Source organism: Nicotiana tomentosiformis, chromosome 3, assembly GCF_000390325.3.
Source record: "Nicotiana tomentosiformis chromosome 3, ASM39032v3, whole genome shotgun sequence".
Classification (NCBI taxonomy): Eukaryota; Viridiplantae; Streptophyta; class Magnoliopsida; order Solanales; family Solanaceae; genus Nicotiana; species Nicotiana tomentosiformis.
Window position 1 is genome coordinate 32,755,018 of NC_090814.1, and position 72,089 is coordinate 32,827,106.

Here is a 72,089-nt window from a genome sequence, read left to right on the forward strand (position 1 = left end):
AAGTTAGCCTCCACACATAAACAACAAATGCATGCGGGCAGATTCAGCAATAGATAGTTTTCAGGATTAAGACGCATTATAGCCGTTAAGTCCTATAAGCATGATTTCTATGTGATTCCGGATCCCAGCATTATACATGTAGTGTTGCAGTTTTTGGACTATCGTATGGGCAGATTAAAGGTATTACAAATCTATAGGCATGATCTCTAGTTATCTGCGTAATGAGGTAGCAAAACAATCCCAGAACTCTGAATTACCAATGCTGATTTTACAGACATGTTTCTTAGGTACGTGACAGTATCCTATAGGAAAGATTTCTAGCAGTTAACAACTGTAATTGATTTTATATACTTTATACCTATAGGCATATTGTCTAAGTGTGGAAATGTGATGAAGTAACAAAGTAATTGATTAGTTGATTAAGATCCTATAGTCATGATATCTAAAGGAGAACGTGCTACGAGCAATAGAAGCAATTGTTTGATTGATTAATTGAAACCCTATAGACATAGTATCTAGATGGATATTAGCAAACATGTGTTATTGCACATGAATGATTTATCACAAAGGTACAGGACAAGACATGGGACACACATTAATCCACAAGTAGCAAGGAAAGCATGCTTAGGCTAATAACATAATCAGGAGTTAACTATAGAACATTAAGTTGCACATGAATTATTCAACAAGAATTAGAGCAGGTTCTAGGCATGATTCAACTCTTTACAAGAGTACAGAACAAGGCAACAAGATAAACGCATAATAAGCAGCACATTAGAATAAACAGGCTTTAAGAAAACAGAATCAAGGCAACAAATAGGCAAACTCGATTACTAGAAGGTATAGAGCCTCAAGAAGAGCTTCAGAGCATACAATAGAATGTTGGTTCATAAAAACAAATCTCAAAGACATAGATATGTAGAACATGAACTCAAACGAAAAGAGAATGAAATTTCAAGGTTCATCGGTACTTACCAGTTACTAATTAACAAGTAAACTAAGAACAATTTCAGCAATATCTCGAAAGTCAGTAGCAAAGCGAACAATAGAACCCCAAATCTCACTGCGTTAGAGTTCCCCAAGGGTTTCAGATGAACCCCGGGCAGTACTCGCATTGCGAAAGGTCGAATAATCGAGTTTCGGTGGCCTTGGCTTTCAGCCGGCCAAGGGTTTAAGTTTTAGAATAGTGTAAGGCGAGAATAAGAAAGGCAGTAGTAGTTTTTTAGCGATTAGAATCTCTCTAAAGGTGAAATTGGGAAGGGGTTTATATAGTGACAGATTAGGATGAACAAACATGGAAAATAATCAAATAATCGTAAATAAGGAAGGAAAAGATCGCATGCAATCAGTAATAGAGTCGGTAGAAGAAATGACGGAAATTTCAAACCCTAGTTGGGTCCAACGGCCATAAATCGGACCGATAATGCAAGAATCATTTATTATATAGTGTATATAGGCGAAATATCACTCAGATCTTCACAAAATCAGAGTCAATCAGGCCTGCTCTTGAAAGATAGTTCTTGCCAAAAATAGGGCGAGAACTAAGTAACACCTTAGACACGCATACAATAAGAAAGTATCACAAAATAGGTAAGTGAATCACGGATTGATTCCATTTTTAGGTTGGAATCGGAAAGCAATCGGGAGGCGGCTACTAGGGTTTCTCAGAAGAGGAAGTGGTTGAGTGGTTTAAGGGAGGCTGATAGTTTAAAATGGGGTGAGGGTTTGGGTTATGGGGATATAAGGAGAAGGGAAGGGTTTATTATGGATCGTTGATCATTTAAGATCAACGGCCATGATCAAAGAAGAAACGGGGCGGGTTATTTGACGGGTCGCGACCGGGTCATCTAAAGGGTTGTCTGGTTAGGCTGGGGTGTTGGGCTAATGGTTTGGGCCAAATTCGGTCCGAACAAATTGGCCTGTTTTAGGCCAGCTCTTGAAACCCTTTAAAATTAACAAAAAAAAAATAAATTATTAAAACGTCTAATAAATGGTAAAAATAATATTTATTTTATAAAAAATATTTGAAAATAATAACTCAACATTATAAACAATATAAAATTCTATTTGGCATAAATAATATGATAAACGCAATTATTTGTAGAATATAGGCTATTATTGCAAAAATTATGTAAATAGCTCAAAATGCAAATATAATTATGTGAAATGAAGTAAAAATATTTTAAAACATGTATGTGGGTGTAAATAATAAATTTAGATGATTAAGTCATCACAAAATAATTTAAAAGGGTAATTAATAAATATTCAAATAATTTAAATGCAAGAAAAATCAATTTGAAAGCTTTAAAAATTTATGAAATATTATAGAAAATACTTCTATAACCCTGTAAATTAGGTAATGATGCAAAATGATATTTTGAAAGTATATATACTATTTGAAAAAATATGAGGGCAAAACTAGGTATCAACAGCTGCCCCTCTTTACCCGAGAATGATGAACGAGTTGTCGGGTAAAGAAAATGATGACCAATTTTGTCCGAAATGAGTGAGGAATGATGTGTTTTGAAAAAATGGGGGGCCGAACCCTGATTCTTGAGTTGCCTACATATCCCTGGTGTTACGGTAATCAGGCTGTGTGTAGTTCTGGATCCAACGGCAAACGAAACCGATGGAGTTGTTATAAGAGTGGTCATATATTTCGAAAAAGGATTTTTTTTGGGTAGGATAGTGTCGGATAATCTTAGGTGGAGCTATGAATGCGAATTTGAATGTTACGGATGTATAAGGACAATATTTGAATGGTTATGGGACAAAAGGTAATCAATTACTGGTTGTCGGTTACGTTTGAGATAGTCAGGGATGTGAACGTTGTGAACGGAAACCGAAGCAAAAATTTCTCCTATTTGTAGAACAGTTACCTCTTGAGTCACCTGCAAAACTTAAAACACGATGCACGCGAATATATGTAGGTTATTGCAAAAATTTAAACATGATGCAAATTCCCTTCGGACCATGAGGATTGTCTTCGGACGATGAGGATGATGTCCTTAGACCATTACGTCCTGGGCCATGAAGCGTATGATAAGGGATTCGTAGGCCATGAAATAGTGTCCTCGGGCTATGAGGATGATGCCTCCGGACTATGACTCCTTTGAATAATGATGTGCAGTTTCGAGAGATCCCCAGGCCATGGAATGGTGTCTTCAGGCTATAAGGATGGTGCCTTTGGACTATGACGCCTTCAGATAATGTGGCAATGTTTCTGCCCATCAAATGCAAAGATGTGGAGATATCGATTGTTTGATATAGAAAATAGGTGATGCTTAGTCATATGCGAGGACGATACAAGACAAGGCTTAGTCTTGTATGAGATGAGGGTAGTGCTTAGCCCTATGCGAAGAAGAGAGACAGTGCTTAGTCTTATGCAGTGTGGAGACAGTGCTTAGTCTCATGCAGAGGATGGAGACAATGTTTATTCTCATGCAAAGGATGGAGACAATGTTTAGTCTCATGCAAAGAAGGCAATGTTTAGCCGTATGCAATAGTGGAGACAGTGCTTAGTCTCATGCAAAGAATGGAGACAGTGCTTAGTCTCATGCAAGGAAAGGCAGTGCTTAGCCTTATGCAATAATAGAGGTAATGCTTAGCTTCATGCAATAATGGAGACAATGCTTAGCCTCATGCAAAGAATGGAGACAATGCTTAGTCTCATGCAAGGAAAGGCAGTGCTTAGCCTTATGCAATAATGGAGGCAATGCTTAGCCTCATGCAGTAATGAAGGCAATGCTTAGCCGCATGCAAGGTATGGAAACAATGCTTATTCTCATGCAAAGAAAGGCAGTGCTTAGCCTTATGCAGTAATGGAGGCAATGCTTAGCCTCATGCAGGGTATGGAGACAATGCTTAGTCTCATGCAAAGAAAGGCAGTGCTTAGCCTTATGTAATAATGAGGGCAGCGCTTAGCCCTATGCGAGAAAAGGCAATGACTAAGTGCGAGAGGATAAAGCATTTCTTAGCTTGATGTTTTGCGTTTGTCAATTCTTGTTGTTGTGGAGATAGTGACCCTATTGTGTGTATATATTTGCGGATGTTCCTATTATGTTCATTGTGCCTGCATCCAAAGAAAAGTCATGAGTTTTGCGGGGAAAAGGTTGGTTCGTGCTCTCGATTTCCTTGATTCGCCTTTTGCCTTGAGGCCCTGCTTGAGTCACCCTAGGTAAAGTCTGGCTGCCATAGAAACAAAATTTTCGAAAACATGCATGTATTTGACAAATTATTTGTAGAAAATATAGTTGTTTGAAATATGTGATAATATATGAGATCAAATGATTTTGATGAACTGGTGACTGTGATGCATTTTGAGACGTCGCAACCTCCTTGCTTCAGAATTTTGAGCATCCTCCTCAAAATTCTGCCCCAGTTTAAACACATACTTCTGGCGACACATTTCTTGGCAGTTCCAAACGTGATGAGATCGGTCAAACTCAGGACCTTGCCCCAATTTCTGACCATAGGGAAAATGAAGATTTTATTGTGATGTGATCGAACCCACAAGGCTACCTACGTATCCCCTCTTGAACAAGAATCAGGTCAAGCGTAGTTTAGTTACCAACTCATTCTGTGCCGGAGTACTTCGGCCATCTGAAATTTCAACGTTTTCTGCTATAGTAGCATTGTCTTTCCTGATACCACTTAAATCATCCATTTTTCCTTTTCCTTTGCCTTTGGGGTCGCTTGGTGGAGGAGGAGGTGGAGGACCTCTGGATCTGGTATGGTATATTGATGATGCCAGTATGCACGAACCAACCTTTGGGAATGGGAAAAATCAAAAGAAAAGAAAAAAGCAAAAGGTAATCAAGTTAGTAAGGTGAAATAAAAGAGTGTTTGCAATATTTAAACATGTTTCACAAAATCGTGCAATAATTCGCGTCCTAATTTGGGGACCTCATTGTGCCTGCGGTAGGCCTAAGCGACACACAAACTTAGAGAAAAATGATGCCAACATTTGCGTCATTTCATTAATGCAAAAAATGAGTGAAACCTTTACTAAATCGACAATAATAATAAAGTTACTAATGGCATTTAGCCTTATTACAATCGAAATCTAAAGTTAAGATGGAAAGCAATAAAGAACGTCATTTCCTAGTCTACTTGGTCCCTGAAAGACCTTCTCCATGCTTGGCTCTCTTGACCCCATCAATCAGGTTTCTCAGATCGTGCATATCCAACAATAAGTAAGCTTTTGCTAGATGTCCTCCTTCACTGCTATCCATGCCTTGGCAATCTAAGAGTCTCTTTTTCATCTTCCCCTCGAGCTCTATCAATCCTTGTTCCAAGTATTCCAATCTTTCTGTTGACTTAGTGACAATCCCCTTCCATTCCTTTATCGCCTCCATGTTCACTTTGTGTTGTTCCAGATGTTTTGCTTCAAACTCGAACACCCTTTTATGTAGCCTCTTATACTTAACCTGTTCCTCAGCCACCTCATCTACGATCCTATCTTTTGGATTGACTCCTGGCTTGGCGTCCTATGCTACGTCGTCCTGCAACCATGATAGGTAGTAGTGCATATGACCGGCGTGATACCTGTCTGGCTCGATGGTTTCTCCTTCCACAATGATCTTTTGGTTCCACATATGTTGTGCCTTGAACTTAAATGGGATGACATCTCCTTCGAAATCTATCTTGTACGGGACCATTTTGGAAACCCGAGGTATGACCTATTTTCTTCTCGCTTGCCTCATTACCCTTATGGGGGCATAAGGATAGATGTCTCGCAACCCGATCAGTACCAAATGAGTATTTCCCCTTGATCTGATAATAAAATCACTACTAGGAAACTATTCGAACATCCAATGCACCTACTCATCTGTCAGATTGCTGAAGAAACTCTAAGGCCCCGCTAAAATTTTCTAATGATTTAATATTTTAAAGTGCTACAATGGTATTCGGGAATAACGTATTCGAGTATCAAAGGAGACCCTATGGGGTGGAACCACATTATTTGGACATCAAAAGTGTTTCAACGACGTCGTTTCTTCGAGTATAAGTGGTAACACATTATGCAAATGAGCTCCGAATTCAGTTTCAATTGAAGTATTAGATCCGTACTGAAATTACGAAGCCATACCAAAAAGAATCATCGAATTCGGACATTGTATGAGAGAGTTATGCCCATTTCCCATCATCAGTGCCCAGGGTAGCGTGGGGCGCTATCCCTGGCGCCGGGAATCTTGAGGTTCTGGAACCAGCGCCACAGGCAGTGCCCCACGCCATGTGTGGCGCCCGAAAATACTATATACTCATTCGGGGTTCATTTTAACCCATTTCTCTTGGCCGAACTTTGGGGTTTTCCTCAACTCTCTCAAGACCCCCAACTCTCCCCCATCTTCAAGGTGAGTAATCCCTACTAATTTTGTGTTTCATTCCATCAATTCCATCCTAAAACTAATTCAATCCTCCATAAAATACATAGATGTTCAAGAAATTTCTTCGAGAACCCAAATGAGGGTTTTGCAAGATTTCTTCCAAAAGGTAATCCTACACCCTTAGACTTACATGTATGGATATATTATGGGAATATAGGTATGAATTAAGTATTTGAACTTATGGTATGGTGATTGGAATCCATAAGTTCCCAATTTAAATACATAACCATTGTAGAGATTGAAAGGTGATTAGTTGATGGAAGTTTGTTGGTTGGGTATGGATGGATGGTCATGTATGTGATGTTGGAAATTATGAATTGTTTAAGAATGATGGTGGGATAAATTGTTGGTAAATGGTAGCAGTTGGATGGACTAATTCTATGGGTAAGAGATATAGAGATTCATGCCTACTAGGTGTTTGATAAAATGCCTAAATGGCCTAAACTATGGAATTTGTTATTAATATTGGTTCCATTGGATGTTGTTATTGTAGATTGAAGTTTCTTAGTGTAGTGGATCGTTGTAGTATCATTAAGGGATGAATTTGAGGTATGTTGGCTAAACTTTCTCTCTTAGAATCGAATTCCATAATGTTACCGTAAGTTCAAGTATGGTTGGCTCAAGATTTCTAATTTCTATATTCCAGATTATCTCCTATAAACTTGGCTATTCCGAATGAGCCTTATGTCAAAAGATATATGTTCAAAGTATGGTCTGCGTATTAAAACCTTATGACTTTGAAACGTGTTTTAAATGAAAACTAGTATACCAATTGGGTGAGAAAAACTCGATGTGCTTAAGACTCTAAATTACTAATATTTGTTAGTCTTGATTTAAAATATCTTGTTGTTGATAATCTATAAAGATGCTTGAAAATGAAATAAGTGAATTGAGGATATAGAGTATGGCCAACGTGCCAAGAATTTAAGTTATGATTGTGGCTAGTAGTGCAAATGAAATGAGAGGATGCGATAAAGAATATGCAATGAGCCTCGACTCATATGTTTAAAATTGATTTCGAAAATAGAATTGCCTAAAAGCTTTTGAACTCAATTCAGGCCCATAAGTGGCCATTTTAACTAATGCTTAGCTTTATAAACATATCCAGTGTAGCTTGAGTTCTTACATACTCAGGTGTTAAGATTGTATATTGTCATTTCTGGGAAAGAGTATTGCAAGAACAAATGGTGTATTGATTGTTTATGATTTTGATGTGTGTTCCTATTGCTGGTCGGTATGCCCCATTCTTTGGGAAGAAACCTTTTATGTTTAAAGTTTCCATTACTAATGAATTTGAGGTATATAATTGCTGAAATATTCTATATGTTGATATTTGATGGTGATATTTGAATTTGAAAGAGGTGAAAGTGTGGGATATGAAATATGGCCATCGTGCTAGGAATAAAGAAACTTGTGAATGGCCAAATGGGCCAAGGAAATATTGTCGTTGTGAATGACTAGAAATTCTAATGAGAAGTTATACAATGTGAAAGATTTTGAGGTGAGTACAATTGTATTTATGTTACTTTTGTGTGCAAATCAAATAATAAAAATGTTTTTGGGAGTATCATTAGCAAAACCGAGGAAGGGTGGGTCATAAGGCCCACACTTGAAACTACACATGCCGGTGAAGGGGTGGATTGTGATTATTCCCCTTATTTGGGATGAAATTGAAATATTGGTGAAATTGTAATATTATTCCCCTTAATTGGGATGAAACTGGTAATAATTGTGGATTGGAAAAGTCAACCCACACGGCATATGTGGGAAGGCGGCCTAGCTGATCGGGTGAAGATCGGACGCCATGTTGCGCACATGGTGGTACTACTCTTGGTAACAACTTTCTTTTGCATCACATGTCAAACCACATTGTTCGTGGGGAGATGGCCTAGCCGATCGGGCGTGATCGGACTCCGTGCTAACAAAGACGGTGGTATATCGGTGCTAATGATCTCCCAACCAAAATTGTATATGAAGTTCGTATTTTGAAAATTATTATGTTTTAACTGGACATTTGGATATTGTTTATTGTGACTTGCTATTTCTATGTTTTTTCTTCTCTTATATGGGCATTCTATTTTGAAATATAACGTTTTGCTATACATACTATTGTTATTCGATAGTACTAACGTCCTTTTTGCCGGGGGCGCTGTATCTTTAATCGATGCAAGTGGTTTTACAGCAGGCGGTATTGATCAGTCATAGCACTACACTCTTTTCAGATGATTTGGTGAGCCCCACTTCATTTCGGGGTCATGTATCTTTTGTTTCTCATGTACTGTGTTTTGATGTATAGTCGGGGCCTTGTTATCGGTATTTTCATATTACTCTTTAGTTGTACTTAGAGGCTCCGTAGACAGGTTGTGGGTGGTGTTTGATGTGGGGAATTGGACCAGAAATGTTGGTATTTGGCAAACATAGTTTTTATTATATCTATAAACTTGTAATATTTTTGAAATTATGAACGAAGTTGCTTATGAAAATGAAATGGGAGTTGTTAATGAATTCTTTTCAGTGTTTGATTAATGGAGTGCATCTCCTCTTTATTCATGGATGGGTTTGGGTAGACGGAAATCTGATAGGCTTGCTTGGCCGGGTCCACTCGGTTGAGCGCCGGTCGCGCTCCTCGATTTCGGGGCGTGACGAAATTGGTATTAGAGCCTAAGGTTTTAAAGTGTCCTAGGATGTCTCGGAGCCGTGTCTAGTAGAGTCCTTCTTATCAGTGTGTTGTCGACCACATCTATAATGAGGAAGCTACATGGACTTTTAGGAATGTCACACTTCTTTGATACTCCATATCGTACGATAGAGTTCAAGATAGGAAGCTAATTTTCTCACCATGTCTCATTTTCCAAATGAGTAATCCACGAGTTCGAAGTAGCGGGGAGGGAATGACCGTGCCATTGAATTTGGGGATATTACACAAGAGTTCGTTGGGAGAATGCGTCGAGCCGTGGAGGGATTGGAAGAACTTGTTGTTAAGCGTAGTGTCCTTGTTCCTACCAATGTCACCGCACCACCGTATCGCGTGGTGAGAGAATCTAAGAAACGAAAAAGGGTTGTTGGTGCTAATGAACCAGGTTGTGTGATTTGCAGCAAGCGCCACTTGGGAACATGTTGGATGACCCTTGAAATATGTTATGTCTATTGAAAGAGGGGGCACAAGAAGAACAAATGCCCTAAGTTGGGTACATCGATCTCGGTCTGCCCGATGTGCGGGAAGGAACATTTGGCGTCGTGTGGTAAGTATGCTCAGCAGCATGTTAGGGGTGACAGGTTTGGGAAATTCCAAAAGCCCACACAGCAATCCGGTGTTGGAATTGTTACTCCCGCATTGGAAGCTTGGATGAAGGATAAGGGGGATGCTTATAATGTATGCAAAAAGGGTAAATATCAGGTCAATGGGACGAGTCAGTTTAGTGGACCTCATCCCCGTTGTGTGAAGTGTGGGAGATGGCATCCAGTATTATGTCACTATGATACCTATGTATGTTACAAGTGTGGTATGAGGGGTCACATTCAGAGAGATTGTCATTCGTCTCGCCAGAGCATGGGCGGGGGAGCGACACAACCATCCAGTTCCATAGCTACTACATCCATAACGCCTCCCCCAGCTAGAGGCACTATACCGCCCGCAGGGCGTGGAGAAGCTAGGGGTAGTATTCAGAGCTCCGGAGGGCCCAACAGGTTTTATGCTATGAGGAGGCGTCAAACGTTTGAAGCTTCTCCAGATGTGGTAACAGGTATATTGATTGTCCAATCTCATGATGTGTATGCTCTTATTGATTCCGGTTCCACTTTGTCATATGTCACTCCTTATGTTACTATGGAAGCTGGGAAAGAACCGGAACAACTTTATGAGTCGTTCTATGTATCTATTCTTTGAACGAGACTCGGTATTCGTGAACCCTCTTTATCACAATTCCTTATATTTACAACCTCTTGAGAAATTGAGTTCTATAATGAGCTCCTTGAATTGGGTTATAACCCTAGGCTAATACTTCCCACTTGCTTCCCTAAATTCTCAACAAGGGACTATACCTGATGAATTTCTTACAGAAACTTTTGATTCGAATAGATAACATCTGCTCACTTGTACTTATGCATGCACCATCATAAAGTTTACCTATGTGGTATCAAATCCAATATAAAGTAACCTAGTATTGAGATCCTTCTTGAGCCACTCTTTTTTTCTCCGGTGTATGTGGCTCCTATGATTAGAACTGTCATTTTACTCCTTTGTGACCATTATCATGAATCCATTTCACTATCTAGTAACATGAGAGCATATCTCAACACCTATTATATGTGTAACTGTCAATTGTAAAGGGGTCACTTGTCCGCATAAAAGTTTCTTGAAAATTTGAGATTTTCAAAAAAAATCGTCACAGGAAGATCTTTTTGTTCACGCATCTCAGTATGAATTTCATGTCCACCTAGATCATGTCCCAGTAAGTAACTCACTTTGCTCCTAGTGTTGTAGTTTCCCATGAAGTGGCCTAGTATTGCAGCTTGAGAGTTGTTATAGCAAAAACATGTCTAGCTCACAGCAAAGTGTTCATTCTCTCTAACCAATACATGATTTCATTCCAACATTAAGATGTCCTAGATACATGATTTCACTTGTGTTAGGTTGAAAGTTAAGCAACCTTATGATGAGCATATTGAATTGAAAGACAAATTTGCCGTATCTCTAGTCCTCTCACATAGGATCAACTATTGGTAAAAGGTTAAGCTGTGAGAATGATAATAATCTCATAAGTGTCCAACTTCTTTTTCATCCTCGTGGGCTTGTGGCATAGATTTCTTGTACTAGTTACCGTTGAGAGCATATTGCAACTTCATGTATTTTGAAACCCATATCATATTCAGGGTGCTAGAATATTCTCATTTCGAGTTAAACTTATTTTCCCTACATTCCAAGAGGTGACTGGTGTCATGTACTTGGCTATTTATCTTTGAGGCCTACTATTGCCAAACAAGGCACATATGGAATGAAACAATTGTTATTGTCCTTCCTTTTCATGACTCATAGTCTTCCGAGAATAATTGGCGCTAATGTCTTTATCCTCCCGACCATGCCTCCCATATGTCACATGTTAAAAATGACTCATTTCTTTTAAATATCAGAATCATGAACATGGTCCCTACATTATCAATGCCTACTAGGCAACTCTATGCCTTATTTGTCGAATCAATGATGTCATCATAATGATTAACCATGTCATCACTATTGGTAGTAACCTTCATGTCTCTTAGGATATAACCTCCTGAAATGCCCGACTCAACACATTGATGGATTCTTGAAACATTCCAACCTAATCTCTGACCTCGTTGTTCCTATTTATAGTAACCTATGGGGGTTGACGGTTCAAACATGTCAAAGAAAAAGCATCATCCCGTGATCAAATATATTGTATAGGATGTTTTATGGTCATATTCAAGCTAGCACACCTTAGAGTAATTGTTGGAGGTCCCAAAAGGTTTAGTTTGGGTGTTCGGCATATTGATTTAGAGTTGAAGAAAGTGAACGGGTTATTCCCAAGACTTTCTCTTTGAATATATTGGTTGAATTGTTAAGGAAGGTAAAGTATGTGTAGTCATATTAGGCCATACGAAATCTTGAACAGAATAGGCCAAACTATGAGTATGATGTTTCTTATTATTGTCCTCCGTGTACCCGTTGTTTCATGTGTCTATGTCTAAGGAGGTAGTTGTAAATCCTCTGTCTATCATTCCGGTGAAAGCTAGTGAAGGTCAAGTTAATGGATAATTGGATTATGAGGGTTATCTATTTTCCATCCTTGTTAGATAAGTCCGAAAAGTGAGATTGCATCCGTCGTGTGTTATGGCGAAGTCTTTGAGTCGAAGAGGCCACATCAATGTCCAAAATTGTTAAGGGAATAAAATGTTCTCACTTGAGTGCATAGTCAAATGATTGTGGATCAAAAGGTACTTTCTTTGGGTTACGATTTAAATATGTGCAGCTCATGTTTAGGTGTCACTTTTGATAATATAATGCCTACAATGTTGAGATTAGTGCTGCTGATATATATATATATATATATATATATATATATATATATATATATATATATATATATATATATATTGTGATGCTTTGTCGCGTTGTGGATGGGTTGTTAGGAGTGGTTTTGGTGATTCTCTAGCAGGTGGATAGGCCAGTTACAGGAGAAACTCTGCCGAAATTTTTGGAAATTTATGAAGTTAGTAAAAATTGGCAACTATTGGTGTGTGGATGAGGATTTAAGTCACATTGGGTGTCAATGGCGGATTCTAACCCTCATTCGAGGACGAATGATCTTAAGCGAGGGAGAATGTAAGGCCCCGTTAAAATTTTCTAATGATTTAATATTTTAAAGTAGGACAACGGTATTCGGGAATAACGTATTCAATAATCAAAGGAGACCTATGGGGTGGAACCACATTATTTGGACATCAAAAGTGTTTCAATGACGTCGTTTCTTTGAGTATAAGAGGTATCACATTAAGCACATTAGCTCCAAATTCCTTTTCAATTGAAGCATTAGATCCGTATTGAAATTATGGTGCCATAGCAAAAAGAATCATCATATTCGGACATCGTATGAGAGAGTTATGCCTGTTTTCCCATCGTCAATGCAGGGTTGCGTGGGGCGCTATCCCTGGTGCCAGGAATCTTGAGGATCTGGAACCAGCGCCACAGGCAGTGCCCCACGCCACCTGTGGCGCCCGAAAACACTATATACTCATTCGGGGTTCATTTTACCCCATTTCTCTTGGCCGAACTTTGGGGTTTTCCTCCACTCTCTCAAGACCCCCAACTCCCCCCCATTTTCAAGGTGAGTAATCCCTACTAATTTTATGTTTCATTCCATCAATTTCATCCTAAAACTAACTCAATCCTCCATAAAATACACAGATCTTCAAGAAATTTCTTCTAGAACCCAAATGAGGGTTTTGCAAGATTTCTTCCAAAAGATAATCCTACACCCTTAGACTTAGATGTATGGATATATTATGGGAATATAGGTATGAATTAAGTATTTGAACTAATGCTATGGTGATTGGAAGCCATAAGTTCCCAATTTAAATACATAACCATTGTAGAGATTGAAAGGTGATTATTTGATGGAATTTTATTGGTTGGGTGTGGATGGATGGTCATGTATGTGATGTTGGAAGTTATGAATTGTTTAAGAATGATGGTGGGATAAATTGTTGGTAAATGGTAGTAGTTGGATGAACTAATTCTATGGGTAAGAGATGTAGAGATTCATGCTTACTAGGTGTTTGATAAAATGCCTAAATGGCCTAAACTATGGAATTTGTTACTAATATTTGTTCCATTGGATGTTGTTATTGTAGATTGAAGTTGCTTAGTATAGTGGATCATTGTAGTATCATTAAGGGACGAATTTGAGGTATGTTGGCTAAACTTTCTCTATTAGCGAATTCCATAATGTTCCCGTAAGTTCAAGTATGGTTGGCTCAAGATTTCTAATTTCTATATTACGGGTTTTCTCCTATAAACTTGGCTATTCCGAATGAGCCTTATGTCGAAAGATATAGGTTCAAAGTATGGTTTGCGTATTAAAATGTTATGACTTTTAGTCGTGTTTTAAATGAAAACTAGTATACCAATTGGGTGAGAAAAACTCGATGTGCTTAAGACTCTAAATAGCTCGTATGTGTATCTAAAGTCTTGATTTAAAATCTTGTTGTTGATAATCTATAAAGATGCTTGAAAATGAAATAAGTGAATTGAGGATATAGAGTGTGGCCAACGTGCCAAGAATTTAAGTTATGATTGTGGCTAGTATTGCAAATGAAATGAGAGGATGCGATAAAGAATTTGAAATGAGCCTCGACTCAATTGTTTAAAAAGGATTTCGAAAATAGAATTGCCTAAAAGTTTTTGAACTCAATTCATGCCCATAAGTGGCTGTTTTAACTAATGCTTTGCTTTATAAACATATCCAGTGTAGCTTGAGTGCTTATATACTCAGGTGTTGAGATTATATATTGTCATTTCTGGGAAAGAGTATTGCAAGAATAAATGGTCTATTGATTGTTTATGATTTTGATGTGTGTTCCTACTACTGGTTGGTATGCCCCATTCTTTGGGAAGAAACCTTTTATGTTTAAAGTTTCCATTACTAATGAATTTGAGGTATATGATTGCTGAAATATTCTATATGTTGATATTTGATGGTGATCTTTTAATTTGAAAGAGGTGAAAGTATGGGATCTGAAATACGGCCATCATGTCAGGAATAAAGAATCTTGTGAATGGCCAAATAGGCCAAGGAAATATTGTTGTTGTGAATGACTGGAAATTCTAATTAGAAGTTATACAATGGGAAAGATGTTGAGGTGAGTACAATTGTATTTATGTTAGTTTTGTGTGAAAATCAAATAATAAAAATATTTTTGGGAGTATCATTAGCAAAACCGAGGAAGGATGGATCATAAGGCCCACACCTGAAACTACACGTGCCGGTGTAGGGGTGGATTATGATTATTTCCCTTATTTGGGATGAAATTGAAATATTGGTAAAATTGTGATATTATTCCCCTTAATTGGGATGAAACTGGTAATAATTGTGGATTGGAAAAGTCAACCCACACGGCATATATGGGAAGGCGGCCTAGCTGATCGGGTGGAGATCGGACGCCATGTTCCGCACATGGTGGTACTACTCTTGGTAACAACTTTCTTTCGCATCACATGTCAAACCACATTGTTCGTGGGGAGATGTCCTAGCCGATCGGGCGTGATCGGACTCCGTGCTAACAAAGACGGTGGTATATCGGTGCTAATGATCTCCCAACCAAAATTATATATGAAGTTTGTATTTTGAAAATTATTATGTTTTAACTGGACATTTGGATATTGTTGATTGTGACTTGCTATTTCTATGTGTTGCTTTTTCTTATATGGGCATTTTATTGTGAAAGAGGACTTTTAGCTATACATACTAGTGCTATTCGACAGTACTAACATCCCTTTTGCCGGGGGCGCTGCTTCTTTAATAGATGCAGGTGGTTCTACAGCAGGCGGCATTGATCAGTGATAGCAGTACACTCTTTTCAGCTGATTTGGTGAGCCCCCACTTCATTTCGGGGTCATGTATCTTTTGTTTCTCATGTTATGTATTTTGAGGTATAGCCGGGGCCTTTTTACCGGTATTTTCATATTACTCTTTAGTTGTACTTAGAGGCTCCGTAGATAGGTTGTGGGTGGTGTTTGATGTGGGGAATTGGACTAGAAATGTTGATATTTGGAAAACATGTTTTTCGTTATATCTATAAACTTGTAATATTTTGGAAATTATAAACGAAGCTGCTAATGGAAATAAAATGGGAGTTGTTAATGAATTCTTTTCAGTGTTTGATTAATGGAGTACATCTCCTATTTATTCATGGATGAGTTTGGGTAGAAAGAAATCGGATAGGCTTGCTCGGCTGGGTTCACTCGGTTGAGCACCGGTTGCGCTCCTCGATTTCGGGGCATGACAGAAACGCACCCAACTTACAGCATTTCCAGGATTTGCAAACCTTTCCGGAATAAATGTCATTTTCTTTGGGTGATGGTTGGCTATGTAGTCATTCAATGGTCTTCGCAGAAGCTCTTGACGATACTCTCCCCTCTGAAAGTGTTCCAGCAGCCAGACTTGTAGCAATAGATTACAACCCTTAAAGTGTCCAAATCCACGTTTGCACCGATCTAGAGCACAGTACATCTCATCTAAGATCATAGGGATGATGGTATAAGTTTGTCCCTTGATGCCATCCATCAAGGTCCTGGTGACCATGGCTAAGCGAGTACGAATCCTTCCCCCTTTCATTAGAAATATCAGCAACCCCAAGAAGCAGACGATGAACACATAAACCCGGCGATGCACCCATCCCAATGAAGTAATGTCTAGTTCATCATGGTGAAGACGATACGAATGGCTAGACATAGCAGCTCATCATTCTTCTTAAAACCCAGCATTTTCATAAAACCGCAGGGAGTACGATTCTCTGGTACCAGTAATCCCAGACTATCTCATGACAACTTGGCGAAGCCCCCTATTTCTTCTAGGAGAGGAGTCATTTCTATATTGCCAAATCAGAAAATTGCTCTTTTCTCGTCCCAGAACATGGTAGCGGCCTCAATCAATTCTCTATTTGGTTGAATGTTTAGAAAGGATAGCAGGTCACCAAATACTCTTCTCACATGATTTTTGTTGCAAGGGGCAAGGTCTTTCCACCAGTCAAGTAACAAAGGTGGGATGTTTTGAACCATGGCGAACCTGGGGATTTCATGCTTCATTTTCTGCAAACATACAAAGGTTAGCCCTTTCCCCCTCCAGATCTGACTATTTACGCAATAATGATCGACATGTTGGCACATTTTCTCCAAGTAATGCACATAATATGATAGTGTCCATTGGGATTGTGGAAATCCCGTCGGACTTTGGACATGGTTCCTCTTAGCGGGTTGTTACGTTAATAACGCTCCAACCCATACTAGGTTTAGCATGATGTATGTACGTTTCAAATCGGAGTAGGGTTTCTACAATGGTCTAGACTGGTACTCCCAAGTGGACAACTTGAGAGGGAAAGGCACGGGACCATCGATTGAACTGCTGATTGACTAGTCTACCGCAAATAAGCCTTTCCTATTTAAAAAGGGTGATTTTCAGGAAAGTGCGGACACTCATCAAGCGCCGCTATGTTGATAATTGGCACGAGTGGAGTATGATGTGGAGCATGATCCATGCAGAAATAATAACATATTGCCAAGCATTTGCGTGTAAAAAGCAATAAATAAAATAGCAAAAGTGAGCATGAAAAGAAGAGAAAAGAAAAGAAAGACAAAAGAAAGAAGTCAGTTTGGCTCATGAAAATGTGCGAGAACGTAATGAAGCTGATATGGAAATAGGGATAATGTAGCAGTCAAGATGAAAAGAAAGGAAGAGCATGTCAAACAAAGGAGAATAAGGAAAGGGACGTGCATGTCATAGCAAAATTTAAACAAATAAAGGTGAACATGGGAAGGGATGTGCATGTCATAGCAAATTTAAACACATAAAGGTGAATACGGGAAGGGATGTGCATGTAACAAAGAAATTAATCCACATAAGTCAAGTTCGTTATGGTAAGAGCCTAAGTATAAATTCCCAGCAGAGTCGCCATGTTGTCGTGCCCCGTTTTCTCGCGAAAGTGGGCTTCGATGTGTGACAACTCTTTTAAATGGGAATTAAGAGAGAAGAGTCGCCACCTAACGGTTTAAGGTGCGTTAGGGCACCTATTTGCAAATAACTCTGTTTGACTAGTTAATGCCACCAAAGATCAGGTAAGGGCTCAAATTACCTCAAAGAGAAGGTGTTAGGCACTCTTCGAGGTCCACAACTGTGGGTCTCGGCCGAACTTTAAACTATGTAGATTATGTAATTAGACTAGGTAATCAAATAAATAAAGGGAAATTTAGAAGTCGAAGAGTCTTATTAGGGCACATGAGAATCGGCACAAATCTTAATGACTATAGAGATACAACTACATTGATCTATGTTAAATAACTAAGTGTAAATAATAAATAAAGAAAGGGGAGGGGGTCCTACGTTTTTTAGCCTAAAGGATCAACCCGCGCAACATAAATAATACTTCACAACTCCTTTGAGGTAGGGGTTGCTCATATTATTCAGCGGGCACAGACTATCATCTCCTGCTTCCCGATTACTATGTTAAAAGTTGTTTACCTAAAGGCGCTCTAATTCAATTCTAGGTCGTACCCTATACGTGCACTACCTGTCCCATACCTATGGTCTAGACTTCTCATAGGTTGCTCAAAATGATAAAAACTAGGCGACATTCAAAATAATTAAGATTTCACATAAAGAAAATTAGAGGCCCAAGTTAGCCTCCACACATAAACAACAAATGCATGCGGGCAGATTCAGCAATAGACAGTTTTCAGGATTAAGAAACATTATAGTCGTTAAGTCCTATAAGCATGATTTCTATGTGATTCTGGATCCCAGCATTATACAGGTACTGCTGCAGTTTCAGGACTATCGTATGGGCAGATTAAAGGTATTACAAATCTATAGGCATGATCTCTAGTTATCTGCGTAATGAGGCAGCGAAACGATCCCAGAACTCTAAATTACCAATGCTGATTTTACAGACATGTTTCTTAGGTAGGTGACAATGCCCTATAGGCAAGATTTCTAGTAGTTAACAACTGTAATTGATTTTATATACTTTATCCTTATAGGCATATTGTCTAAGTGTGGCAATGTGATGGAGTAACAAAGTAATCGATTAGCTGATTAAGATCCTATAGTCATAATATCTAAAGGAGCAACGTGCTAAGAGCAATAGAAACAGTTGATTGATTGATTAATTAAAACCCTATAGACATAGTATCTAGATGGACATTAGCAAACATGTGTTATTGTATCCTATAGGCATGACATCTAAAGCGTTTAGTAGTGAACATGGAAACAAGCGTAGCAATTACTTGAGTCAACAAGTTTGACAAGTTAAGTGCAGTGTGTGCGTGATTCCTATAGGCATGATTTCTATTGGTGTGCAACACACTAAATACATATAAGGAATGCTGAACGAAATAGCAAATAGAACACATAGACCCTATAGGCATGTTTTCTACCCTTTTATGCAAGAATTAGAATACCCCAGCCCCCCCTTTTTTTATTAATCTCCCCATCATTCAGTTTGCAAATCATTACAGGCCCAGAAGGAAATAATACATACTTAAAGATGACAAACTATAGACTAAACAAGTACAAGCCCGCTAAGGCAATCATAAGCCCAATACAAGGTAACCCGGGGATATCCCAGGCCTTCAACAGCAGGCCCAAACCACAGGCTCACAAGAAAACAACTAGAGTGCCCCTGAATCCTGTGACCAAGTCCAACAACACCTATGGCCCCCTTCCAGGCCCAACAAATAATTTACTTACCCAAATGGATACCAAACTCGACCAAATGAGTAAAAACGACTCATAAAATTAATTGGACAACTCAAACACTCAGTTCTTAAAAGTGAAACTAGCAGCTACTCTTGTCGAGGTATATAAACAAAATCATGCTAAGTTGAAAGGCATTCAAGACACATATAAGGCAAATTTATGCTCATAGTTCTAATGACTTGAGAGCGATCTATTTGACTACATAGGATAGTAAACCATTCTAAAGAGTTTCTATAAGGAGGCATGATTCAAAGTCAATCTAGGGAACCCTAGATGAAGGTCTAGCAGATTCAGGCAAGAAGCAAACAAAGTACAGCCAACACATAGAATGTTCATCATAGAAAACCAATAAAAAGAACAACTTAACAGAGTAAAACTCATGATCAAGTGACTGCTTAATGGAACAGGGAAATCTTAGCATGTTGAACACTAATCATAATACGAGAAGCATGTCAATCTTCAGAATCAAGATAGGCTAGTATTGAACGTGATACTAGTTGGTCATATAGGAGAGGAAAGACTGGTTATGAGGTTTCCTAGGGTCCCAGATAGTGTTGAAAATCATAGGATTACATAAGTTTCAAACATATATTAGAGCTTAAATGGCATGAAGCCAGGCTTTAGCTAACCAGTATAACATAAGGAATTCAGCAGGTTGGACAGGAACGACTTAACCAGGTCTGAAACACATGCATGGATTTATCACAAAGGTACAGGACAAGGTAGGGAACACGCATTAATCCATAAGTAGCAAGGAAAGCATGCTTAGGCTAATAACATAATCAGGAGTTAACTATAGAACATTAAGTTTCACATGAATGATTCAACAAGAATTAGAGTAGGTTCTGGGCATGATTCGACTCTTTACAAGAGTACAGAACAAAGCAAGAAGCTAAACTTAGAATAAGCAGCACATTAGAATAAACAGGCTTTAAGAAAACAGAATCAAGGCAACAAATAGGCAAATTCGATTACTAGAAGGTGTAGAGCCTCAAGAAGAGCTTCAGAGCATACAATAGCATGTTGGTACATAAAAACAAATCTTAGACACATAGATATGCATAATAGGAACTCAAACGAAAAGAGAACAAAATTGCAAGGGTCATAGGTACTTACCAGTTACTAATTGACAAGTAAGTAAACAAAGAACAATTTCAGCAATATCTTGAATGTCAGTAGCAAAGCGAACAGTAGAACCCCAAATCTCAGTGCGTCAGAGTTCCCAAGGATTTCAGATGAACCTCGGGCAGTGCTTGCACTGAGAAAGGTCGAATAATCGAGTTCCAGTAGCCTTGGCTTTCAGCCGGCCAAGGGTTTAAGTTTCAGAATAGTGTAAGGCAAGAATAAGAAAAACAATAGTAGTTTTTTAGCGATTGGAATCTCTCTAAAGGGGAAATTGGGGAGGGGTTTATATAGTGACAGATTATGATGAACAAATATGGAAAATAATTAAATAATCGTAAATAAGGAAGGAAAAGAGCACATGCAATCAGTAACAGAGCCGGTAAAAGAAATGACAGAAATTTCAAACCCTAGTTGGGTCCAACGGCCATAAATCAGACCGATAATGCAAGAATCATTCATTGTAGAGTGTATATAGACGAAATATCGCTTAGATCTTCATAAAATCGGAGTCAATCAGGCCAGCTCTTGAAAGGTAGTTCTTTCCAAAAATAGGGTGAGAACTAAGTAACACCATAGACACGCATACAATAGCAAAGTATCACAAAATAGGTAAGTGAATCACGGATTGATTCCATTTTTAGGTTGGAATCGGAGAGAAATAGGGATGCGGCTACTAGGGTTTCTCAGAAGAGGAAAGAGTTGAGTGGTTTAAGGGCGGCTGATAGTTGAAAATGGGGTTAGGGTTTGGGTTATGGGAATATAAGGAGAAGGGAAGGGTTTATTATGGGTCGTTGATCATTTAAGATCAACGGCCATGATCAAAGAGGAAACGAGGCGGGTTATTTGACGGGTCACGACTGGGTCATCTAAAGGGTTGTCTGGTTGGGCTGGGGTGTTGGGCTAATGGTTTGGGCCAAATTGGTCCGAAAAAATTGGCCTGTTTTGGGCCAGCTCTTGAAACCCTTCAAAATTAACAAAACAAATAAATTATTAAAACATCTAATAAATGGTAAAAATAATATTTATGCTGTAAACAATATTTAAAAATAATAACTCAACACTATAAAAAATATAAAATTCTATTTTGGCATAAATAATATGATAAACGCAATTATTTATAAAATATAGGCTATTATTGCAAAGATTATTTAAATAGCTCAAAAATACAAATATAATTATGTGAAATGAAGTAAAAATATTTTAAAACATGTATGAGGGTGTAAATAACAAATGTGGATGACAAAGTCATCACAAAATAATTTGAAAGGGTAATTAATAAATATTCAAATAATTTAAATGCAAGAAAAATCAATTTTGAAGCTTTAAAGAATTATGGAAAATTATAGAAAATACTTGTATAACCCTTGTAAATTAGGTAATAATGCAAAATGATATTTTGAAAGTATATATACTATTTGAAAAAATATGAGGGCAAAATTGGATATCAACACTCATCTTCAAGCATGATCTTCTTTTCACGAGCCAAGTCTATAAATTTGTCCTTGAAGATAATGCGCTTCTCAAGAGGGTGACTCATAAGTTGATGATATTTGCAGTAATTTGAACATTAATTTTTCTAGCTTCATTTGGTCGCTTCATCTCCAGAAGCTCAATGAGCTATAGCTCAAGGAGTTCTTCAAAACTTGCAGGGACATCAGAATCTGGAAATGGGTACTCATTTTCTTGCATTTCTTTTAGAGTCAATTTTTCACTTGGATTATCTTGAAAAGAAGTGGATTTCATACTCTGCTTCTTGCTCAACTTTGTTGTGAACTTCATAGGTGATGTGTTGACATTCATAGCTTCTTTGCTTTGCGAATTGGGCATGAACTTATTCCATCTTTTAACATCTTGCTTGTCATTCCCTTTACGAGGCTTGTATACAGGCAACCTTTCATTCCCAGAAGAGGCCATGCTTAACTCCATGTCATGGGAACGAGTGGAAAGTTCTTCGAATGTCCTAGGCTTGATGCCTTGCAAGATGTAATAAAGTCACCAATGCATGCCTTGGATGCACATCTCTATGCCAGAACCGTTGCTAAGCCTATATTTGCAGTTGAGGCTTGCATTCCTCCATCGATTGATAAAGTCGATAACTGGTTCATCTTTTCGTTGACAATTATTTGTAAGTTCCACCATGCTAATGGTGCTCCTTGTGCTATAGAAGCGGGTAAGGAACTCTTGCTCCAGTGGATCCCAACTATCAACAGATCCAGCCTCGAGGTCCGTATACCAATCAAAAGAATTTCCCTTTAGCGAGCGGAAAAATTGCTTGACGAGGTAATCTCCATAAGCCCCAACATTATTGCATGTCTCAATGAATTATGCCACATGTTGCTTTGGATTACCCTTGCCATCGAATTGCTGAAATTTGGGAGGTTGATATCCAGCGAGCATCTTCAAGCTATCGATCTTTGCGGTGTATGAATCCGTGTATGTAAGGGAGGACTTGGAAGCAACTTCATACTTATTTTTTATAGTCCCTTCAATGAACTCCTTTAGTTGATCAATTGAAATCATCTCCTCAGGTGAGACATGGATAGCCTTAGCGGATGCTACTTGCCTTGGGGGAGGATCACATTCTGGAACTTCTGGGAACTTTCCAGGCATATAGCTGGATTCATCTTCCATCAAGATTCCCACCCTATCCATTAACTTATCAATTCTAGCATCTTGATTTTGCTTGTACTTGGTCAAGCCAGCAATTGCTTATGTTAAGTTTGCCAAATGCTCCTCCATAGATAAAGCGTTCGTCACTATTGCTTGCATGATTGCCGTGGACGACGGGGAGTAGCATGGATTGTCATATAGATTCATCCTCGATTGGCTTACGCTATGTGATGTAAGTGGGGAGGATCCATCACTTGATGTATAATCATCTTCCTTTACAACAGAGTTCTTGGATCTGGAGAGGTTAAGCAGAGCTAGAGTTTTCTTAATTTGTTCAGCAACATTGCGTCCTCCTTCAGGTGCGTTCGTAGAGGACCTTGCTCCTTTGGAGGGTGAAGATCCGAAACAGGGATTGATGTAGACGACATTTGGTGTGCTTGTTATCCTAAAGAGCTTACTTTGCTCCTTGTAACTGATCCAAAGCTTCCAAAGGTAACATCGAGGATGCTTTCCACATCAGTGTAGAACCTAGAATTAGCAGCATTGATGGAAGTTGATCTGGAGTTAATTTTTTGTAAAGCCATTTCAATGTCTTGAACTTTGGCGATTGAAACGTTGAGATGAGAGGTAGAGATTGTCCCAAAGAGCATGCCAATTTGTTTGCAATGAATTTGTGCAGAAAAATAAAATTGCAATCAGAAAAAAATTATAAAAAAGGATTTTATTGATAAAAATTGTGGGTAATAACTCTATTTATCCCTTGATTCTTTCCTCAGATTTGTTATCCGTAATTTGAGGGCCTAATCAGTGTATTGCTCGAACTTAGTATGATATGTATCTCCTTGATGTATTTGATGATCAATAAGCATGTAGCAACACTCCATTTGGATCTTGAATGTTGCTATAACTTTGAGCAAGACATATTTGACATGCTTTTGATCTCTTAATTAATATTTCAAGAGTTTTATAAAATTTCGGAGATTGTGTATTTGATATCTTCGTACGTATTCCGAGAGTTTATTGAATTGCTGAGATGGTTTTGAAGGATATCTATAGCCTTATTTATAGGCATGACATAGGGTTTGAGTGGAGTAGCCACCAAGTAACCCTAATGGGCTCATCTTGTAGAGGCCCTAGTCTAATTGTTTTATGTACTTATTTGGCAAATTTTTAATGTCTATATCCAGCTCTATGGGGTTGGTCGGTATGCGAGATAAAGTGACATATAGTGGGATTAGGTGTGGAATTAAATTTATATTGTATTTGGTTAACGGTAACATAGTATGAATTTAATTGTAGAGTTAATCCTGGATATCTCATCAAACTTGAAATTATTTTATCCTACCTTCGAGGTGAGATAAATTAGTCAAGAGATTATTATCTCAATATTATAATTCTGAGATAATTTAGTTCGCGTACGAAACGAGTATATGCCAATATAGCTTTGCTCGCACACCAAAAGGCACGACAGTCGTTACCCAAAAGAAAAAGGCACGTCAGTCACTAGTTGTGAGCTCAAATTTTGTTTGTTTAGAACTTTCATCTTGTCAAGACATGCTACGTGTGTATATGGCCCACTAAAATAAGTGTAAAACGTTTATGGAAAAAGGACAACAGGGTGGTGGGCTCATGGGCTGTGGGCTTCGCCAAGAGCTCAATTGCAACATCTGCTCTACTTGCTGAACTGTTTGCCCTATTAGCAGGGATTTGCTTTCACAAAGAATCTTTTTTTAATTGTTGTGGAAACAGACTCCCAGGTATCATGTAATGTAATTTATTTACTTTTCATAGTCAGGGTTACTCACGTCTTATTTCTTATTACAATTAAACCACATATTTTGGGAAGACAATTCTGTGGCAGATGCACTAGTTAAATATGGACTAAATTTGAGTCCACCAACTATAGAAGTGGACAACACTATGTTCGGGAATTACCTTCCAACTTTATTTTAAATGCTTTCAATAAAGACAAGTGGGGAAGGTTGCTATGCGAATCCCTAGTTTGTAATAACTAAATTCTGGCTTTTCCTTTTAGTAATTAAGTATTTCTTTCCTTAGCAAAAAAAAATAAAAGGACAACAGGGTGGTGGGGTAGTTGGCTAACGAGTAGGTCTATAGCTTGTGAGTTATCCTGTCGTGAGAGTTCGAACATCTCTCGCTCCACAATATGCTTCTTTCCTGCAAAACCATTAAAGATACAAATTTCGAAAAAGGAAAACAATATACTCCACTTCAAAGTTCAAAGAAACAATTGCCAACGTTTTCCCATCAGTTTGGAAAATAAAATCATTTACTTTCCTTTAGAAGACAAAGATATTTTTGAGGAGATGCTTGAATCTCCATTATTATTGGTATAAAACCTTATTCATTAAAGTAGTGATCGTGAATCCCTAAGGTTAATCGCATTAGTAATGATTCTAGCGCTTGCAGACCACTCCACGTCCATAAAGTCCACTAGTGCAGCTCAAGCTCGGCAACTCCAAAGCAAAGCCAACCTCCTTATCAGTTTGTTCCCCATTTGCTTGAAACCTAGCCACGGAACAATCAGCCTCAAAGAGTCCTGAAGTTGCAAACTCTTTGTCACCTCCCATTACAGGCATCAGAACACCCATCTTAACTTTGCTCATGTAATTCTTCTTATAAGTCTGCCCTAAAACACCGTTCACTTCATTACTCAAAGAGAAAAACTTGAATCCAAGTTCAAGATGTGCAAAACAGTCATCTTTCGTTATTCCATAGTTATGAACTCGGGATTCTTGCTCAGTAATAGGTACAACCTTGGCAGTGATCTTGAGAATATTTTCAACTTCGATGGCAACATCGTTAGTGTTGCTGATTCTAGTAATAGAGGCCATAGGTGCAGTTTCAGATTGCCATCTTGCGCCTTCCTCGTCATTAAGAAGTATGGGTTTATCATCAAAGTGGAGGGAAAGGCGGTCGATGGAATCATCCCATGTTGCTGTTTTTAGTGCGCTAATGGAGATCTTGTGATTACCATAAAGAATAGCAATGGATTGTACCCAAGTGAAGTCTCTCTTCATGTTCTCGTTTCGCCTTCCTATGAAGTGGCCGTTGATGTGAAATTCAGGGTCGGAGACTAGGCAAAAATCTCTGTCCTTCTTACCATGGAAGTAGAAGGTAATCCCATCACCGCCGATGAAACGAGGATCTTGGCAAACAGCTCCAGGCATGTCACACCCTGGGTCCCAAATAAAAATATTCAGTAAATAAACAGTTTAGTTAAAACATTTAAGCCGATTTAGGGTCTCACCCTAGTCAAAAGCATGTACTCCCTCTATTTCATTTCATATGACATTATTAAACTCGGATCTAACGAACAAATCAAAGAAACATTCGACATAAAAGCTTAATATATAGTATAAGCTAAATATAACATATAAAAATTACTCCTCGACACCTGTGCTATGCTATAGCTTAAGGATTTCATGACATTTCTATTACTAGAAGAGCTTATCATTAAGGGTGACATAAAAATTGAACCTAAAAAGCTTCCAAGTATAAAAATATAATTACTAATTCTCTTTGAACCATAAAAGAAAAAAAGAAAAAAAGAAAAGGTCAGTCCGGTGCACTAAGCTCCCGATATGTGCGGGGTTCGGAGAAGGGCCGGACCACAAGGGTCTATCGTACGCAGTCTTACCCTGCATTTTTGTAAGAGGTTGTTTCCACGGCTCGAACCCGTGATCTTCTGATCATATGACAGCAACTTTACCATATACACCAATAGCTCCTATTCTTTGAATAATAAAAGAAACAAGAAATATCGTATAAAATAGAGTAGAGGGTAGGAAATTAGTAACTTACTACAAACAGGTTTGCAAGAGACACAGTCAACTTGACAACCACCAGAGCAAGAGGCAGGGCATGAAAATTCGAGATTATAACAACTTGGGTAGTTCTTGTTCTTGCACTTAGCCTTCTTGTTTGAAGGAGAAGGAGTGGGTGGCTTAGGAGAGGGTGGTGTAGATGAGGGTGGAGGAGATAACGGTGGTCGTGGAGATGACGGTGGTGGTGATGAGGGAGGTGGTGGTGGTGGTGGAGATGAGGGTGGTGGAGGAGACGACGGTGGTGGTGGAGATGATGGTGGTGGAGATGAGGCTGTTGGTGGAGATGATGGTGGTGGAGATGACGGTGGTGGTGGAGATGACGGTGGTGGTGGAGATAATGATGGTGGAGATGACGGTGGTGGATAATAGGGTGGTGGCACTGAGCCATCAACACAGATAGGCTTGCAAGAACGACACTCAGTTATGCAGCCATTGGGACAGAATTTGGGACAAACATGTGGAAGATTTTTACATTGCTTGATTTCGTCATCTGAGCAATGAGAATGGCTTGGATGGTCAGCTATTCCAGGGGGAGTTGCCTCTGCCATTGATATAAGCATTAGCAACACAACCCCAAAGAGTGCCACAGATCTAGCCATTTGCAGTTAATTGAGGAACTTTCACTACTGCTAATTAATAATTGATGTATATTTCAAATATTTGAGAGAATGAGTGATGGGATTCCCGTTGTAGAATTTGCCCCATTTTATAGGAGTTGACAAGGAGAATGTAAGCCTACTATTTCGGACCCCATAATTGCATTATATATTTGACTAATAATAATGGGATGTTCCTTTGATAGGTCGCCTTTCTTCATGTGTTTATTTCCCCAACTCAAAGTCGCTTAAAGACCTCAATGCTCTCTTCAATGTTTGTCTTTTTGCTAAACATCGATATACATGGCATCACATGGCTTTAAAGGTCCACATACAGCACTTTCCTGTAAGAACTCATGTCTATAATTATATATACACGTACCTTTCCTTGACGTAGCTCCAAAATAAAAAAAGGAAGACCAAAAAAGAAGTAAGGGTGTTGTTTCCATGCGAGATACCGGACAAAAGAAATATATTCGTGCCCGATATATCACACATAATCATAGTTAATTAATACTATTATAACCTCAATATGTCATTTAACAAACTAATGCAGCTTTAGGTGCAAACAACATGCTAATTAGTCCGAATCAAAAATTCAACTAAAAAGACTCAAAAAGAAAATACAAGAATATCACACCTGAAATTCAAATCTACAATCCTATTTGCATATTATAATTAGCGGGTCGACTAAGGAGATTTAATTGAACCGCTTTTGTTGTATGTAGCTCCGCTGGTTAACCTCTATAGAGAAACCATGTGGTCAAGACTTAAAACACATTTAATCTATAAAAGAACAAACAACTTAATTCATTATGCATGCCTTCACTATCAAAGGGAAAATAAAAATAACGTAGTAAGACTGCATGCAGACGTCAGAACATGGCAAAGCAGTACGTTTTACATGCATGTGTATAGGGTCCTTTCCTTCTCAATTTGGTGAAGTATGCCTGTGAGTTAGCTTCCACCCATTATTACGCAAACCAAACTCTGGCCTATACAACTTATTACGATTGCTCAGAGTATTTCAGTAAGTTCTTTGGCGACTTGAATCGTAGTATCACATCTTATTTCTGTTTAGATGTTTTGTTTACATTCATCGTGGTTCATATATCATTATTCTTGTATTCACAATCATAACCCATAAGTTATAATTAGTGCACCAGTGAACACAAATAAATGAGATTGTATCAATGATCTTCCTCTTCTCACAATCCCCTTAACATTAGTTTGATTGTTTTTCTAGATATGCACCATTCCTTTGGAAACACACTAAGATAGCTAATATCACACTAAGTCTCAAGTATCTGATCAGAGTCTCTGAGGGTACAAAATCTTGAGCCACCATAAAAGCTCTGGGTCTCACCATTAAGTTGAGAATGGACTTATGTTAATCCAATTGGTCGGCATTACCACACATGGTATGAAACATGTGCTACAACATCGTCTCCTTTTTCCCAAGGAGCGTATGTTTTTATCTCATAAAGAATGTTGTATATATGATATTTAGAAGCCATAAGTATCTAAATTTTAGTTCATTAATCTACAATATCATTTTTAACTCACATCTGGCTCACAAAGTAGACTAGATGAATGTTTTTCACCATAATGACCTTATGTCATTGTTTAAGCACATTCTGATTTTAAGCAAATATTTCTCAAGTTATCCTCATGATAATTTTGCTTAAAATCATGTCTCATCTCCTCACATCATTAAGATAAGGAGGCAGTTGCCTGTGTGAGAAGGTCAACTTCTTGTCTACTCGACATACTTATAAAACAAAAAGAATAAAGAATGCACATAACATTCAACAATAAAAATATATATGCATGTATGAAAATCAACTTTATTCATAATCAAAGAACATCAGTTTTGTGAACATGACAAAATAAAGAACAAAATGAAGTATCTCAAAGTCTACGCAAGCCTTGAGACCTAGTGTGTCTCATAAATGCATCTCTAGACAACAGCTTAGTCAATGGATCAGCTAACATATCTTATATAGACTCATACTTTACGTTCACTACCTTACGTCTAACTATATCTCTCATATAGATATCCTTCATATCTATGTGTTGGGTTTTACAATGAAACTTACGGTCCTTAGTGGAGGATATTGCAGCCTCACTGTCATAGTAGACTAACATTGTTCAGTATCTTCAGCGATATCCAACAAGTGTTCCAAGAACTTTTTCAACCAAACAACTTCTTGTATTGCTAATGCGAGAGCCATGTATTCGGCTTCTATCATAGATAGTGATACACATGATTGTTTCTTACTATTCCATGATATCGTGCCATCACTAAGTAAGAAAACATATTCTGAGGTAGATTTCCTCTCGTCTAGATCTCCTTCGAGATCAGCATCACTGTATCCAACTAACCACAGTTCCTTTTCGCCTTGGTTAGTGCATAATCAGCAGTTCCCTTAAGATATCTCATGATCATCTTTACTGTTTGCCAATGTGATAAACCTGGATCAGTTTGATATCTACTTACCAAGCCAACTGCTTGACAGATATCAGGAGTCTTAGAACACATCTGACCTCCCAAGGTATGGCCTTTACTGATAGGTGTATCAACTGGGCTACTATTTTGCATATTGAATTGTTCAAGAACTTTCCTAATATAATTCTCACAATTCAAGAACTTTCCTAATGTAATTCTCTTGTGAGAGATACAATATTTTCTTTGGACGATCTCTTAAAGTCTTAACTCCAATAATATATGCAGCTTCACCCATGTATTTCATCTCAAATTGAGATGACAACCATGACTTTATCTCGGTTATAAACCCATTATTATTTCCAGCTATAAGTATATCATCTACATACAATGTTAAAATCACTAGCTTGTTCCTTGATCTATTGGTATAAACGTATTAGTCTTCGTCCATCATGGTAAAACCATTGGATACGACAACATTCTAAAAATGTATATACCACTGTCTTGAAGATTGTTGAGGCCATAAATAGACTTCAAAAGTCTATAAACTTTTTATTCGTGGCCTTTTTCAATGAAACTCTCTGGTTGTTCCATATAAATTTCTTCATCTAATTCTCCATTGAGAGAGGCAGTCTTTACATCCATCTGGTAATTCAAGATCCAAGCTTGCAACAATAGCTAGAACCAGTCAAACAAAGGTAAACCGTACAACATGCAAGAAAGTCTCTTCGTAGTCTATTCTTTTCTGTTGTGTGTACCCTTTCGCCACCAGTCAAGCCTTATATCTCTCAACTATGCCATCAGCCTTGAGCTTAATTTTGAGAACCCATTTGCTCCCAATTGCTTTGCATCGTTCAGGAAGGTCAACTAGTTCCCAAAATTTGTTGACTCTCACAGACTCCAATTATTCTTCCATTGATTTTGTCCATTTATCCTTAGAAGGGCATGAGAGAGCCTGTTTTATATTTTTAGGCTCGCTTTCTTCTTGTAGGAGCATCATAAATTATTCGCCGCCTTCAATATCAAATCGGGTGGGGAGTCTTTTTACTAGAACCACGTCTTATTTGTGATTCATTATTGTTCCCATTTGGACCAATGTTTCTCCCACTCGGATCAAGAACATTCATCATTCTCCCACTTGAAACAAGATCTGTGACCATCTCGCTCCCACTTGGAATAAGATCCATTTGCTCACTTCCACTAAATATAGAAGGAATACTTTCATTCGCATCTAATGATGATGGAGGTCGTTGATGAGAAACTAATCCATCATTTGCTAAAATTCTCCCACTAGAATGAACTGGTCTTTGTAGTTCTTGATCCATTATCTCAAATAAGATTAGGTCTTGACCTACCTCTCCCTTCTTAGGAAACTCATCCTCTAAGAATGTGACATCGTGTGATTCAAACTCATTTACACTCCCACTATCTTGCTGACCATTAAACATATAACCCTTTGAGGTTTCAAAGTATCTTATAAAGATACTTTTCTTTCCCTCAGCCCCAATTTACCATATTTGTGAGAGGAATCATGTGTATAGGCAACACAACCTCAAGGTCTTAATACACTCAGGTCAGATTGTCTTCTAGTCTATAACTCATATGGAGTAGTAGTAACTGACTTTGTAGGCACTCGGTTAAGTACATAGGTGGCAGTAAGCAACGCATCACCCCTGTACTAATTGCGACGTTAGCTTGTGCCATCATTGACCTAACCATTTCTATGAGCGTTCTGTTTCTTCTCTTCGTAAAAACATTTTGTTGTGGAGTTTTGGGGGATAGTCAAATGATGAACTATTCTCTTTTCATCACATATCCATTAAATTAGGTTGATAAGTACTCACGACCACGGTCAGTTCGAAGAGCTTTTATATTCTTGTCTAATTGATTTTCCACTAAGCTCATATAGCGTTTGAAGCAACTTATTGCTTCTGATGTGTTGAAAATTAAATAGACATCACTGAAACAGGTAATGTCATCAATAAATGTGATGAAATAAATTGCTTCATGCCTATCTATAACATTAATAGGCCCGCAAATATCCAAATGGACTAATTGCAAAGGATATTCAACTCTAGTCGCCTTACCAAAAGGTTTTCTTGCTGATTTTTCTGCTAGACAATTTTCACAAGTGGACAATCCCACATGTTCAATTCTGGAAAGCAAACCTTGTTTTTCTAGCCTTTGCATCTTCATTGGCCAATATGACCAAGTCTAGCATACCATATGTTTACATCACTATCATATTTGTGTGAAGAAACATGCATTTGTAATTAATTAGTTGTAAGAAATGCAGTTATTTAAAATATGTGATAATGCACAAGATAGATAGTTTTGTCAAATCGTCGTGTGACATGCTTTTGAGACTTTGCAATGTCCTTATTCTTAAATTTTGAGGACCCTCTCAAAATTCTGCCCCAGTTCTGATGAATACTTTTGGCAATATCCTTCTTGCGATCCTTGATGTGATGACATTAAAGCTTAAAATCTTGCCCCAGTTTCTGACCACAGAGGGGAATGAAGATTTTAATATAATGTGACCGAACCCACATGGCTGCCTACGTGTCCCCTCTTACACGGGAATCAGGTCAAGCGTAGTTCATGTTACATCAATAAGAAAGTGAAAATACAATCTCAAAAATAATATCTCTTGACGGCATCCGAATTGATAGGTTTTGGCCATATCTCCCCATACATTTCTTCTAGTATGAGTGCTCCTCCTGTCAGCATTCGGTGAACCATATAAGGACCTTTCCAGTTAGGTGAGAATTTTTCCTTTGCTTCATCCTGATGTGGAATGATCCGCTTCAAAACCGGTTGTCCTGGTATGAATATCCTTGGTCTAACCTTCTTGTTAAAACTCCTTGTCATCCTGTTCTGGTAAAGTTGACCGTGATACACAGTGTTCATCCTTTTACCGTCAATGAGAGCCAATTGAACGTATCGGCTCTGTACCCATTCCGCTTCGCTAGGTTCGGCCTCTTCTATGATTCTCAGGGATGGAATTTCCACCTCGGCGGGTATAACAACTTTAGTACCATAGACCAATAAATAGGGAGTTGCCCCAGTTGACGTTCGAACTGTGGTGCAGTATCCAAGCAGAGCAAATGGTAGCTTCTCGTGCCACTATTTGTAGTTTCCACTATCTCCCTTGGTATCTTCTTAATGTTCTTGTAGAGTTCCTGTGTTTGATCTTGAATGTTTCACATATGGCTTTCATCAGGTAACTGTTGAGATTGGCGGCATTATCAGTAATGATTGATTCAGGCATCCCAAACCAGCAGACAATACGGTCCCGAAGAAGATCTGTTACGACCTTCTTAGTCACGGAATCTATGTCTATTGGAGGTAGCATGCTTGATTGGTCTGAGCAAATGGTCCCGCAGGTTCCTGCATGTATCCATTCGATCAACCTAGATGCTTCCGTGGCATCGACACATCTTAGAAATCTCAAGTCATGAGTTCTTCTGTACAGAATTCCTCCGGTATGAAATAAATGGTTAGCCGACCTTCGTAATGTGCACTTTTGAGTATGTGTAGCACCTTCCGTGTACTCTCCCCTTTCCAGATATTCTTTGATGCCATGAAACCATGGGTTTTCATCGGCTTCCTCTTCAACATGAGCACAATAGGCAGGCTGTTTGCGGATCTCTATTGGGATGCGGTCGATTTATTTCTTGTCTGGATGTTGTATTATGGAATATAGGGTGGCCAATACATCTGCAAACTCGTTATAAATTCTAGGAACATATTTGAATTCTATCTTTGTGAACCTGTCGATCAAATCCTGCACACAATGTAAGTATGGCAGTATCTTGGTATTCTTGGTGGAACATTCTCCGAGTACCGGTGTATCAGCAAGTTTGAATCTCCGATTATAAGTAATTCATGGATGTTCATGCCGATGGCCAACTTGAGTCCTAGAATGCAAGCGTCATATTCAGCCATATTGTTGGTGCATGGGAATCGGACCTTGGCAGATACCAGATAATGCTGGCTGATTTCTAATACTAGGACAACTTCGATGCCCACTCCCTTGAAGTTTGCGGCTCCGTCGAAGAACGTTCTCCAACCATCATATGCTTAGGCGATATCTTCTCCTATGAACGACACTTCCTCATCGGGAAAATACATTTTTAATGGTTTATATTCTCCGCACACATGATTCTCTGCCAGGTCATCAGCCAATGCTTTCCCCTTGATTGCTTTCTGAGTCACATAGATGATGTCGAACTCACTTAGAAATATCTGCCACTTCGCCATCTTGCCTATAGACATCGACTTCTGTAAAATACACTTTAAGGGATCCATTCTTTATATGAGGTAGTGGTGTATGCACAGAAATAATGCCTCAACTTCTGGGCTATCTACTTTATAGCGCAACAGGTGCGTTCCAATATCGGGCTTTGTAAGGTGTGAACTTCTTGCTCAAATAGTATATTGCTAGCTCCTTCCTTCCGGTCTCATCATGCTGTCCCAAGACGCATCCAAATGCTCTGTCCAACACAGACAGGTACAACAGTAGAGATCTCCTAGGCTATGGTAGAACCAACACAAGAGGTTTGGACAGATACTCCTTGATTTTATCGAAAGCCTTTTGACATTCCTCGGTCCAACTAGTTGCAGCGTATTTGTTTTTAGCATTTTGATGATTGGTTCATATATTACCGTTGATTGTGATATGAAAAGGCTAATATAATTAAGATGGCCCAATAAGCTCATTATGTCTTTCTTATTTCTTGGTGGTGGCAAATCATAAAAGGCTTTCATCTTTGACGGATCCAGCTCAATGTCATGGTGGCTGACAATGAAACCTAGCAGCTTCCCGGAAATGACTCCGATAACACATTTTGTAGGGTTCAACTTCAGGTTGTACTTCCGCACTCGATCGAAAAACTTCCTCAGGTCTGCTATGTGATCCGGGCTCTTCTTAGATTTGATGATAACATCATCCACGTACACTTCTATTTCCTTGTGTATTATATAATAAAAGAGAATAGTCATGGCCCTCATGTAGGTCGCCCCGGCATTCTTCAAACCAAACAACATCATCTTGTAGTAGTACACCCCCGATGGTGTGATGAAGGTTGTCTTCTCTGCATCTTCTTCGTCCATCCAGATCTGGTGGTATCCTGCGAAGAAATCAACAGAGGATTGGAGTTCATGCTTGGCGCAGTTAACAATCAATATGTGTATGTTGGGTAGTGGAAAATCATCCTTATGACTTGCTCTAATCAGATCTTGGTAGTCAACACACACCCTAACCTTCCCGTCTTTCTTTGGTACGGGCACGATATTGGCTAATCAGGTCGTATATTCGACAACTCGGAGGACTTTGTCTTTGATTTGCTTGGTAACCTCCTCTTTTATCTTCAAACTCATGTCTGGCTTGAATTTTTTGAGTTTTTGTTTCAGTGGTGGACACATGGGATTGGTAGGTAGCTTGTGAGCCACTATAGATGTGCTCAACCCTGTCATGTCATCGTAAGACCATGCAAAGATGTCCTCATATTCCTTCAAAAATTTGAAATACTCTTCTCTATCTGTTGATTATAGATGAATGCTAATGCGAGTTTCTTTGACTGTTTCGGAATCTCCCAAATTAACGGCTTCAGTCTCTTCCAGATTGGACTTTGGTTTATTCTCAAAATCCTCTACTTCCCTGACAATTTTCTCATGTATTACATCATTTTCCCATTCTTCTGAATCGCTCTCATCGTGTTACATTGTCTCATTACATGTCATAGTTGTAGATTCAATAGGATAGGAAATGGTTATGCTAAAAAGAATGCAGAGAGATAATAATATAAATAAACTAAAAGAAATGATGCATTAATCAAAAACTCAAAACTGTTAGACGAACACGACTCGATTCTCGAGTATTTATTTCAAAAAAATACTAAAATGTCTTAAATGCTAGAAAATAATTTTTAAAAGGAAATCATGCTAGTTCTGCCAAAGCTACCAAAGTGCTCGGTGAGCCTGAGATGTTGCGATGGTCCAGTTCCTGAGAGCAACTCCATCTCCTACCATCTAGATGATAAGGTCTTCCTCATCCTCCCCCAAGATCACGTTGCAATCCATATCTTCCCCGTTCAGAAACAGGTTCCTCATACCAACTAAGATCTCATCTTCTTCAGCACCTTAAATCAAATCGACCTTACCGAATGTCTGGTACAACGGTGGTGTGGTTTAGGCAATGGATAATAGAAGTCATGCCATGGTGGTGACCAATCCTCATATTCTTGCTACAGTGTATTCATATCCGAGACCAAAGATTGTGTCCTGAGTACGTGGTCGTATTGGTTTCGTTATCCCTTGAAGCTTGGGACCAAGACCTTTTCCCGGCTCATACCCAACCAAAGTATCATGCTTAGCACCTTATTGCTCCATCATCGTCCTCTCTCGACTATATTTATCCCCTCGATACTGTAGAATGTTTCTCCTCCCAACATCCTTTTGTTTTCAACTGCTGGTACGGTCTGGTTGGTATAGATAGGATTGTTTCCGTCTCCGTGAATAATCACCTCCTAATGATTCCACTCGAACTTCACAACCTAGTGCAAAATAGAAGCAACTGGCCTAGCCATGTGTATCCATGGGCGTCCCAACAACAGGTTGTAGGTAGCAGAGATATCTAATACCTGGAACTTGACATCGAACATGGTCGGGCCTATCTTCAAACCCAGGTCAATTTCTCCAATTGTAGCTCTTTGGGACCCATCAAATTCTTTCACGTTCATGCTTCCCAATTATATCTTCGCTATGTCTATGCCCAATCTTTTCAGGATAGTCAGAGGGCATATGTTCAAACTTGAACCTCCATCAATCAAGACTCGATTAATGAATTTGTTTTCATGTTGAACGGTGATGTGTAATGCTTTGTTACTGCTCAAACCTTCCGGTGGCAACTCATTTTTGTGGAAGGTGATCTTGTGTGTCTCCAGCACCTGTCCAACAATATTTTCCATCTCTCCAATGGTGATGCCAACATGTACATACTCTTCTCTCAACACCTTCATCAAGGCGTTCTTGTGTGCATCTGAGTTTTGCAACCATGACAAGATAGATATTTGGGCAGGAGTTTTGTTTAAGTGATCAACAATAGAATATTACTTTGCTTGTACTTTTCTCCAAAGATCATCAGTACATGTTTCCACAATAGGTGGTTTTGGTGCGGTTTCCTTACATTTTCCTCCCTGAGCGAGATTTTCCAGCATGTAGACCCTGCATGTTCTAGTCATTCCTAGGGCAACACCCACTTCTTCTATCTTGGCTTTCTCTTTCCTTCGTGCCACTGCCACATAATTCCATGGAACAACATCATATTGGTAGGATGACGATGGAGCTACCATCACAGTGAACGGTGGCCTAGATGTAGCCACTTCAACCTCAAACGGTGCCGTGGCTTGCACCACAATCGGTGAGAGTATGACAGGGGATGTCATAGCAATGTCTTCTTCTCGAATAAGACCGATGGATCCTTCCTGGTCCCATTCTTCAGTAGTCTCGATCATGTTTACTCCCTCACTCCTGTGGTCGGGAAGGGGATTATTGCGGACATTCGGTGCATATTCCTTTGATCAATGTTTGGATCGTATCTTTCAACATGCGACATTCCTCAATGGCGTGTCCCTTCATGCCCGAGTGATAGGCACAAGTTTTGTTGGGGTTAACCCATTGAGGATTTTCAATTGCGACTGCAGGAATGGGAGTGACATAACCTGTAACACCCCGAAAATTTTTGAAGTATTTCAGTGTAAAGCCCCGTAAATTTCGCAAGTGAATTCAAGGTTTCGTGGTGCAGGAGTAGGCTTACGTGTTTGAGGATGGTATTCAGACTTTTTGGGTTGAACAATGCACCGGAAGGTAAAGAAAAAGTTTTGGCGGAAAAACGCATTTCTGGGGTCCATTATGCGACCGCAGAACCACTCTGCGGGCTGCATAATGGCCGCAAAAGTGAGCAGGAGAACGGCCAGTCTGGGGGCAATTATGCGGTCGACTATGCGACAGCATAACTGTTATGCAGTGCATTATGCGATTGCATAACAGTTATGCGGACCACATAGTGACCGCATACACGGACAGATTTTTGATCGTTTTGGTCTGTAATCATGCGACTGATATGCGGTCGTATATGCGACCGCAGAACTTGTTTCTGAGCTCTATTTTTGGGTTCTTACAACCCGACCCTACTTCGTTAAATACACACAAAGGGTCATTTTTGAGCAAAAATTCTGATGTTTTAGAGAGAAGGGAGAGTGTTTTAGAGAGAGAGGAAACCCTAGGCTAATTATTCATCAAGTCTTGCTCAAATCTTGGAAGATTAACAAGGAAAAACCCACAAGTTCTTCATCTAAGAGGTAAGGTTCCATACCCTAGTTTTCAATTTTGAATTTGGGTAGAAGATGGTTGATTAGGAGTATGATTCATGGGTATGAGATTATTATTTATACATGCATGTACCCATAAGAATTGTGGAAAGATTGTTGAGTTGAAATAAGTAAGGATTGGGTTGTGGAGTGAAGGAAATCTTGTAGAAGAATCTTGTGGTTAAATTTGCACACCTAGTGTCTGATAAAATTCTCAAATGAGCTGAGACCATGAATATCTTCCTAATTATGGTTCAATTTTTTTATGTCTCAAAATAGATCGCGATTACTAAGAATTCCGGATCATTCTAGAGTTAAGGAAGCTCGATTGAGGTATATTGGCTAAACTTTCTCTCTTGGAATTGAATTCCATAATGTTTCCGTAAGTTTCAAAGTATGGGTTGCGTATTAAAAGGTTATGGCTTTGAGTCGTGTTTCAATGAAAGATAGTATGCCAAAATGTGTGAGAAAATCTCAATATTCTTAAGACTCTTAATTGCTCATATGTGTACCTAAACTCTTGATTTGGAAATATCTTATTGTTGATAATCTATAGAGATGGTTGGAAGTGAAATACGTTAGTTGGGGATATAGAGTCTGGCCAACGTGCCAAGAATTTAAGTTATGATTGTCTCTAATAGTGCAAAGGATTTGAGAAGATGCGATAAAGAATATGAAATGAGCCTCGACTCAATTATTTAAAAATGACTCCGAAGATAGAATTACCTAATAGCTTTTGTACACAATTTATGCCCATTAGTGGTTGCTTTAACTAATGCTTTTCTTTATAAATATATCTAGTTTGATTCGAGTTCTATATACTCATGTGTTGAACTAGTACGTTGTCATTGCTAGGGAAGAGCATTGTAAGAATAAATGGTGTATTGATTGTTTATAATTTTCATGTGTGTTTCTATTGTTGGATGGTATGCCTCATTCTTTGGGAAGAAACCATTTGTGTTTGAAATTTCCATTTCAAATGGATTTGAAGTATATGATTTCTGAAATATCCTATATGTTGATACTTAATGGTGATCTTTGAAATTGAAATAGGTGAAAGTATGAAATATGAAATACGGCTATCGTGCCAAGAATAAAGAATCTTGTGAATGGCCTAATGAGCCAAGGAAATATTGTCGTTGTGAATGACTGAGAATACTAATGAGAATTTATACAATGTGAAAGATGTTGAGGTGAGTACAATTGTATTTATAATATTTCTGTTTGCAAATCAAATCAAAAATGTTTTTGGGAGCATCATTAGCAAAACCGAGGAAGGGTGGGTCATAAGGCCCACATCTGAAACTACACGTGCCGGTGTAAAGGTGGATTGTGATTATTCCCCTTATTTGGGATGAAATTGGAACTTTTGGAAAATTTTGATATTATTCCCCTAATTGGGATTAAACTGGAACCTTTGTGGATTGAAAAAGTCAACCCGCACGGCATATGTGGGAAGGCGGCCTAGCTGATCGGGTGGAGATCGGACGCCATATTGCGCACATGGTGGTACTACTCTTGGTAACAACTTTCTTTTGCATCACATGTCAAACCACATTGTTCGTGGGGAGATGTCCTAGCCGATCGGGCGTGATCGGACTCCGTGCTAACAAAGACGGTGGTATACCAGTGCTAATGATCTCCCAACCAAAATTGTATATTAAGTTCGTATTTTGAAAATTATTATGTTTTAACTGGACATTTAGATATTGTTGATTGTGACTTTCTATTTCTATGTGTTGCCTTTTCTTATATGGGCATTCTATTTTGAAAGAGGACTTTTAGCTATGCATACTAGTGCTATTTTGAACCCGCCTTTTCTTATATGGGCATTATTATCTTTAATGGATGCAGGTGGTTCAACAGCAGGCGGCATTGATCAGTGATAGCAGTGCACTCTTTTCAGCTGATTTGGTGAGCCCCACTTCATTTCGGGGTCATGTATCTTTTGTTTCTCATATACTGTGATTTGAGGTATAGCCGGGGCCTTGTTGCTGGCATTTTCATATTATTCTTCTATTGTATTTAGAGGCTCCGTAGACAGGTTGTGGGTTATGGTTGAAGTTGGAAATTGAACTAGAAATGTTGGTATTTGGAAATCATATTTTTCATTAATTCTATAAACTCGTAATATTTTGGAAATTATGAATGAAGCTGCTAATGAGAATGAAAAGGAAATTGTTAATAAAATCTTTCCAGTGAATGATTAATGGAGTACACCTCCTCTTTATTCTTGGATGAGTTTGGGTAGAAGAAAATCTAATAGGCTTGCTCAGCCGGGTTCTCTCGATTGAGCGCCGGTCGCACTCCCTGAGTTTGGGGCGTGACAAACTTGGTATCAAAGCCTAAGGTTTTTAAGTGTCCTAGGATGTCTCGGAGCCGTGTCTAGTAGAGTCCTTCTTATCGGTGTGTTGTCGACCACATCTATAATGAGGAGGCTACTTTGACATTTAGGAATTTCACACTTCTTTGATACTCCAGATCGTGCGATAGAGCTCAAGATAGGAAGCTAATTTCCTCGTTATGTCTCATGATTTTTTTCATATGAGTAATCCACGAGTTCAAAACAACGAGGAGGGAATGACCGCTCCATTGAATCTGGGGGAGATTACACAAGAGTTCGTTGGGAAAATGCGTCGAGCCGTGGAGGGGTTGGAAGAACTTGTTGCTAAGGGAAGTGTCCTTATTCCTACCACTGTCACCGCACCACCGGATCGTGTGGTGAGAGAATCTAAGAAACGAAAGAGGGTTGTTGGTGCTAATGAACCAGATTGTATGATTTGCAAGAAGCGACACTTGGGAACATGTTGGATGACCTTTGAAATATATTATGGTTGTGGAAAGAGGGGGCACAAGAAGAACAAATTCCCTAGGTTGGGTACACCCATCCAGTTATGTCCGTCATGCGGGAAGGAACATTTGGCGTCGTGTTGTGAGTATGCTCAGCAGCGCGTTAGGGGTGGTATCTTTGGGCAATTCCAAAGGCCCACACAGCAATCCGGTGCTGGAATTGTTAATCCCGCATTGGAAGCTTGGAGGAAGGATAAGGGGTATGCTTATGATGTATGCAAAAAGGGTAAATATCAGGTCAGTGAGATGAGTCAATTCAGCTGACCTCATCCCCGTTGTGTGAAGTATGGGAGATGCCATCTGGGAGTGTGTCACTATGATACAAAGGTATGCTACAAGTGTGGTATGACGGGCCACTTTCAAAGAGATTGTTATTTGTCTCGCCAGAGCATGGGTAAGGGTATGGCACCGCCAGCCAGTTCTGTAGCTACTACATCCACAATGCCTCCCCCATCTAGAGGCACTATAACGCCTGCAGGGCGTGGAACAGCTAGGGGTGGTATTCAGAGCTCGGGAGGGCCCAGCAGGTTTTATGCTATGAGGAGAAGTCAAAAGTTTGAGGCTTCTCCAGATGTGGTTACATGTATATTGACTGTCCGATCTCATGATGTGTATGCTCTTATTGATCCCGGTTCCACTTTGTCATATGTCACTTCTTATGTTACTTTGGAAGTTGGGATAGAACCGAAACAACTTTATGAGTCGTTCTCTGTATCTACTTTTAGAATGAGACACAGTATTCGTGAAGCCTCTTTATCACAATTCCTTATATTTACAACCTCTTGAGAAATTGAGTTCTATGATGGGTTCCCTGAATTGCGTTATAACCCTAGGTTAATACTTCTCACTGCTTCCCTAAATTCTCAACAAGGGACAATACGTGGTGAATTTCGTACAGAACCTTTAGATTCAAATGGATAACATCTGCTCATTTGTGCCTATACATGAATCACCATAATATTTACCTATGTGGTATCATATCCAATGGAAAGCAGCCTAGTGTTGAGATCCTTCTTGAGTCACTGTTTTCCTCTCTAGTATATATGACTTCTATGGTTGGAACAATTATTCTACTCCTTTATGAATAGTATCATGAATACTTTTCATTGTCTAGTAACATGAGAGTATATCTTAGCACCTATCATGTGCGTACATGTCAATTGAAAGGGGCCACTTATCCGCATAAAGTTTCTGAGCAACTTGAGATTTATCCCAAATTCGTCACAGGGAGGCCTTGTTGTTTACCCATCTCAGTATGAATTTCATGTCTACCTAGATCATGCCTCAGTGAGTAACTCACCTTGTTCCCAGTATTGTGGTTGCCCGTGAATTGGCCTAATATGGCATCTTGAGAGTTGTTATGGCAAAAACATGTCTAGCTCACGGCAAAGTGTTCATTCTCTCTAACTAATACATGATTTCATCCCAACATTAAGATGTCCTAGCTACATAATTCCACTTGTATGAGATTGAAAGTTAAGTAGCCTTATGATGAGCATATTGAATTGAAAGACAAATTCGTCGTATCTCTAGTCCTGTCACATATGATCAAATATTGGCAAAGGTTAAGTTGTGGGAATGATAATAATCTCACAAGTGTTAAACTTCTTTTAATCCTCGTAAGCTTGTGGCATAGCTTCCTTGTGCTAGTTACTGTTAAGAGTGTAATGCAACTTTGTGTATCTTGAAACCCATATCATGTTCAGGGTGCTAGAATATTCTCATTTTGGGTTAAACTGATTTTCCCTACATACCAAGAGGCGACTGGTGTCACATAAGTGCTAGCTCTCTTTGAGGCTTACTATTGCCAAATAAGGCACGAATGGAATGAAATAATTGTTGATGTCCTTTTCATGACTCATTTCTTTTAAATCTCAAAATCATGAACATTTCCCTACGTTATCAATACCTACTAGGCAACTCTATGACTCGTTTGTTGAACCGATGATGTCACCACAATGAATCACCATGTCAGCGCTATTGGTAGTGACCTTCATATCTCTTAGGATATAACCTCCTGAAATGCCGTGCTCAGCATGTTGATGGATTCTTGAATAATTCCAGCGAAATCTCGAACCTCGTTGTTCCTGTTTGTAGCAAATCTATCGAGTATTGTAGGTTCAGGCATGTCAAACAAGAAGCATCATCATGTGATCAAATATATGGGATAGGAAACTTTATGGTCATAGTCAAGCTAGAACATCTTAGAGAAATTGTTGGAGGTTGCCAAAGGTTTAGTTTGGGTGTTCGGCGTGGAGATTTAGAGTTTGAAGAAAGTGAATGGGTTATTCTCAATATTTTCTACATGAGGATGCTATGTGAATTGTTAATAAAGGTAAAGTATGTGAAGTCACATTAGGCCTTATGAAACTATGAAAGGAAATAGGCTAAACTATAAGTATGATGTTTCCCTATTATTGTTCTCCGTGTACTCGGTGTTTCATGTGTCTATGTCTAATAAGGTGAATATAAGGGATAATGGGAGGAGCAACTATTTGCTATCCTTGTTAGAAAAGTCCGGGAGTTGAGATTGCCTCCGTTAATGTGTTATGGCGAAGTATGTAAGTCAAGGAGACCACATGGAGGGGCAAAAGTGTTAGGGAAATAAAATGTTCCCACTTGAGTGTATAGTTAAATAATTGTGATTTAAAAGGTACTTTTGTGTGTTATAGTTTAAATATGTGCAACTCATGTCCAGATACCACTATTGATAGTATAATGCATGTAATGATGAGATTAGTGACGTTGTTATACATGGTGATGTTTTGTCAAGTTGTGGATGTGTTGTTAGGAATTGTTTTGGTATTACTCTGGCAGGTGAATAGGCCCAGTTACAGGGGAGACTCTGGCGAAACTTTTGAAAATTTAGGGAGTTAACCAAATTTTGAAACTACTGGTGTGTGTAAAAAAACAGTTGAACCACATTGAATGCTAATGACAGATTTTGACCCTCATTCGAGGACGAATGATCCTAAGCGGGGGAGAATGTAATACCCCGAAAAATTTTGAAGTATTTCAGTGTAAAGCCCCATAAATTTCGCAAGTGAATTCAAGGTTGCGTGGTGCCGGAGTGGGCTTACGTGTTTGAGGATGGTATTCGGACTTTTTAGGTTGAACAATGCACCGGAAGGTAAAGGAATATTTTTGGCGGAAAAACGCATTTCTGCGGTCCATTATGCGACCGCAGAACCACTCTGCGGGCCGCATAATGGCCGCAGAAGTGAGCAGGAGAAGGGCCAGTCCGTGGGCAATTATGCGGTCGACTATGCGACCGCATAACTGTTATGCGGTGCATTATGCGATCACATAACAGTTATGCGGACCGCATAGTGACCGCATACACAGATAGATTTTTGATCGTTTTGGTCTGTAACTATGCGACCGATATGCGGTCTGCATATCCATTACGCGGTCGCATATGCGACTGCAGAACCTGTTCCGGAACTCCATTTTTGGGTTCTTACAACCCGACCCTACTTCGTTTAATACACGCAAAGGTTCATTTTTGAGTGAAAATTCTGATGTTTTAGAGAGAAGGGAGAGTGTTTTAGAGAGAGAGGAAACCCTAGGCTAATTATTCATCAAGTCTTGCTCAAATCTTGGAAGATTAACAAGGAAAAACCCACAAGTTCTTCATCTAAGAGGTAAGGTTCCATACCCTAGTTTTCAATTTCGAATTTGAGTAGAAGATGGTTGATTAGGAGTATGATTCATGGGTATGAGATTATTATTTATACATACATGTACCAATAAGAATTGTGGAAAGATTGTTGAGCTGAAATAAGTAAGGATTGGGTTGTGGAGTGAAGGAAATCTTGTAGAAGAACCTTGTGGTTAAATTTGCACACCCCGTGTGTGATAAAATGCTCAAATGAGCTGAGACCATGAATATCTTCCTAATTATGGTTCAATTTTTTTATGTCTCAAAATAGATCGGGATTGCTAAGAATTCCGGATCATTCTAGAGTTAAGGAAGCTCGATTGAGGTATGTTGGCTAAACTTTCTCTCTTGAAATTGAATTCCATAATGTTTCTGTAAGTTTCAAAGTACAGGTTGCGTATTAAAAGGTTATGGCTTTGAGTCATGTTTCAATGAAAGATAGTATGCCAAATTGTGTTAGAAAATCTCAATATTCTTAAGACTCTTAATTGCTCATATGTGTACCTAAACTCTTGATTTGAAAATGTCTTATTGTTGATAATCTATAGAGATGGTTGGAAGTCAAATAAGTTAATTGGGGATATAGAGTGTGGCCAACGTGCCAAGAATTTAAGTTATGATTGTGGCTAATAGTGCAAATGATTTGAGAAGATGCGATAAAGAATATGAAATGAGCCTCGACTCAATTGTTTAAAAATGACTTCAAAGATAGAGTTACCTAAAAGCTTTTGTACTCAATTCATGCCCATTAGTAGTTGCTTTAACTAATGCTCTGCTTTATAAATATATCTAGTGTGATACGAGTTCTATATACTTATGTGTTGAACTGGTACATTGTCATTGCTAGGGAATATCATTGTAAGAATAAATGGTGTATTGATTGTTTATGATTTTCATGTGTGTTTCTATTGTTGGATGGTATGCCTCATTTTTTGGAAAGAAACCATTTGTATTTGAAGTTTCCATTTCAAATAGATTTGAAGTATATGATTTCTAAAATATCCTATATGTCGATACTTGATGGTGATCTTTGAAATTGAAAGAGGTGAAAGTGTGGAATATGAAATACGGCCATCGTGCCAGGAATAAAGAATCTTGTGAATGGCCTGATGAGCCAAGGAAATATTGTCGTTGTGAATGACTAGGAATACTAATGAGAATTTATACAATGTGAAAGATGTTGAGGTGAGTACAATTGTATTTATGATATTTTTGTTTTCAAATCAAATCAAAAATGTTTTTGGAAGCATCATTAGCAAAACCGAGGAAGGGTGGGTCATAAGGCCCATACCTGAAACTACACGTGCCGGTGTAGGGGCGGATTGTGATTATTCTCCTTATTTGGGATGAAATTGGAACCTTTGGGAAATTGTGATATTATTTCCTTTAATTGGGATGAAACTGGAACCTTTGTGGATTGGAAAAGTCAACCCGCACGGCATATGTGGAAAGGCGGCCTAGCTGATCGGGTGGAGATCAGACGCCATATTGCGCATATGGTGGTACTACTATTGGCAACAACTTTCTTTCGTATTACATTTCAAACCACATTGTTCGTGGGGAGATGACCTTGCCGATCGGGCGTGATCGGACTCCGTGCTAACAAAGACGGTGGTATATCGGTGCTAATGATCTCCCAACCAAAATTGTATATGAAGTTCATATTTTGAAAATTATTATGTTTTAACTGAACATTTGGATATTGTTGATTATGACTTGTTGTTTCTTTCTGTTTCCTTTTCTTATGTGGGCATTCTATTTTGAAAGAGGACTTTTAGCTATGCATACTAGTGTTATTCGACAGTACTAACGTCCCTTTTTTCCGGGGGCACTGCATCTTTAATGGATGCAGGTGGTTCAACAGCAGACGGCATTGATCACTGATAGCAGTGTACTCTTTTCAGCTGATTTGGTGAGCCCCACTTCATTTCGGGGTCATGTATCTTTTATTTCTCATGTACTGTATTTTGAGGTATAGCCGGGGCCTTGTTGCTGGCATTTCCATATTACTCTTCTATTGTATTTAGAGGCTCCGTAGACAGGTTGTGGGTTATGGTTGAAGTTGGGAATTGAACTAGAAATGTTGGTATTTGGAGATCATGTTTTTCATTAATTCTATAAACTCATAATATTTTGGAAATTATGAATGAAGCTGCTAATGAGAATGAAAAGGAAGTTGTTAATAAAATCTTTCCAGTGAATGATTAATGGAGTACATCTCCTCTTTATTCATGAATGAGTTTGGGTAGAAGGAAATCTAATAGGCTTGCTTAGCTGGGTTCTCTCGGTTGAGCGCCGGTCGCGCTCCCTGAGTTTGGGGCGTGACATAACCGGTAGCCTTTAGTCTCTCGTACAATTGGGCTATTTGTTCGGTGGTAGGGGTGTACTGTCTAGGAGCTCTTCGGTAAAAAATTGGTCGGGGTTTTGGATAGTTCTGACGCGCATGTGGAGATGAGTTGTAGTATGTTGGCTGGGTATTGTAGGTATGGTAGGTGGTAGCAGGGTAATGATATTTTGGGGGTGAGGGATGATATGTTGGTGAGGGTGTTTGATAGGTGAGAAGAGACTTCGGCCCTTAGGCTACCATCACGACACCCACTTCTTCCTTCTTAGAAATACCTCTGGACTGCAAAGCTTTATTAGTAGCCTACAGATTTTCAAAGTTGGTAACCATGCCACTCTTGATACCCTCTTCAATTCTTTCTCCTGACTTGATGGTGACGGAGAATTGTGATTCTCTATGACCATCAATATTTTATAATATTGTGGGCCCTGATCTCAGACGAATAACTTATTCATTTGTTCTTCCTCTAATTGAGGCCTTAACTTAGCAGCTTCTTATCTCCAACCGGTAGCATATTCACAGAAGGTATTTGTGGGTTTCTTCTTGGGATTCTGGCTATAGAAGACATTCAGTGCATTCTCCGTATTGAACCTGATTTTGTCCATAAAGTCGGATGCCATACTCACCCAATTAGGCCATTTCTTTGGGTTTTGGGTGATGTACCAAGATAAAGCATCCCCAATGAGACATTGCATGAACAACTTCATGTGAATGTGCTCGTTCTTGCCTACGCCCACGAGTTAATCGCAATAAGTTCTCAAATTCACCTTGGGATCATCGGTGCCATCAAACATTTCAAACTTTGGGGGTTTGTAACCCTTAGGTAGCTCTACATCCTATTAGATACACAAATGTTCATAATTCAAACCTTCAATTCCCTTTCATCCCTCGAAACTCTAGACCCTTCCAGACATCTTCTTCAATTCTTTGGCCATGTTCCTGATGAGCAGGTCCTTCTCGGTAGGTTCGGGCATGTATAGTGTTTGCTGCAGGGTGTATGGTAGGATTTCCACGTATATGGTATTGCTTTGGTGGGATTTAGGGACTTGAGTGTATCAGTGATCATTGATGGATGCTTGGCATGGGTCATGGGTAGGTTGTTGAATTTTTTTAGGAGTAGGGTAGGTGGCGGTTTATGGCTATTGGGTTGTATTATAGGGATGTTGTTGAAGAGCTTGTAATGGTGGAGGGTTTAGGTTTTGTGAGAGGGATTTTGTGTAGTAGGGGGATTTTGTGGAGCTTGAGGTTGTTGATTCTGGGGTTGTGTCTGGTTTTGAGTGGTGGCATTCTGGTGATTGATGTCGATGACATTTAAGGTGAGGTGAGGTTGGCGAGGTTGAGAACCTGCTCTAGCTCGCCTTGTAACTCCAAAATCTTCTGTTCTAATAGCAGAACCGGCTCGTTCTGCCCCGATGTACTTCTTCCATCTGAAGTCTCCACGTTCTCTGCCATAGGAGCATTGTCTTTCCCGTTGCCCCTCAAATCGTCCATCTTTCCTTTACCCTTGCTTTTGATATTGTTGGGGGGAGAGGGAGGAGGTGGAGGACTTCTTGATATGGTGTGATATGTGGATATTTCCAGAATGCACAAACAAACTTGGTCCCAAATGGACCCTCTCTGTGCTTCGCCCTTTTGGCTCCAACGATCACATTCCCAAGATCGCGCATGTCGAGCAGCAAGTAAGCCATTGCTAGCTTTCGTCCTTCGTCATAGCCCATACCCTGGCAGTCCTAGAGCCTCTTCCTCATCTTCCCCTCTAACTCCATCAGCTTGTTCTAAGTGCTCTAACCTTTCTGTTGACTTGTTTGCTATATCTTTCCACTCTTTTATTGCTTCCATGTCTGTCTTATGTTGTTCCAAGTGCTTGGCCTCAGATTCGAAAACCCTCTTACGCAGCCTTTTGTATTTTACCTGAGCCACAACCTCTACGTCTATGATCCTTCCTTTCAAGTTGATTCCCGGTTTGACATCCCCAGTTATACCATCTTCTAGCCACAAAAGGTAGTAATACATATGCCCAGCTTGATACCTATCAAGCTCTATAGTCTCTCCATCTACAATGATCTTTTGATTCCACATGTGCTGAGCCTCGAACTTGAAAGGGATGAAGTCCCCTTTAAAGTCTGCCTTGTACTGAGTCATGTTGGATACCCGGGGTATAACCTGTTTCCTTCCAGCTTGCCTCATTACCCTTATATGAGCATAAGGGTAAATGCCTCGCAACCCAATCAACACCAAATTAGTGGCCCCTTTTGGACCGGATTATGAACTCTTTGTTGGGAAACCACTCGAACATCGAGTGTACCTATTCATCAGTCAGGTTGCTAAAGAGGGGTACCCATCCTTCAGCATTTGCAGGTTTTGAAAATCTATCAGGAGCAAATGTCATCTTCCTTGGATGATGACAATCAATATAGTCATTCAATGGCCTACGCGGGAACTCTAGACGCAGAAGATTGCACTTCTCAAAATACCCAGCCTAATGCTTGCATCGATCCAAGGCTCGTTACATATAAGATCATAGGAACAATAGTGCAGTTTTGTCCCTCGATTCCTTCCATCATGGTCCTGGCGACCATGGCTAAACGAGTTTGAATTTTCTCTCCTTGCATTGGGAAAATCAACAAACCCAGAAAACAGACTATGAAGACATAAACTCGACGATGAACCCATCCTATGAAGGTGATGGCCATTTCCTCATGATACAAATCATATGATTTGATGTGTCCATACCTTTCATAGGGAAAGTTGAAGGGAATGTAGGACTTCTTTAATCAAACCAACTCATCATTCTTCTTGAACCCAGCCACTTTCAGAAAATCATGTGGGTTACGATTTTTGGCACTAACAGATCTGTACTATCCCATGGAAGTTTGACGAAGCCTCCAATTTCTTCCAAAAGGGGAGTCATCTCCATATTTTCAAACTGAAAGACGGCTCTTTTTTCATCCCAAAACATAGTGGCTGCCTCAATTAGTTCTCTGCTTGGCCGGATGTCCATCAAGGATAGTAATTTATCCAGTACCCTTCTTACATGATTCCTGTCATACGGTGCGAGATCATTCTACCAATTAATCAACAGAGGTGGGATGTTCTGAACCATATCAAACCTGGGAATTTCATGCCTCATTTTCTATATAAAACAAAGGAGTTAGACCTTTCCCTTCCTTATTTGATTAATTGCGCAATAACAGATAACATGTTGGAACATTTTCTCCAAGTAATGCACATAGTATGAATATGTCCCTCGGGATTGTAGAGATCCCTTTGGACTTTGGATAGGGTTTATCTAAACGGATTTAATATGCCATGGGTATTTGATCTATCCTAAGTCTAACATGATGCATGCAAATTTTCAACCGAATCTGTAACCTTCATTAGCAGATTCGTTTTCTGTGGTTTCCCTAATCAAACTAGAAGTTACCAAGGAACCATGCATACCACTGAATAGGGAGCCGCCGAATACACCAGCTACGCCTAACATGTGAAATGGGTGCATAAGGATGTTGTGCTCATCCTGGAATACAATCATAAAATTGAAAGTACCAGAGATTAGGTTTCTAGCAGGGTCTAGACTGATACTCTCAAGAGGACTATTTGAGAGGGAAAGGCACGGGACCTTCGACTGCACCGCTGATTGACTAGTCTACCGCTATAAGCCTTTTCGATTTGACAAGGGTATTTACAAAAAGTGCGGACATTCATCAAATGCCACTATGTTGATAATAGTCACGAGTGGAATATGATGTTGAAAGCATGCTTATGCGAAAGTGATAATATGTAGTCCAGTAATTTACATGGTGAAAGCACACAAAATGTAGTATTAAATAATGCGATAAAATAAACAAGAGAGTGAAAGGGAAAAGAAAAGACAAAGAAAAAGTTAGCGTAGTTCACAAAAATTTGAAAAATATAATTAAATGAAGCAAATAAAGGAGATGGGGAAGGGAGGTTCATTTCGAGCAAATAAAGGGGGTGGGAAGAGGAAGGTACATGAAAGAAGTAAAATAATTCAGTAATCCACATAAGAAAAAATTCTTTATGGTAGGAGCCTAAGTATATCCCCAGTAGAGTCGTCATGCTGTCACGCCTCGTTTTCTAGTGAAAGTGGGCTTTGACGTATGACAACTCTTTTAAACGGATTTTAAAAGAGAAGAGTTGTCACATAACGATTTTAAGGCGCGTTAGGGCACCTAATTGCAAATAACTCTATTTTATCAAGTAAATGTCACGGAAGATCAGGTAAGGGCTCAAATTACCTCAAAGAAAAGGGGTTAGGCACTCTTCGAGGTCCATAACTGTGGTTCCCGGTCGAATTTTACACTATGCGGATTATCAGATTATAACTACCTTACGTGGGCATGCCAATTAAAGGAGAGAGCCTAAGTAATTGATCAACTATGCAAAATAAGGAAATAAGATAAAACTATTTATTAAGAGAAATGATATATTAGGGGAGGAAATAACTTGGCCATTAACACTAATTAGTACAACTCTTGAGAATTACCAGATATATCTTAGTCAAGTCTAGGTTTCAATAGGCAAGTGTACAAGAAATAATTACACATAGGGGGTCCTAAATTTTTTAGCCTAAAGGATCACCCCGTACAACATAAAAATACTTCACAACCCCTTAAAGTACAAGGGTTGCTCATATTATTTAGCGAGCATAGACTATAATCTCCTGCTACCCGATTACTATCTTGAAGTTGTTTACCGAAAGCGCAGTAGTTCAATTCTAAGTCGCATCCTAAGTGTGCCTACCCATGCCTATAATCCAAGAGGCTTTGGACCGCTAGATAGGTGGTTCTAGACCCCATCTAGGCTGCTCAAACATGAGAATACTAGGCGTCACACAATTAAACCAAGTAGGACCCCACATATAATGCAATTAGTACAAAAGGGCTCAAGTTTACCTCCACATATGAACTCATATGCACACATTTCAGACTATGTCAGCATGATTAAATAAATGAGCAGTTTTGATGTTAATTGTGCCTAAAGCATCAGTTATGAGCAGGTAGATCTGGAATTGGCACGTAGACGGTTGGTGGTCATCCCATGTTCTTTAAATCTTATAGGCATGATTTCTACGCGATTAATCCAAGACGATTAGGACCAAGCAGTTGAGTAATGTTGATTCCTATAGCCATGATTTCTAGGCGAGCCATATAGCTAAAGAGGGTATCAACGTAAACAGTTTCAAACAATCCATATAGAGTCCTATAGGCATGATTTCTAAATTGTCAGACTTAGACAATTAGGCATGAAGATGTTTTAAATGCAAGTTTGTTTCATTGATCCTATAGCCATGATTTCTAGGCGAGCCACATTGTTAAAGGAGATATCAACGTCGCCAGTTTCAATTACTTAAAGCGGAATCCTATAGGCATCCTATCTATGGGTAGGTTGAACAAATAGAAGACAAATTCAGTTTGAATCCTATAGACATATTTTCTAAACATATTACAAGTCTTGTTGATGGGATTTAGATTTAGTTAAGGCCTAAATCATGTCTCTAAGTGTATATGCAAAGGTTGATGGCCTATAGGCATACTGTCTATACACAAATAGTTCACACGGATAGAGCATGGCAAGCAAGACAACAAATAAAATATTAAGATCCTATAGGCATATTTTCTTCCCATTCATGTGAGACTTAAAGTACCCCTGCCCCCTCTTTCACTAATTTTCCCATTATTTGTTATTACAGACCCAAATGTAACAAATACAACCCAAATAGAACAATTACAAACTTAATACAATTGTAAATAACTCAGGATTCATCTTGGCCTTCAGATGGCTTAGAACTCGATCAGGACCATACTCCAAATGGTTGTCAATATGCTTCAACTCTCAGTACCAAAACTGGCCTAACAGTTAGGCCCAAACAATAAACAACTGCCTTGATGTACAAATGACAAAGTACGTACTAGATTAACTTCAAACTTAAGCACTTAGTCTTTAGTGGTGTAGCTAACAAAGAGTAGGGGTTTCTAAACCAAAGACACATGCACAGGAAAAAAAATGAGAGAATCACACACCAAGTTCCAGTCGTAAATTAAATTATCTAAGCCTCAACAATGGCTTAATTAGCAGAAATAGAGAGAGAATAGCAGAACCCCCAACTCCGGTGTGTCAGAGTTCACAAGAGCTTCAAATGAGCTCCGAACAGTGCTCGCACCAGAAGAAGTTAATGAACCAATCTCGGTGGCCTTGGCTTTCAGCCGGACAATAACTCAATAGTTTCAGAAAATATTCGAGTGTAACAGAGTCAGTGAAAGAGGGAGAGTAGTGATTCATGTCCGTTTTAGGGGAATTGGTGGAGGGGTTTATATAGTGTTCAATTTTCTTAGTACAGGAAAGTAAAATGCCAATTAAAACACAAAATAAGGAAAGAATCACTTGCAGAACCCATTCCAAATCGGAATAGGTAAAAATCAGACAAATCCTAGTTTGACAGGAAGTCAAAATTAGCCAAATATCTCATTGAATCGGACACATATGACCTTATTGTGAATGTATATAAATGGATTATCGTCTGAATCTTGAAGATTGAAGTCGATTTTACTTGATTCGGAGAAGTGGTACTTGACAAAATCGGGCAAGTACTAAGTAACACCACGATTATGTAGGTAGCAACGGGGTAGCACAATAAGGTAAGTAAATCATGGAAAGGTTCCATGATTATGTTAGATTCAGAGAGGATTGAGGGTGAGGCAGCTAGGGTTCAGCCGAGAGAAGGGGAAAGGTTGAGAGCGTGTTGGGGCGGCGGAGGCGAGGGAATAAGATTAAGGTTAGGGGTTTGGGGTAATTCAATAAGAAGCGGGGTGGGTTGAAATTCGGGTCCCGACCGGGTTTGGGAAATAGGGGTCGTTTGGCTTGGGTTCAGGGTCGTTGGGCAAGTGATTTGGGCCTATTTTGGTCCAACAATTTGCTTAAATTTGGGCCGGAATTAAAACAAATTGAAATCAAAAAATAAATAAATTAATAAATAACTAATAAAATATATAAAAATGTTATTTATGCAATTTAATTGCTTGGAAATAGTGACTGTATATTGTAAAAATATAAAAATGCTATTTTGACCTAAATAATGCAACAAAATTTAATTATTTGTAGAATATAGGCTATTATATCAAATGATGTGTAAGTGGAGTAAAAATATAAATATAATTAAATAAAATGAAGTAAAATATTATAAAATATGAATTTAGTTATAAATAATTAATTTGGATAATTAATCACCCAAAAATAATTTGAATGAGTAATTAATAAATATTTTACAATTAAAAATGCAAAAAATCAAATTTAAAAGCTTAAAAAGGATAAAAATTATTTGTATGAATTCTTGTAATATAAATTTGATAATAATATAAAAATAATATTTTGAAAAATATATGAAATACTTTATAAAATATGAGGGCAAAATAGAGTATCAACATCCATTATCTTTAACACTTGGCTTCTAGGATTGCTTACCATGTCATGTGCGGAGAATTTACTTTCCCTAACATTCCACATCCTTGGTGGGGCATGGTTTTTTTTTTTTTTTTTTTTGCATTTCTGTCCGGAGCATCACATTAACCATTAGAACCTCTCTAACCCATGCATGACTTCACAAAAATATTAAGATATTCGAGCTACATGGTCTCACTCTTGTGTGGTTGAACTTAAGTATCCTTGCCGTGGCCTTTCCTTCCCCACTTAGGGGTGGATGCTCCAGATTTTGACACATGTCTTGAACTTATCAACTTGAGGGACAAGTCCACCATATCTCTATTCCTTTCGCATAGGACCGACTATTGGGAGGTTTAAGTTGCTAGGGTGATACCCTCATAAGTTCTCCACATCGAGTCATAATACAATCTCATATATTTTTGAAACCCCTATCACATTCATGGTGCAAGGATCTTCTCACATCGAGTCCAACTAATTTTCCATACACTCAAGAAGGCATCTTATGACACGTAGTTGGCTATTTTCCTGTAGACTTATCATTACCAAACAAGGCACATATGGAATAAAGAACTCATAACTATCTCTTTCGTAACTCTTCGTCTCCTAAGAATTAACTATATTATCGCCTATATCCTCCCGGTCATGCCTCCCTTATATGACATACCTAAATAACTCACTTCTTTTACATCTTAGGATCATATATACGGATCTCACATTATCCATATGTACTAGTTGACTTTAGGTCTCATGTGGTTGAATCAACGATGTTATCGTCATGATTATCCATGTTAGCGCTCTTGGTAGTAAACTTGATAATTCTAAGGAAATAACTTCCGGGAATGCCTCTACTCAACAAATTGATGTATTATTGAATAAATCCAACTCAATCTCAAACCTCATCGTTTCTATTTGAATTAAACTTGTCGGGGTGGAAGGTTCAAACATGTAAAAAGTATTATTCCATGATCAAACATACTGGGCAGGAGACTCTATGGAAATATTCATTTAAACACATCGTATAATAAGGTGGAGGAGGTTGACGGTCTCCAAAAGTCCAATTCGGATGTTCGACATAGAGATTTCGAGTTTGAGAAAATGAATGGGTTCTTCTCAAGATTTTCTCCATGACATTATGTGATTTGTTAATAAAGGTAAATTGAGTCTAGTAAACATTGGGCCTTGTAGAATCTTGAAGAAAAAATAGGCCAAGTAGCCTATGAGCTTGATTACCTCAAGAGTTGTCCTCCATGTATCTTGTGTTTCATATGCTCAGTTGAAGCAAGTGATTGGGGATTTGTCACTCGTTGTCCATGTGGAGAATGTTGGAATTTATGAGGGTTTGACCCATGAAGAGGTTCTTATTTCCATCCTTGATAGACGAGTTTAGAAGTTCAGGAATAAAGAGATTGCCTCTGTCAAGTGCTATGCCAAAATCAACAATGTCGCAGAGGACACCTGGGAGGCCGAGGAAGATAGGAAAAGAAAACGTCCCCACTTGTTGTATAACCCAATGGTTGTGTTTTAAAAAAATGTTAGAGTGTACTATATATGAGTAATGTGTTAAACTCGTACAGCTTATGTTGAGATACCCTCTTTGTTAATGTAATTCTTGAAATACTGAGATTGTTGTTATTTATATATTGTGATGCATCATTAAGTTGTGGATGTGTTGTTAGGATTGGTTTTTGTGGCTCTCTGACTGGTGGATAGGCCTAAAAACAGGGGAAATCCTGCCGATTTTTTTGGAAACTCTAGGAGTTAGCCAATTTGGAACTTTTGGTGTGCGAATGAAGAGTTAAGTCATATTGGGTGTTTAGGGTGGATTCTAACCCTATATCGATGATGAATATTCCTAAGCAGGGGAGAATGTAAGACTCCGTAAAAGTTCAGCAAGGATTTGAGGTTTCATGGTACCCAAGTAAGCTAATACGTTTAGAAGGTTTAGATAAGCTCGTCGCAGTATGGAATTTTGCACTTGCAATGCAGCGTGGAGTTGATAGAAATGTTTGCGGAGAATGGCGATTATGTGGCTCATTATGCGATAGCGGATATGTTCCCCTGACCACGGAATCATCACGGAATGAGTCAGAAGAAACTCAATTTTGAGGGATATTTTGTGGTGCATTATGCGACTGCGGATCTGTTCCGCTGACTGTGGATCCGTCGCGGATCTGTTCTGTTGACCGCAAATCCGTTGCGGATTTGACCAGGCCCAACCCAGATTGTTAAAGACCATTTTGTGGGTTATTTCACTGATCGCGGATCTGTTCCGCTGACTGCAGATCCATCGCGGATTTAGCATTAGAGGGTTATTTTAGGAAATTTCATAACCTGGCTCTATTTTAATATAAGGACTTAAGGGGTTATTATTAGAAGGAAATAAGATTATTTTAGATAGAGAGAGAGGGGAGGAGCTCCAACGATGCTACTCTTCATTTCTTGCTATAATCTTGGGGATTCAAGGAAGGAAGCACACGAGATCTTCTACATACAAGGTAAGACTTTATCTCTAGTTTTCATGCAAAGTTTGCAATGGATTTAAGTAAATAATTTATTATTTTTGGGCTTATGGGATGGTGATCGGAAGCTATAAGACCTCTATTTCGAAATTTGGTATGTGTGAAGAGTGAAGGATGTGATTCTTGTTCGTTGGAAGCCAATAGTTGGGCATGCATGTGCCAATGGATGGTGTTGGGTGTTTGAAGACTATTGTGGGTTGATTGGGGACATGGAAATTTGTGATAGGATGAGGAAATTCCATTGTAGGAAGTAGTAGACAAGAATGCTCGCTAAGTGCTTGATAAAATACCTAAAAGACTTAAAATATGAGAATTCCTACTAATAGTGATTCTATTAAATTATGTGAAAGTAGATTGAAGTGTTTCGAGTAGTGGAACGAAGTAGGGATCATAAGGGAGCTCGATTAAGGTATGTTAGCTAAACTCCTTCCGTAGAATTGGATTTCACGAATTCCTTGTAAACTCCTAGTATGGTTTGTTCAAGTTCGTACTCCTATTGTTCCGATTTGCTTCTAATGGTTGATTTGCTCAAATTCTTATGTACTAAAGTCATATTCCAATTATCCCTATTATAATACTCTCCTTTGGGAAAATGTTTCAAGTAAGATTGATATTTCAATGGCTTATGATCTTGAATTATATTACATATGCCACCATTATGCTCTACTCTTTGAATTTGATCTCAAATGTTTAGGTTCTCGTGCATTCATGTATTTGTAGTCATAATGTTTCAAATGTTTGAATTGCCAAATGCTCATGAAACTCTAGACATGTCTTAATTGCCAACGCCATGCTCTTTTCCTTGAAAATATTTTAGCGCTTACTTTTGAATTGCCATTTGCACATGAATATGAAGTTATGGTATTCCAATGAGTTGAATACATTTCTATTATACTTAAGGCATATGTTATGAATTGAAGGTATGAAATATGAAATGCGGACATCATGCCAAGAATGAAGATTATTATGTATGGCCAAGAGTGCCAATGGAATGAAAGATGTTATGAAAGGCTATGAGATGAATATCTATATTTCTATTTTCCCCCTTTTATATACAAAACATATTTTTAGGAGTATCATTAGGGCACCGATGAAGGGTGGGTTGTAAAGGCCCACGCCCAAAACTACACGTGCCGATCTAGGAGATGATTGAGAGACAAATTTCCTTGCACTATGATGAGATTATTACCCTTGATTGGGATGAATTTATTGCTAGCATCCGTCCGTGTACCCATGTCGACCCACAGGAAAATGTGGGGAGATGGCTCAGCCGATCGTGCAGAGATTGGACACCATGTCACGCACATGGTGGTTCCTCCTTCCTATTTCAATATTGATCCACACACATCGTGGTGAGACGGCTTAGCCGATTGAGCAGAGATCTGACTTCATGCCATGAGTATAGTGGTATGTCCTTCCTTTTATTGTATTTGATTCATATTACCATGTTGAACCACATACATCATGGTGAAACGGCTCAGCCGATCGAGCCGTGATCAGACTCCATGCCATGTGCATGGTGGTGATTGGTAGATAATGATCTCCCAACCAAATATTTTAATTTTTATTTGAAAATTTGATTATGTTTTAACTTGGCATGTAAACATTATTGATCTTTTTACGGCTTCCATGTTTCTCTCCTCTTGTGTTGGTATTCTAATCCATGTGAGGGTATTTAGCTTCACATACCAACACTATTACATATGTACTGTCATGGGCAGCTTTCCAGCCATGCCCCATGACCCATTAGACACGCCCCATGGCATCCTGGCAAGCCTCCCAATGCCTACTGTCATGGACGGCCCAGTGGTCTTGTCCGCGCTAATTGACAAGTGTTCTTGTGCCTATGTCACCCCATCGATATCCCTCACCAGCGCCAAGCCGCTGGAAGATGCCAACAGTATCCCTCGGCAGGCCGCGCCCCAGTGCGTGCCTGTTGTTAGTAAAATTGACCTATGCCCTGCGGTCAGCATTGTGTGTGCAGACCCTGATGCTAAAGACAAGTTTGTCACCAACGGACTTGCTTCTACCTTGTAAGAATCTATGTCCTTTTTGTTGTAAATATAGAGTAGTTTCACTTCCTGTATTTTCATTATGATTCTCTAGCTTATTTATGTCAAGTCATGTAACTTTTGTTTATTTATTTTACGCATTATTAGGGGGGATAAATTGGGTGGTGCTACAGTATTCACCAAGATAGATCTAAAGACAGGTTACTGGAAAGTCCGAATTGTTGAGGGAGATGAACACAAGATGACCTATGCGACAAGATATGGGTCGTACTCTTCTTGGTCATGCCATTCGGCTTGACTAATGCTCCAACCACATTTTGCACCCTGATGAACCGAGTCTTCCGAGAGTACATTGACAAATTCATAGTAGTTTACCTTGATGACATTGTGATAAATAGCAAAACATCTAGGAGCACATACGGAAGGTCCTAGTTTGACTGTAGGAGCATGAATTATATGTGAAGTTATCCAAGTGCTCCTTCTCCCAAAAATAGATCGACTTCCTCGGACATGTCACTGAGGATGGGCAGATCAAGATGGACCAACAAAAGATTCATGTTGTCAAAGATTGGCCACCGCCTAAGGATATCCACGCCTTGAGGGCATTCCTTGGCCTATGCAACTTTTATCGACGGTTTGTGAAAAACTATTCTCTCATTGCAGTGCCATTGACGTAACTCCTAAAGAAAGCCACACCTTGGGATTAGGGTCCTAGGCGAGCAGAAGCCTTCAATGCATTGAAAGCGATTATGTCTATTAGTCCCGTCTTGGCTCTTCCTGATTTTTCCAAGCCATTCGAAGTACAAACGGATGCCTCCGACTATGCCCTTGGCGGGGTCTTTCTACAAGAGGGGCATCTAGTTTCGTACGAGTGTCATGACTCCAAACTCATCATGTCGTGATGGCGCCTATCACATAACTAGGCAAGCCGACAATCACAAATAACCATGCATTTTTAAATTGGAAACATGATAAAATAAGCTGAACAGTAAAAATATCATAAATAACCGATAAGAAAATACCGTGACGCAATACAAAATCCCCCAAAATCTGGGTATCACGAAGTACATGAGCTACTAAATATCAACATAGTCAAAACTTCTAATACAACTGTCTGGAAAGATAGAACAGTGCTAAATAAAAGGAAAAGGAGGAGAGTCGAGGTCTGCGGACGTCAAGGCAACCACCTCAAAAGACTCCAAGCAACTGAAGCTCCAAACCTAGCAACCACCGTGTCCAGAAGTACCTGGATCTGCGCACGAAGTGCAGAGTGTAGTATGAGTACAACCGACCCAATGTACTAATAAGTGACAGGACTAACCTTGGGCTGAAAGCAGTGACGAGTTCAGATAGGTACAGTCCAAATGTATATTTTACAGTACAGATATGATAGGAAAAATGACAGTAATATCTCAGAGAAAACTCCTAATCAGTTTGTACATAGTACAGAAATGTAGAAATGCTTTCAAGTTTAATAGTTTAAGCTCAGCACGGATAAAATATGCCAAGTATGACTGATATGAGGAATGTTGCATCTCTATATCTACATGTCAAATGTGCATGTCACATGTAATGCATCATAATGATAACCTCACGTACTCACACTCTTAGAGTACTTAATATGATTGTCTCAACTCACACTCATCACATTCAGTCACTTAGCATTGTACGATACCTGCGCTAACTGCTAGTATGTCAGACTCCGGAGGGGCGGATCTTGCCTAAGTGCTAATAAATCCTGCTGAGGCGCACAATCCAATCCCATCATGAATCAATAATACCTATTGCGGCGTGCAACCCGATCCCATCATGAACCAATAAAACTAGTTGCGGCATGCAACCTGATCCCATCAATATCACTCGCAATCAGGCCCTCGGCCTCATTCAGTCATCAATCTCTCAAGTCTCTCGGTCTCACAACACTCATGCCGATCAGCCCAAAACAATGATACATGATGTAACAATAAATGATAATAGAGACTGAGATATGATATGCAAATGATGAATGCGACAAAGTACATAACTGCAATTTAAGCAAATAACTCAACAACAAAAGAACAACCTCTGTGGGTCCCCAACAATACCAGCATATACCCTAAACATGATCTTTAACATGAATCACAACTTTTTTCTAACGCATGGAGAATACATGAATAATAACAAGATTAGATGACTAGACAGTTCCACGCAATCAACCGAGCCACAATTACTACGGTGCATGCCCACACGCCGGTCACCTAATATGTGTGTCGCCTAAACACCATCCACATAGCATGTATTTCAGGAATTCATACCCTTATACCCAAGTTTAGAAGTGTTAATTACCTCAAACCGCGCAAATTTCTACTCCAACAAGCCCTTGCCTCGCAAATGATCCTCCGAACGACTCGAATCTAGCCACAAACAACTTAATACAATCAATACCAGTTATAGAATCAATTCCATATGATAAAGCTAAGTTCTTTAACAAAAGTCAAAAAGTCAACACAAAAGTCAACTCTAGGCCCACGTCTCGGAATCCAAATAAATTAACAAAATCTTAACACCCATTCAATAACGAGTCCAACCATACCAAAATTACCCAATCCTGACATGAAATTATCACTCAAATCCCCAAATCTTACTCTCCAATCCCTAGTCCGAAATTCCCCAAATTTCACCTTAAAAACAAATAATCTAGATGGGAAATTCAATAGGTATTCAATATTAATAGATAAACACGACCAAAAGTTGCTTACCTCATGAAATCTAGCGGAACCCCTCTCAAACATTGCCTCCAACCGAGCTTGCAAAGTCCAAAAATGAGAAAATAACTCAAACCCTCGACTTTTAACTTCTGCCAAGACATCTTCGCACTTGCGGACTCCCTAGCTGCACCTGTGGCTCCGCACCTGTGGAAAAAGGTCTTCTTCTATGGAATCCACTTAAGGAACCGACCAACCGCACCTACGGCCCGGCGATTGCGCCTGCAAGATCACTTCTGCGCGTCCGCTTCTGCGATCGCCAGCCAAGTCTACTATACTCCGCATCTGCGGGCTCGCAGATGCGGAAAACTTCCTCGCACATGCGACCACTTCCCAACTATCACAAGACCGCACCTTTGACCCCAGGCTCGCTTCTGCGGTCGCGCACCTGCGACCAATCCTCCGCAGGTGCATTGGCACCAGACATTAGCAGCATCAGAAATTCTTCTAAATCTAATTTCAATCCGTTAACCATCTGTAATCCACTCGAGGCCCCCGAGACCTCAACAAAACATAACAACAAGTCCTAAAACATCCTACGAATTTGCTCGAAGTCTCAAATCATATCAAACAGCATTAAAACCATGAATTGCACATCGATTCAAGCCTAATGAACTTATGAACTTCTAACTTCTAAAACAATTGCCGAAACATACCAAACCAACTCTGATTGACCTAAAATTATGCACACCAGTCATAAATGACATAACGGACCTATTCTATCATGCCCCGAACCTGGGGGGAGAGACCGACACCCGGTGCCTTACTAGAGCACTTCTATACCGAACCTGGGGGGCATGATAGAAGTGCTCTGGTGAGGCGGGTGCCGGTCTCACCCCCCCAGGTTCGGGGCGTGACAAAAGTGGTATCAAAGTAGTTATGTCCTAGGGAGTCTTGTTTATGGGTGTGTTGTGTACCATACTTATAAGCAGGAGGCTACAGGACATTTAGGACTGTCACTCTTTCTTCTTACTCTAGATCATGTGGTAGAGCTCAGTTGTAAGAACTCAATTTCCTAAACTCTATCATATTCATAATACGTCGATGCCTACATCTAGAAATACAGTTGGTAAGAGATTGCAGGTGGCTGTGAAAGAGTTGAGTCAGAGGAACTCGATTTTGCGTAATGCTTATGATGGGTAAATGTAAGTTCTTCAGTAGATCATGTGTGTACTAAGAGGTGTAAGCCTCTTGATAAGGAGCCTTAAGGCAAAGAATATCTATCCACCCATATGGTGAAAGGCAATGAGAGATTCAGAAGATAGATACAAGCTTCAACAAGTAAGAGAAGCAAGGTGAAGAAGGGTACGAGGTGCCCAGTTAATAAAGATTATCAGTATATACAATTCAGGCAGAGGAATATAATCCTTTTGAGTACCTTTAACAATAACAGAGATATATACAATCGTCACACCCATCTCAATTATGCCCTATGGGAGCTAACAGGTGTAGTTTAAGAAAAGGACGGGATATTAGGATCCGGCTGGGATTAGAGTAACCCAAAATGGTGAATGGATTGTTTGTGTTAGTTGATATTTCTAAAGGATATTACAAAGGTGCTAATAGATCTCCTTGTGAGGCACCCAGATGGTGCACTCTAGAATATTATAATTAGATGTGAATATTAGCATGATCAAAAAAAAAATCAGAAGATAGGCACTGAAAGCCTGGAAGGGATAAATATTACCTTAGTGTGGCTCGCATCCCTATTAGAGCAAGAACGTTGAGCAACCCGAAGAGCCACTGGATGGAGCAAAGGGGAGCTAAAGGCAAAAGAATGTCTTATTGAAGTTTTCATAATAAAGTGATAGACATAAATACTAGCGGGAAATAGGAAGAGAGTCAATGAAGCATTATGAGTAATATATGATACATGAATGACAACGGTAGATCAAAATGATGATAGTATTACAGAGTCTATAGTCAAGTGAAGGAAAAGACGAGAGGTGATAGGCCTTGAGACAACAAAAGAGTATAGGCCATAAAGTCATATCCTCATTTCGAGAAATAAGTTTGTGACTCCAACGCGACTACCAGAAGGAAAAGTTAGACCCCAGAGTAATAGAAATCAGTATGGGCTGGTGAACAAGATAAACTAAACATGAATTAGGGACTGAACGATTTGATAATGGTCGACATCATGAGAATTTCAGATTTCGTTCCGGCGATAATAGAATGGACAACAGAAGAAGATTCATGAGAAATTCAAACAATGGTCATTCAGGAAGATGCTTCCCTAAAGCAAGCAATGTGAGCAAAGTTCAGCTTAAGGGACTTTATGTGCCAGTTATACTAAGTGTCACCCTCGCGAATAGGAAATTTATTATCCTTGGTATAGAAGGATTATCGCGAGGCGAGTAAGGGTCATCGATGATGTGAAAAAATGCCAAAGATGAAGAGGTAGAATATCTATACGTAGATCATCGTAGCACTAAATCATAGTACTCCCCAAAAGGGGGGAATATGGAGTGATGTGGCATTAAGTCAAAATTAAGTGGTTCTAGTAACTATGAAATGGTAAAGAAAAAATGCGATAAAAATGAGAAAGGGATGAGATTGCACTTATTCAAATCCTACAGATATACTACGATTCCAGAACATTATGCAAGTACGACGTCAAGGAGAGGAAGTAAGGGTTCCGGCCCGGGATGTTTTTGATAAATAAGGAGCCAGTGCGAGAGGTAAGTTAAGACAAAAGGAATAACCCAATAAAGATTATGTGGAATATTGATACGAGAATGGGCCAAAAAGTAGTTAGCAGTTGACTTAGGAAGAGCCTAGTTATGACTAGATAGGTGGTTAGAGACGAATCAGTAGATCGTGCAAGATAAACATAGTAAAACCCAATATAGTGAATTCAGTCTCGCACATATGACATCGTAACCTTGAGAAATATTAAGATAGGAGTTGGGGTAGTTAAAGGTACCGTATGAGTGTTACGGAGAAAAAAGACAGTGCCACTGGGAAGACAATCAAAATATCAACTCAGAAGCAACCCTACGAGCACAATGGCATGAAAGTAAGTAAGGATAATTACAAGTAAGAAAGAACATCAAAAATTCCGTCGGGTAAACGATGTAATAAGCTCGCAGCCTTGCAAGAATCAGAGGTTCCTTCCTAAGTACTACAATGAAAAACTAGCTGAGGAAGTAAGGAAGAAGGCTTCGAACTAAGCTCAGTGACCTAAAGAGGAAGTGATCTTATAACAATAGTCTCCCTACAAAACTGTATGCACTCCAAAAGAAAGTGGCACGTACCGTGGCTAATGAACGGGGAGTAAAATCAGAAGTGATATTCAAGATCATATGAGTTGTATGGAATTCAGATATGTGTGGGCACTAAGATAAGCTAAGTATGCACGCAACAAGGGGGACAGAAAGACCAGGAAAAGTAATTGCTTACATTTAAAGAAAGCTGAGAAGGAACAAAGGGAATTATTCGATCAATAATCCAGAGTTAGTTACATTATGAACGCACTTAAGATTTCGGAGTATTATCCATGCAGCATATATGTTGCCAATTATACAGCCGTAGAAGATTCTGGTATAAGTTAAAAGAAAGAATTGAGCCCAGGTCATAGACAAAGGATTGAATCATGGATATTCCATAGAGCCCATGAAAGGCTAAAAGTAATAACTAATACCATAAGCCATAGATCGGAAGATATCTTAAGCCTACATAAAGGTTGATCTGAGGAAAGAGAAAACTAAAGAGTTACACCAACTAAGTAAATTAGGAGTTGGATTATTAAACCCAGAAAATTATGGACATAGTGATTGAGAACATTGCAGGACCACTCTTAATATCAGAGGTACAAGAGAGACAATACAGTAGCCATATTTTTATAACGGTTCTACGATAAAGCCAGTTAGAAGTGTACCATCCTCATAAAAAGTCAGTATGAAGCTCTCATCGAATCATGTAAAGAGGTACAAATATTATAATAGAAGTTCAAGTTGTGGAGGTGAATTATACCTATGTGGAAGAGAGGTCATGAAAGAGATAGAAGATGTGATGTGAGATTTTAAGGTAAGTAAGGTAAAGGTAAACAACGCACGATATACTCAATTACAGAAGGTTATGAATAGTCCGTACTACGGAAAGAAGGCTAGAAGCGCGGGAATTCAGTATCCGGGAATGATAGCGGCGTCGTCAGTGGCATATCTTCCAGTCAATGATTTCTAGGTATCGAGAGGTCCATTTAAGAGAGTAAAAAAGAATTAGAGACGATGTGATGTCTGGCTTGATGTTTTAAAAAAACACAAGAAATCTGTGGTGCAAGCAAGTTGAAGGAAGGTTGCGAGAAGTATAAATAGATATGTATAGGTCGCAAGCTAAAGTATGGTAAAGCGACAAGGTTTTAGAAAGACATGAGTAAGGGTAAGAAAGGGCGAGTGAGAAGGTGACGAGAATGAACTCAAAGGAGTCTAAGACTAGTAGTAATTAGAAGAGATGGAATGTTGCCCTGGTAGTAGAATGAGGGTGTGATTGTGATAGATAAAGGATGACGTTTAGGCCTTCAATTGAGTAATGACTTGAAGAGGATTTCATGAATTATACGGGATTAAAATACCCATGTAATGTGAGTCACATTGGGATGCTATAAAATATGGTTATGGAAGTATAGTATCGCCCTTAGGTGGATCAATCTAATCATTTCAGATGTTCCCCGATGAGACGTAAGCCCTAGCGGCAGTGTTACATAAAAGATCAAGTTATCAGTGGTATATTGTTGATGAATATGGAGGTGAATCAACAATGGATGGACAAAAGGCACAAAGTATGAGATGAGATTAGGCCGTCATTCTTAAGATGAACAGTAATGAGTAAGCACTAAAGGACTTAGATTTATACATATAGGATGAGCAACGAAAGTAACCTAGAGTTTGGTAGCGCGATAAATCGAAGTAAGAGTTATGGTATAGTATGACCTACTTAGATACATTAAAGTCATACGGATGGATAACCTGGTCTATGAAGTGAGATATAGCAATATTCGTAAGTTCAACAAAGTACCGAGCGAAGAACTTCAGTATACCTATAGTTGCCCAGAGGAAAATATTGACAAGCTCTGTATATGTTTACAAGTAAGGCCTAGAGATTGGCTAAAAGCTGGGGAAAAAGGAGAGAAGAATCGCATAGGCACACTCATAAGGTCAGATTTGTACAGGCTACGTGATAGAAGGTAGCAACAATTACGAGATTGGAAGGATTCCGACCACAAGTCATGGTATGAGAAAGAGGTCTAAAGGGGGGAATGCATTGGCCTTTGGATTTATTAACAGAACAGTTGCCTAGATGGCAAGGAGAGTACTAAAGTATTCGTAAGACATAGGTTATGAAAATGATAAGTGCATCGATCAACATTCGAGGATGAATGCTCCAAAGGGGGGAATGTTGTTACACCCCGTGTTTTCGTACATGAAAGTATGCCATAAGTGAATTGATGAAAGCTCGGGAATGAGATGTTACATCCCGCATTTTCGTACGTTAAAGTTTCATCGTAAGTTAAGCAACGTAAGTTCGGGAATGAGATTATTTTGAGATTATAAGCATTATGCTATTTCAAGCAAGTGATAAGTAAATTCGTAAAGGTGAGAGCGTAAGCGAATCGAAAAAAAAGAGTTCCGTCGGAGTTGGACAATTTGGGGATAAAATACGGTCCGAGATATAATACCCGGTATTTATGGACTAGTGCCATACAAGGTACCACATGACCATGATAGTAAGATGTATGAAGTGTGTTAAAAGTGAGTAGTATTTTAAGTAATTTGAGATAATTTCTAATTATGTAGATAATCGGGTAATTATTGGTTAATAGGGGATTAACAAATTAATTAAGGAATTAAGTGGATACTTGTTGAGTGGGAAATTTCCTCCAATGTGGCAGCCATGTAAAAGCCATTAGGTGACTCTTAAATAAATTTTGCAATATGGAAACCTTTAAAGAGATAAACACTTTATCTCATTTGGTTAAAAAATGTTATCAAGAAAGCCAAAATATTTACGGCCATAATCATTTCCTTGCTTGTTGTAAGAAAACATTCCATTCGTACTTAATAATATTATTCATAAGTTTAAAGAGGAATGCTTATATTTGCTAAGTTATGGATGAAGCTACAACAAATTTATACGAGATTCCATAAGGTAATAGCAACGGGAGTTTGCGATTCTAAGGGAGTACAGTGCAATCTTTCTCAAAAATATCATATGGATTTTCCCCTACTTCGATCTGCCGTTACATGTTGTTACAATTGACGTGTGTTGGAAGGATTGTCAAGAGAATCGGCTCAGGTATGTTAAGGCTAAACTTTCCTTCATTTTGGCATGATCTCGTAACTACATGAGTTTGAATACGAGGCTTAAAGAGAAATTCATATTTCTGAATTTATGTACATTTTCCTAGTCTTATAAGTTACAGTATTCTTCCTTATCGAGACCTTATATTCCATTGAGTATTGTCTTCTTCCAATCAAGAGAGTAGAGGGTCTATATATATACAAGTATTACAGTATTTTCTCCACCATCGAGCTATAATCGGTGGGCAGGCCCCTATTGGGCAACCTCTGATCAGATGGTAAGTTATATACCGAGCCTACTGTGGACGAGCGCCTATGAGTGAGCCCAGTTTGCCGAGATACAGAGCCTACTATGGCCGAGCGCCTATGAGCGAGCCTACTACGGCAGAGCAATTATATATACCGAGCCTTATAAGGCCAGACAGCTATTTTACTTACTATATTGAGAGAGTTAAGTCAGTATCAGCAGGTGAGCATATCTTCAGATTATCTTTGACTCCCAGTTACTTTCAGTTATTATATTATCAGTTCAGTTTAAGCTTTCAGTCTATTGCCTTACATACTCGGTACATTATTTCGTACTGACGTCCCTTTTGCCTGGGACGTTGCATTTCATGCGTGTAGATTCAGACAGACAGATGAGTAGACCTCCTCAGTAGGTGTTTCCCGAGTTCAGCTTGATCGGTAAGCTCCACGTCCTTCGGAGTTTCCAGGTCTGGAGTTTTGTGTACATCTTGTGTATATATGTATATATGTTATGAGTAGGTCGGGGCCTTATTCCGATCACAGTACATCCATCAGTAGAGGCTTGTAGACATATCTTGTTAGTTAGTGCAGTATGTTGGGCTTGTATTCCTTGTATGTATATTTGGTTGGTTTGTCAGTTGTAGTAATTATGACGGCCTTGTCGGCCCAGCCTTATATTGATATTTAGTCAGCGTTAGTTTCCGTTCAGTTTTATAGTCAGCGTTAGTTTCTGCAAATTGTCTTGCCATGTGGCCCATGGCCAAAGTATGACATTATATGTTCTGAGTCTCTTAGTCACAAGTCGGTACGTAAGGATAGGTAAGGCACCGGGTGCCGGTCTCGCCCCCCAGGTTCGGGGTGTGACAGAAGTACTCTGGTGAGGCACCGGGTGCCAGTCTCGCTCCCCCAGGTTCGGGGCGTGACATATTCCAACTTCTGAAACCAAAATCCGAGCCCAGTAACCACAAAGTCAACTCTCGGTCAAACTTCTCAACTCTACAACTTCTATTTTTTCAGTTTTTGCCAATTCAAGCCAAAATCATCTACGAGCCTCCAAATCAATATCCGGACACACTCCTAAGTCCAACATTATCATACGGAACCATCAAAACTCCATTCCGTAATCAATTACACATAAGTCAACATCCGGTCAACTCTTTCAACTTAGGCTTCCAACCTTGGGACTAAGTGTCCCAACTCATTCCGAAACATCCCCGAAAACAAACGAATCACACAGGCAAGTCACATAACAACAAATGAGCACAAAATAAGTGATAAATGGGGAAACATGGCTATCATACTCAAAATGACCGGCCGGGTCATTACAAGAACGGCGCTACACCGGCCATGAAAAACCATTGCCTGTTCCAAAGAGACCTTGGAAAAGTGTGTCGCTAGATTTTATTACCTGATTGCCCAAGGTCAGCGATCTTACAACTATCTTCGTTGTGGTAGATCGATTTTTAAAATATTCTACATTTATAGTATCCCCAAAATATATATTAGCAGAAGATACAACTCAACTCTTCTTCGCTTATGTTGTCATATATTTGGCGTGCCTAAAGACATCGTTAGTAATCAGGACTCTCGCTTCATTAGAAACCTTTGGACTCAGCTCTTTAAGTGCCTCGAGTCCAAGTTGAGCCACAGTTCAGGTTTCAATCCATAATCTAATGGACAGACGGAGCGGTTCAATGGAATGCTGGAGGAATACCTTCGCCATTTTGTTACCTGATCGCAGAAGAATTGGGTGAAGCTTCTGGATGCTTCTCAATTGTGTTTCAATTCACTCTAGCACAAATAGAAGAACTTTTAAAAATTTTACTGGACAACAACCGCTACTCCCACACAATGTGAATGCCCCAAACATGTCGAAATCTCCTCGAGTCGCGAGCTTCTCGAAAGAATGAAAGCAAAATTTGGAGATAGTGTAGAGCTATCTTGTGAATGCTCCAATGCGGATGAAAAAGCATGCTGATCAAAATCGTCACTTTGTTGAATACCAAGTGGGGGGAAAAGTGATGGTAAAAATCCCAAACCGATACTTGTTTGCAGGGGTCCATGACCCTCGCCTACTGCAAAAGTAAATGTGACCCTTGTTTATTGTGAAGCGCATTGGGAAAGTTTCATACGGGTGGATACCCTAGCATGGTGGAAGATTCATCCAGTCTTCCGTGTCAGGCTTCTGAAACGTTTTTGGGAAGACATGGAGCATCCTTCCTGGAGCCAACTCATAATACCCGGTATTCGAAGCCCTAATTCAACGGGGAAAAGGGGTGTAGAAGCTATTCTCTATGATTAAGTGATTCACGCTATAAGGAAAGATCACCAAGAGTTCTTGGTGAAATGGCAAGGTTGTGATACATAGGAGAATACTTGGGAGAGGGGAACAACCTCAAAGCCTACAAGAACCTGATCGATGATTATCTTGCAACTAAGGCGCTGAGGATGTCGCCAACTTAGGTGGGCGAGAATGCCATGGGAGGCTTTCCAGCCATTACACATGACCCCTTGGACGTGCCCCATGGCGTCCTAGCAAGCCTCCAAACACCTAGCGCCATGGACGACCCCGTGGCCTTGGCCGCACCAAGTGACAAGCGCGCCTGTGCCTATGTCACCCTATTGATAGCCCTTGCCAGTGCCCAACCACAGGCAGATGCCAACATCACCCCTCGGTAGGCCACGCCCCACCGCACGCTCATTGTTAGCGCAATCGACCCATGTCCAACGGCTAGCGCCACGTGCACAGACCCTGATGCTAAAGACAAGGTTGGTGTCAATGGACCTATTTCTACCTTGTAGGAATCTAAGTCCTTTTTGTAGAAATATAGAGTAGTTTCACTTCATGTATTTTTATTATAACTCTCTAGCTTATTTTGGTCAAGTCCTGTAACTTTGGTTTATTATTTTTAAGCATTATTTGGGGGGGGGGGGGGATGAAGTAGTAAAACTTTCAAGCTAGCAAATAATTTTCTGTATTGGTGTCTCTCCCTCTCAACACTGTGTTGCCTTCTGTAATAGCTTTTATTAATGCAATCAAGCTTTCTTTCATTCTCATTCTCTTTTTTGTTCTCTCAATTGCTCTTGACATCAATTTTCTCGTACGACACTGACAGCCTCGTCTAGCGTATGGAGGGGACCCTAGTTGGCAAATAGTAATCACACGAACATCGGTTTCTTAGCTTTACATCGCCCTTCCAAGACATTCCATGAAGGCACCATGTAACAGTACTAACATCCATTTTGTCAGGGACGCTGTATCTTTAATGGATGCAGGTGGATCCTCAGCAGGTGGCACAGTTTCTTGATAGGTGTACCCTCTTCTCAGCTGATTTGGTGAGCCCTACTCTATATCGGGGCCTTATGTTTGTATTGACATTTGTATATCATCTTGAGGTATAGCTGGAGCCTTGTCACCGGTATTTTCATACTATTCTAATGTTTATTTAGAGGCTCTGTATACATATTGTGGGCCGTGTTTTGAATGGGGGACAACTATAAGCCTTGTTCTTGTCAGTTAATCTCACTTACAAACTATGAACTTGTATTATTTTGCCTTCTATAAATTAAATTTCCTAATT

General features: G+C 39.3%; 2 protein-coding genes across 2 annotated transcripts; both read right to left on the minus strand.

The window, feature by feature from the left end:
• Positions 1-25,312: 25,312 nt before the first annotated feature.
• On the minus strand, positions 25,313-27,690 carry LOC104088956 (uncharacterized). The gene is made up of 2 exons (XM_009593743.4): positions 26,936-27,690; positions 25,313-26,309 (listed from the first exon to the last, which is right to left on the minus strand). Exons 1-2 carry the CDS (start codon positions 27,555-27,557, stop codon positions 25,528-25,530), a joined length of 1,404 nt encoding a protein of 467 aa, XP_009592038.1. The 5' UTR covers positions 27,558-27,690; the 3' UTR covers positions 25,313-25,527.
• Positions 27,691-32,634: 4,944 nt separating this feature from the next.
• Positions 32,635-37,022, minus strand: LOC138907586 (uncharacterized). The gene is made up of 2 exons (XM_070198188.1): positions 36,899-37,022; positions 32,635-33,080 (listed from the first exon to the last, which is right to left on the minus strand). The coding sequence occupies exons 1-2, from the start codon at positions 37,020-37,022 to the stop codon at positions 32,635-32,637; spliced, it is 570 nt and encodes a 189-aa protein (XP_070054289.1).
• Positions 37,023-72,089: the final 35,067 nt, after the last annotated feature.

Coding starts and splice junctions, on each gene's coding strand:
- LOC104088956 (XM_009593743.4), bottom strand. CDS start 27,557: ATGGCTAGATCTGTGGCACTCTTTGGGGTTGTGTTGCTAATGCTTATA. Junction 26,310..26,935: donor CTCTTGCAAACCTGTTTGTA/GTAAGTTACTAA, acceptor TTTGGGACCCAG/GGTGTGACATGCCTGGAGCT.
- LOC138907586 (XM_070198188.1), bottom strand. CDS start 37,022: ATGAAGGTGTTGAGAGAAGAGTATGTACATGTTGGCATCACCATTGGA. Junction 33,081..36,898: donor AAATGAGTTGCCACCGGAAG/GTTTGAGCAGTA, acceptor ACTGCACCACAG/TTCGAACGTCAACTGGGGCA.